The 72,089-nt window shown below is 35.8% G+C and overlaps 2 protein-coding genes across 2 annotated transcripts in view; one reads left to right on the top strand and one right to left on the bottom strand.

Moving 5' to 3' along the window:
- The window catches only part of LOC123533842 (carbonic anhydrase 7-like), a 15,047-nt gene extending 14,175 nt beyond the window's left edge, over positions 1 to 872 (top strand). The window contains exon 7 of the mRNA XM_045315757.2: positions 1 to 872. This exon is cut by the window's left edge and continues 400 nt beyond it. The gene's annotated coding sequence lies outside the window, so the exon portion shown is untranslated.
- An 11,986-nt stretch (positions 873 to 12,858) lies between these two features.
- On the bottom strand, positions 12,859 to 50,332 carry LOC123535324 (small integral membrane protein 14-like). The gene is made up of 5 exons (XM_045317937.2): positions 50,207 to 50,332; positions 29,822 to 29,928; positions 26,088 to 26,136; positions 22,046 to 22,188; positions 12,859 to 17,673 (listed from the first exon to the last, which is right to left on the bottom strand). The coding sequence occupies exons 2-5, from the start codon at positions 29,891 to 29,893 to the stop codon at positions 17,632 to 17,634; spliced, it is 306 nt and encodes a 101-aa protein (XP_045173872.1). The 5' UTR covers positions 29,894 to 29,928; positions 50,207 to 50,332; the 3' UTR covers positions 12,859 to 17,631.
- Between the last annotated feature and the right edge of the window lie 21,757 nt (positions 50,333 to 72,089).

A 72,089-nucleotide genomic window follows, 5' to 3' on the forward strand; every position in this document is an offset into this window, starting at 1 on the left:
AAATGTAAAATATGCCTTTTAGGTTTTTCTGTAATTTTCTACTTTACAAAGAAAGATAGATGATCAGTTTTAACAGATTTGTATGTACTTGTATGTACTGTATTTTTTGTAAACATATGCTCAATCGTGAGCTGTATTTTTTTTATAACGGACGAAAGTATACTCCCTGCATTCAGCGTGATCGTATATTGATAATGGTCGCGTAATAAGTGTTCAGTACAGGAGCCCAGTTAGAACTACCGGGTGTCTCGCTGTTGATGTTTGCAACACTCGGAGACAAGTATGACAGAGGGCAACATAAGAAACACTTTGTTTACATTGACTTACAGCTGGAATAACTGGCAGTCAGTATATTGTCAGTATGTGAATAATGCATTCACTGTTCAAGGACATTGACTTACATCATAGATATACATTTTTAATCGTTTTGCTTCTATACATGTGCTAGATTGTTAATTCGTTTAATAACAAATGACAAGAGATTCAGATATACTTGCACAATTGATATAGCTGCATTTGTTTGTTTGAAAACCTGGAAATATTTAAGGACATACTTTTTTTCTTCAAAAAAATGATCCATTAAACAAATCGGGCTGAAAATACCGGAAAATACTTATTTTGATAGATACTCCATATATAACAAGAAACAGTCATATATTGCCTGTAAGCGTATGCTAAAAATGAAGCCGGAAAAGGGTTAATTTGTACAATATGTAATAATTTGTATAGCAAAGATATTTGTAATGTTTTTGCTTTATTTATTGTAACAGCACGCATGTATGTTGGCCCGCTTGTTTGAAGTGTTAGCATACGGTTAGTGCTCCGTTTAATATCACCGACATAATTCGTCAAATAAAAATACCTAAAAACTATTTTAGCATGTGTTTGTTTTTGTACAAAATGCAACTGGTGTTTCTTATAAACACGGACAAAGGAGTAACATACATACAAACCCAACGGAAACGAAATCCTACAGCAGTGTATGTCTGAATGAGTAGACGATGTATACACAAATATACATAGTGTAAAACAAACAGCTAATAAATATGGACAAAACAAATATATACAATGGGGCACCACCAAATTTGACTGCCGAGCTGTGTAGATACTCGACAGTTGTAAGTAATTAATTATACCCCCACCAATTTGGGGTGCGGGTGGGGATATATAGGAATACGTAGCTTTGTTTCCCCTCCCCACCGTCCCTCCCCGTCACATCTAGGAAAACAGAACAGACCATGTTGAAATAGTTGATGGTCGTAAGACAAGTTCACACACCAGGGCCCATAAGGCTGATTTTTCTTTTAACATACATGTTTTATATGCTGTTCAAGTAACGCAACCTTTTTTTTCTATGATCTGATGTTGCTCAAAATATGGAGCTACTCGTTAAACGAGCAAATATCAGTTGTAATGATACAGAGATTTAGTATTGAATTTTCACCGACACTAATAATTTGGCTTACCGGGATGACTTATTTTATGATCTGATATTTTATAGTTGTCATCCCTCTAATGCACCTGTCAATATTTTGCCCGCCCAGGGGGGGCGGCGGGCTGACCCAGGGGAATTTGACGTTTCAAAAATTATGTTGTCTAAATCCCCACCCTAGAGACAACCTTTTTTGTCTAAATCCCACCCTAGAGCCTGGTTGGTACATCAAATGTTTGTCAAATTCCCGCCTGTCGGGAATGGTCTTCTGTCTAAAGTCCCGTGTATGCCCGCCGCTCCCCCGGGCGGGCAAAACATTGACAGGTGCATAACGGAGAGGGGACAGTCAAAAGTTATCACGCTGTCCCAAAACGTCCTATTATTTGGACTAATGATATTGATAATTGCATGATTTTCTTATCTGTAACTGAATTTGCTCGTTGATAAATACTAAATTTTGTGACACTTTAAATTTGGCTGATGTCGTAAAACGAATGAACATTTCTCGATTTTGTTAAACAGTTTTCTAATCGGCACGGAGGTCTTCATTTACGCGGCACGTAATACTGCGCACGTATCATTTATTACGTGCGCACGTATTTAGTCAGTACGTGCGATTGTCACATTTGGAAATAAAGATTTAAACTTAGCAGCAAAAAATGGGAAATCAAAACGTGCGGGATATTTACAAAATTGTAAGCAATAAATCTTCGTACTCCATACTATAACTTCAACGTTATTATCAGAAATCAATTTTCACCTTTTTCTTCTAATTTTTTATTTATTAGCCCAGTAGACATGTGTCGAATGTAGACAAGTCATATAGCACATTTTTTAATTATAGCTATATAGGTAGCAATTTATTCTGCACCTCCGAATGTTACGTGCAGCTCACGTCTGTGCGAGAAGGTAAAACGAACTACATAGGAAAGTAAAAGTAATGCATATAGATATATTTGCGAGTATTTTAAAATCAAAGCCCGTAGTGCTGGTTAAAACACTATACAATTCAAATTTAAAAACATGTTCACGTTAATCATTGTATACCAAATCTGGTTTTCCAGAGAAAGGACTAGCTTAAGCTCGGCTGAAAGAGTTCCATAATACAAGTATTACTGTTGCTTGGAGGAAAGAATACGTGTAGTAATTACACGGAGTAAGGATATGCCCGAAGGAAAGTGGTGTAAGGGTCTTGGGCTCAACATGAGCAGGCATCGGCACTGCAGCCAGTATATTCACTACCGTATAGAACATTAGAGGTTTGGCATCTGTTCTCTTATTTTCCAGGAAATGCCAACCTAAATTCTGTATCCTGCAGGAGACAATGACAATGCTCCTTTGTAACCAGTCGTGTGACTCTGCTGGATCATTTCAGTATGATGAATGTGTCTGGATAGCAGCTGGAGAATTCAAGCTGGGGTTTAAACAAAAGTTTTATAGGCTTATAGGCAAAATCTGTAATACTTGAATTTTCGGAACTAGTGATGCCGAGATGTCCTGCATCACTAACTGTTTCAAGAATTGGCCGTGGGGTTAATTCTAGTATTCTGACTTTGTGATGCGGGGTATAACCTCCACGTCCCATTTGTTTTCCCAAAGTTGTATCCTGTCGCGGTCTTGCTGTAGGATATTTTCTTTGGAAGTGTTATTGACAGTGATGTAGAAAGCAGTGTCGTCGGCGTGAAAATATGAGAGTGGTAGTAAGCCAATTTTGCTCCGCACAAAATGACTCGCCAAATTATGGCGTTACTGTAGTTTAATGCTTCAAAAGATAAAACAAAATGTTTGCTTCTAAAATTGCAGGTTATTAGTCGCAATGAAACATATTATTAAGTGAATATAGCTGCTGCAAGCAAATACATTTTTATATTGCAGAATGATTCCAAAATCCAGTCAATTTCGTTTAGTCTTTGACGATTTTAAGATAAATATAGATAGTAAAAGATTGATCCGACAAACACATAACAAGGTAAGTTGTGAGTTGCTGACTCGGATTTAAGGTGTACATTATCTTTAACATCTTCAAAGAAAGTGGTGGGATGACAGATATTTTGTTCTTTAGTGGGACTTAAAGCAGATCTAAATACAGTTACTAAACACCACCTTGTAACACTTACATCTCATGTATAAGGTAAATAGGATGCAAAAGTACCAGCCTTGACTTGACTAAAATATAAAAAAAATACACACACTAAAAAAAACCTTATCAATTGTGGATGACATCAAGATAAATAATTTGGCTAGGCATATGGACAGGTATCTGTTTTGAACATTTTCTCAAACTCCAACGCAGTGTTATTTCCCCTTATCGGTAGGCTACAGATGATTGTTTGACAATATTCCTTGGCGAAGGTTTGGGCATACGTACAGAAAATGACGTCAGATGTCAGACGACCTTAAGCTTTTTCCGGAAGTAAAGAAAATGAAAGTAAACAGGCTAAACTTGAAAACAAAAATCGCATAGTCAGGGCTCATCCCGTCTAAATGTATGCGTGTGGACTTCATTTTTTTCTTCAATTTTCAGCTATTTCTAACGATTTGAAAATACCTGGGCTGTAGCACGACATATCAGCTTTTCATCTACTAAAAATTATTTGAACTCGGAGTAAACAGAAATCCCACAGTGTCTTAAGATTTTTAATGTATCAAGAGATTTACTTTTGCGTAATTCTAACGGCAGTTATTGGAACAGTTTTGGACTAATAGAACAGAAATTTCTGTCTTCTTAAATGTTTTGCACTTGCTGTATGGAACAACATAACGGGTCGACATTCAGAATGTTCTGACGATCTCAAACCTTGTCTACTAGGAACATATTCTGTAAGCAATTCTGTTAAATACAAAGGTGCTCTGCCAGTTTGACAGCTATACATGAAAGAAAGTATCTTAAACTCAATCTTTGCTTTCACCGGCAACCAATGTAAGTCATACAGTGCTTGTTTGGAACTGTCAAATTTCCTCCTGTTAAGGACAAATTTTGCACTTGTAACTGCTTCTTCAAATCGTTCAAAAGGTTCTTCTTGATGTTGTTTAAACAAACAGACATTTTTATTTCAAATCAAATAGGCTAAAAAGCCCATAATGACATACATAGGCACAAATACCAAAAAAATATGTTGGGAATATACACAATACAGAACCAACACTTGTTGCATGTGAATCTCTAACAGACAGAAATTTGTGTTGAATTGTGAGTATATTGGCATCAGCGTAAGTAGTTTAAATGTCTTATTCAGCAGCAAGGACAACGTTCATTTATGTCATGTTTATACCTTTGAATCTCTGCCGCATAGGAGTCTTGTTGATTTCCATGATGTAGTTCTAAAAAAGGTATTGAAACATTATGAACTACACAGTCAGAGCCACATATCATAAAATAGGCCAACCAAAGAAAACTCTGAAGTGGAAAGATACAGGAGACGAGCTGCTTTAAATATCCATTAACAAGTACATTTTTGTTAAAACTGGGAATGGAATGCTAAGCGGATGAAGCTTGAAAGGGTAAGTAAAAGGGACAGAGGTATAAAAACTGAGGAAAGACATAAGGGTCGGGGAGTGAAGGGAAGAAATACTAATAATATACAAGACAGTATAAACAACATATAAAACGAATTAAACAAAAAGCATCAACGGTTGAAAAAAAGGCACAACGCCTTGGAACGGCCGGTAACTATATAATAGATATTTCTGGTTTACATACGTTTGTGGTATCTCACTAGTTAGACAACTTGAGAAGTGTAAATAAAAAAATCCCCGCTATATATATATATATATATATATATATATATATATATATATATATATATATATATGGTCAATCCAAGGCATCCGAACACCAATATACTCAATAACTTGTACGAAGTCAAAGCACCAAGAGCATATCATTTCAGGGCAAGACTAGGCAAGTTGAATCCCTCCGTCCGTTTCAGTAGGACTAAAAGCAGCACAGTCTCGCACTTTAGTAGTTCCCGCATCATAATTGAGGAAAGCGTAGCGACTACTTTCCGAGGGTCAATCACAAAACATGCACATGCATTGTGTCCTCTTTGGATATCTTTTCTAACAGATTTTACAAATATTTTATTGAAATAAGCCTTATGTTTAGTTTTACGCAGTCAGTTTATAAACTACGTCCACATAATATACGGCGGTGTAAGGTTAAGATATGTTGTATATCCGTACAAAAACTCGGTGAAAGCCTTTCGTAATTTTCAGAGCTGTTTAAAGAATAAAGTACATTTTTGTATTATGTTTATATCAATAAGTGAAATTTTAATATGTGACCTAAGTGGAAAATGAAAAGGTTTTTAGTCACAATATTTATATTATTTTAAGCCTCGATCTCACATACCCGGTGACGACCCCGGTTCCTCCCGGTTAACATTAGCCGGCATACCTGGATGAACCGTGACTTTTTTTTGGCAAAAATGACCGCCGGTAGCATCCCGTCATAGCCCGGCTGTGATCCGGTGACATAGCGGCGCCTACCGGTGCTTACTCGGTAGCATATATAACAGGACGCACGTCGATCCCCATCAGTATTCTTGTAGTCACTTGGAGCAAAAGCCAAGTTGAAAACGACTCTACTGAGAGTCCAACGGACGAAGACTCTGCTGAAAGGCAAAACCCTCCCTCCCCAAATCAAGTTCATGGTGAATCGCCTTTGAATCACTCCCCGCCATCTCCGGGATTTTAACAGTGTTTTATATACTATATCATCATATTACCTTATGTCACCGCAACTTCACCGTCTGTTACCGACGTAGATCCGTGACCTCACTTTCTGTCACCGTCTTGTGGCCGGAATCACCCGGTACACACCTGGTTAAACCCGGACAGTCCGTTGTGAAACGGGGTTTTATCGGACTCAACCGGAGGTTTGCCGGCATTTTCCGGCTATAACCTTGAGTTAATCGGCGAATAAACCTGGGCTTACCGTAACTTTCACTACCCCCAATGGTACAAGACGGAGCCATACCGTGCTTCGCCTGCGCTATGCCGTCCCGGGGCCGGAGTTGTTCGAGTTTAACCAGGTGTGTGCCAGGTGATTCCAGCCACACGACGGTGACAAAAGGTGAGGTCACGGATCTACGAAGGTAACAGACGGTGAAGTTGCGGTGACATAAGGTAATATGATGATAATTTATAGTATATATGAACTTGATCTGGGAAGTGAGGTTTTTGCCTTCCAGCAGAATCTTCGTCATTTGAGCTATGTGTTTGCTTCTTCAACTTGGCTTCCTACTGGTGGCAATTTTCTGGCAGGTTTTATTGGTCTTCGGCATGATGTTTCCCTTCAAGTGACTACAAGATAACTGATGGGGATTGTTTCGTTTTATTCAGTTTTATTTGGTTACGCTGCGCTGCGTAGTTTTGGCCGTTTCCGGCCAAACTAATCAATCGTAGGCCCAGCGAAAGAATTTTGAGATCTGCTATCAAATACAGGTCGATGCCTGGATATGTTCCAAATTGTGATAAATGTATTATGTATAAAAGGTGGCCTAAATTCAAGGACCAGATGTTATTTTAGAACATGTCTGGGTATTGGTGCTGTTGTAATTTTGTTGTTTTTTTTTGTAATGTTTTATCTGTTATTATCCTAGTAGCTTTGTATGAATTTCCAAAAGTTAAATAAATAAAGTAATATTAAATGCATGATTGTTGTGTTTTCATAGTAATTGTTTAGCAAAATCATCTATAAAGAGACACACATAACTGATGGGGATCGACGTGCGTCCTGTTTTATATGCTACCGAGTAAGCACCGGTAGGCGCCGGTGTGTTAGCGGATCACAGCCGGACTATGACGGGATGCTACCGGCGGTCATCGGGGCACTACCGGCTACGACCCGGGTCACTCGGGATTACACCTGGATCAGACAGGTTCACGCCAGACAATCACCGTGGATATCCGGTGTCAGACCGGGACTAAACCGGGCTCAGTGTAGATTCTGCTTCATTATCGGGGGTTTACCGGGACACCGTCGGGAATATGAGATCCAACTTACATTTTTTGCACACAAAAAAATGTCACGGTTCATCCAGGTATACCGGCTAATGTTTACCGGGAGGAACCGGGGCCGTCACCGGGACTTGAGATCGGGGCTTAAATTAAAAAAAAGTGCTTCAAAAGTTCTTACCAGCTTATTTATGGTAAAAATTGAACTTTTAACAAGCCGATAATAAAATGAAATATCACTTACTTTATAATGAAGATGCCACAGTTTTGCTTGTTATAATAAAACGTCACATTTATAAACAGGTAAAGGTGTAATTATATTTATCTGTATTCCTTGCCTATACCTTGTTTGTAATTTGTAGTAGCAGTGATCTTGCTTAACTTCTTTGTATTCTGATTTCTATAATAAAATCATCTTTTGCAACACGAATAGGTTGTCATATACAAGACACCGTATGATGTTGCTCGAGGGATATCGTCGTCCAGTTGAGGGAAATCTGAAATCGTCTCTTTTATCATGTATTTTTGTCTGTAGATCACCGTCAATAAGACTTGTAAAATGCAAGTCTAAAAATGACGATTCTAAATCCGAGACATTTACTTTGCTTAGTTGCGATTCTTTCGGATAAATATATTTCAACTCTTTTGAAAATACCGGTCGAATCAAGCATGAAATCTCGTTTAGAACAATATAACAAGAGGGTCATTGACCTAAAGCACTCACAAAGGCTTCAAGTGTGTTTTTGTAAGGTAATGGTACAAGTACTCTATGTCAGCCTATATTACATACATGTCACACACATTTTTGAACCTAGGGCAATAATTTGAACAACTATGGTAGACAGTACAACTCCATATAAAGGCTCTAGCTATTATTGATTCAGAAAAGAAGATTTTCAGAGTTTCTTACATATAAGCCTATAGTAAGTACATGTCACACACAGGGGCATGGCCATTTTGAACTTAGGGCAATAACTTGGACAATTATGGTAGAGAGTCACAACCTTATATCACATGCCAAATATCAAAGTTCTAGAGAAAAAGATTTTTAAAGTCTGATAGCTGAAAACCTATTTCTAATTGGAAAGACCCATATGTTCAATGATCCGGAACCATCTGAACAACTTTGAAAGAGGGCTACCTAGAGATCATTTGTGTAAATTTGATCAAAATCCTTTCAGTGGTTTTAGAGGAGATGCTGTTTAAAGAAATTGTTGATGAAAAGTGACCACACCCTCTGGCGGCCATGTTTTTTAATGAATAAAAAAAATTGAACAATATACATGAACCCTTTGTGTGAAATTATTTTAAAATTGGGCTAACAGTTTTATACAAGATTTTTTAAGGTTCTCCTATATACATATAGGTAAAAGTGACCAAGCCCCCTGGCAGCAATATTTTTTGACGAAACGGAATAATTTGAACAATCTTTGTAAAGGGTCACAGAAGGACCATTTGTATAAAATTATTTTAAAATCCGGCCAGCAGTTCCACACAAGGATATTTTCCACGCCCTCTGGTGGCTATGTTTTTTGACTAAACAAATTTTGAACAATCTTGGTAGAGGGTCAAGCAAGGACCATTTGTGTAATATCATTTTAAAATCAGGCTAGCAGTTTCACACAAGATTTTAAAAATTTCCACTATATACATATAGGGAAAAGTGACCACGCCCCCTCACAGCCATGTTTTTAAACGAATCGGTATAATTTGAACAATCTTGTTTCAGGGTCACACATGGATCATTTGTGTAAAATTATTTTAGAATCAGGCCAGCAGTTTCATACCAGGTTTTTAAGTTTTCCACTATATACATATAGGGAAAAGTGACCACGCCCCCTTGCAGCAACACTTTTTGATGAACTGGAATAATTTGAACAATCTTGGTAGAGGGTCACACAAGGACCATTTGTGTTAAATTATTTTAAAATTGAGTTAGCAGTTTCACACAAGAAGATTTTTAAATTTTCTACCATATAAAAATAGGGAAAAGTAACCACGCCCTCTGGCAGCCATGTTTTTTGACGAATCAAAATAAGTTGAACAATCTTGGTAGAGGGTCAAGCAAGGACCATTTGTGTAAAATTATTTTAAAATCAGGCTAGCAGTTTCACACGAGATTTTAAAAATTTCCACTATATACATATTGGGAAAAGTGACCACGCCCCCTCACAGTCATGTTTTTAAACGAATCGGTATAATTTGAACAATCTTGTTTCAGGGTCACACATGGATCATTTGTGTAAAATTATTTTAGAATCAGGCCAGCAGTTTCATACAAAGTTTTTAAATTTTCCGCTATATACATATGGGGAAAAGTGACCACTTCCCCTGACAGCCACATTTTTTGACAAATCGGAATAATTTGAACTATCTTGGTAGAGGGTCACACAAGGACCATTTGTGTTAAATTATTTTAAAATCGGGCTAGCAGTTTCACACAAGAAGATTTTCAAATTTTCCACTATAGTGACCACGCCCCCTGGCGGCCATGTTTTTTGACTAATCAATTTAATTTGAGCAATCTTGGTAGAGGGTGACATAAGGACCATTTAGGTGAAATTATATCAAAATCAGACTATCGATTTAGGAGGAGATGTCGTTTGAAGATTTTTCTGTTTTTAGCTCTGGTGGCCCCTATGTGCAACCAAGTGGAACCGTTTGAATAATTTTGGTAGAGTACCACTCAAAGAACATCAACGCCAAGTTTCATCAAAATCCATTCAGTGGTTTTAGAGGAGTTGTCATTTAAACACAACTGATGATGACAGACGACTTGACAGACGCAATCCGATCACAATAGCTCACCATGAGCACTTTTCTTTTCGGTTGCCATGGCAACCAGAGTTCAGCATGGAATTCAATTCTTTGAACAATTTTGAAAGGGGGCCACCCAAGGATCATTCCTGTGAAGTTTGGTGTTTAAAATCTTGCTCATGGTTTTCAAGAAGATTTTTTTAGAAAATGTTGACAGACACACGATGCAGAACATACATTGAGCGGTCACAAAAGCTCACCATGTGCAGAGTCAGCTTTTAATGGCAAATAACTGCTCCAAATTTTAAAGCAATAGCTTTGACCATAAAGGAGAAAAGTTGACCTAAACCTGAAGTGTTGCAAGTTTTAAAGCAATAGCTTTGATAGTTTAGGAGAAAAGCTCACCAAAACACAAAACTTAACCAAGAAATCTGATTTTCTAAGTCCGAAAGGGGCCATAATTCTTGCAAAAAGCAGGATGGACTTATGTTTCTTGCTGTACAGAGTCAGCCTTAGATGGTGAACAAAGGTTGCAAGTTTCAAAGCAATAGCTTTAATAGTTTAGGAGAAAAGTTGACCTAAACATAAAACTTAACCAAGAAATCTGATATTTTCAAAGTCCAAAAGGGGCCATAATTCATGCAAAAAGCAGGATGGAGTTATGTTTATTGCTGTACAGAGTCGGCTAATGATGGTATTTAAGGGTTGCAAGTTTTAAAGCAATAACTTTGATAGCTTAGGAGAAAAGCTGACCTAAACATAAAACTTAACCAGGCAACTCCGACGCCGATCAAGTGATGACAATACCTCATCATTTTTTCTTTTTCAAAAAATCAGATGAGCTAAAAATGCTCAATTTTCATTACATTCCAAATAATTAGCACTTTCTGTTGCAAATGATTTCTCCATAAAAGCTGTCAGTATATACTTATGAAGTTATGTGATAACTTAGTATAAAGGGTACAAAAATGGTACCACAACCTTTGCCATTTAGGAACAGAGCATTCATTTATTTTTTTTTGGACAAGAAATACATCATGTCAAACAGGTTGAAGTCCATCTCGTGGTTTCTCTCTGCCGCTAGATCTCTTTATACTCAGGACAGTCATTTGCTTGATTTTGAATTCCTACTTCTAAAGAATATTTCAAGCTCACTTTATTTGAAATCCGTCCAAAATTCCTGAACAAGATGTTGTTTGTAACAAAACAAGACATATTTTACCCTTTTCCCAAGGAATCTGTACTACTAGAGGATGCCTCTGGCAAGTACTGCTTAAATACAATCACTAAAGCAAACTCCTTTTTAAAATTTTAAGATCATGTTGTCTTGTCTCCTTTTTGGAACTTGAGCCTTCATTTATGTGACCCCAAAAACAATAGTGGTCATAAAATCTGTAAGTCCTATCACTCTATTAAGTTTGAAGGTTCTGGGTCAAATGGTTGTCAAGTTATTAATCGGAAACAGTTTTCCATGTTCAGGCCCCTCTGACCTTGACCTTTGGTGGAGTGACCCCAAAATAAGTAGGGGTCATCTAATTGGATGTCCAATCATCCTATTAAGTTTCCACATTCTGTGACAAAAGGTTCTCAAGTTACTGATCTGAAACAGTTTTCCATGTCGAGGTCCCTGTGACCTTGACCTTTGGTGGATTGACCCAAAACCCTATAGGGGTCATCTGCTCTGCATGTCCAATCATCCTATGAAGTTCCAACATTCTGGTTAAAGTTGTTTTCAAGTTGTTGATCTGAAATGGTTTTCCCTGTTCAGGCCCATGTGACCTTGACCTTTGACTGAATGGCCCAAAAAAACAAAGAATGGTTTTCAAGTTATTGATCAGAAATGAAGTCTGACAGATTCTGACCCCTGTGACCTTGACCTTTGATTCAGTGAGCCCCAAAATCAATAGGAACCATCTAATCTGCATACCCAATCATCGTATGATATTGATTGGAAGGGGCTTTCCATCTTCAGGCCACTGTGACCTTCACCTTTGACATAGTGACCCCAAAAACAATAGGGATCATCTAATCCGTAACCCCTATCACCCTATGAAGTCTGAAGGTTCTAGCTGAAAGGTTTCTCCACTGGAAATGAAGTGTGTCAGACGGACCGGGCAAAACATTCATACAGAAAACATTCAGAGAAAGATTTATGATAACATCTAGAAGAAAATGTGACCTGTGTAGAGTTAACAAGGTTTTCCTATGATTTCAAATAGTGACTGGTTCTTTACCTATTAAAGAAGACCCAGTAGTGAAACCATCCAAAATTTTACTGAGGGTAACATTCTGACCAAGTTTCATTAAGACTGTGCCAAACCTGTTCACAGACAAATTGTTGATGATGAAAGACGACATCAGATAACAGACACAGGATGATCACAATAGCTCACCTTGAGCACTTTATGCTTTAGTGAACTAAAAACCCAAAACTTGCAACTGCATGATGATGTTATTAATTGCACAGATGACTGACTAATGCTATCACTCAATAAGAGCTCGCATGACATCACAAAGCTCTTGTCAATCTTCTAGGAGCAAATGATTCTGCAAATGTTTTTCGTTATGTCTGGAAGTACTCCAAGACTTTTAAATTCAAGAAAGTCTGAATTACGGTTCTTGCTGGTTAAGAAAAGTATCCAAAATTTCATATAAAAGAAAATATAACATTCATAAAACAAAATGTGCAAAGTGTGTAGAAATAAAGCAAGTTGTGCAGTATGATCCCTTTATTTCCACATGATTTTCAGGATAAAATTACATAAATGTGTGTCAGAAAAATATGAAATTTCTTTCACAACTTCTTGGCTACAGTTTTTAAAATCAAATTAATAATGGAACTTCAAAGAAGAATTCTAGTCACTTTAACGGTTATTTCTGCACAAAAAGTTTAGTCAGTACAGAAAATGGAAAAATTCACAGGGTATATTTTAAGCCCCATTGTTGCCTGGACATGGAACTGATACTTTGAAGATACAGTCTAAACCTGAATCTGAACTAAACCTTGTTCTTTTAAGTATGAATATATCATTTTTGCTAGATTTAACATCACACTGAAACAGTTATAGATCATATGATAACCTTCCGGCTTTTGATGGTGGAGGAAAACCCCAGGTGCCCGTCCATGTATTATTCCATCACTGGCAAGCAGGGCACCTGGGTAGAACTCCCAACATTATAAGAATTCTACACCCTGAGCAAGGTTTCAAACCCACAACAGTGATATAATTGTTAGATTGTTATCTGTTTATACTAGGAAGAAATACATTAAAGCATAACAGATAAGGTCAGTTTTTGAGGTAACTGGCCAAGAAGCTGAGAGAAATATACAGTGGTGTCTTCAGATTTTGCCAACTTTTTTAATTATCATCCAACCATGGGTATTTCTTGTCAAAATTCATACTCATAAAAAGGTACAAAAATCACTTCAAGAAAATAATACAACTTTGAACATTATCAATATCACCATATGATTTATTAACAGTAGAAAATATATCCAGATCTTAACAAAATAATGACATTTCATGTTAAAACATTTTTTCTATCTTAAAAAAAGTAGTGCATCTATTTTCAGGATTTTAATAGAGTTTTAATTTTGCCACCAAAGTACTCAAACCTTCAAGAAATTAATAACTTCCAACAGAATGACAAATACTTTAAGCTCCCGCTTTTTCTTGTTAGCAAAAACTCTTCACACCATTTCTAATTCAAAACACCAGAAACAACAAATTCAACAATAACAAAATGCAAAATAAGTAATACAAGAACAATATGACAGCAGCATGTGTATAGATGCAGTTAAATACTGAAGCACATTTTCCTTGCCTCCTCCTACTGTCTAGCATTTCAGCTGGCCAAGTGACAACATGTTATGGCTTGTAACAGGTAAGTTATTCCATACAAGGTTAGGAGTTGTTCCGCATAGATTTTTTTTATTTTTAGTGATGTCCAGGCCTGTGTTCCCAAAACATTTTCAGAAAAAAAGCGGAGTTTGATAATGAAACTTTATTTGTCATTTATACCTAAATATCATGTTTAAAAATAAATTTTAAGTTAACAACTTTTTTTAAATGGCATTTCAGTATTGATGGTTGGTCTCAGTTGGAATTAACCTTGAAATTTTAGTAAAACTGGTATTAAAATTTCAAGCTCAAACTCAGCTGAGACCGAAACATGTTTTGTGAACATAGTGCCAGATAGGATAAATTCTGCAGTATATAGGAGGCAGCATAATAAATTCAAGACATGCTCTGTTGTTGAACGAATACAAGATATACATGGACTTGTGTGTGTGGGTAACATCACTTGGAAATCATTCAAATCTGGGACTAATTTTGCGGTTTGGTTAGGCTAAGAAATTAAATATTAACAAACATATAAAATTCCTGTTGTTTCATCTCCTTATATAAATATCCCCCAATACATACCCCAACCAAAAAGCTGTTTCCACAAAAATCACAAAATCTATACCAAAGGAATTAACAGATTTTACAGTTTATTGATTTCAGTGACAGTGTATCCATATTCAGTCAACAGCAAACTATGAAACAAACATTGTCTGTCAACATGATCCTTATGCTTGCTAATTTATACATTTTTTTTCCTTGACCTTTGACCCCAAAGTCAATAGGGGTCGTGTACTCAATAAGTACTATGAGCATGTCAAGTTTGAAGGTCCTAGATGCAGTGGTTCGCAAGTAAAGTGCCTTCATGCAAAAAGTTAACATTGGCCCCTGTGACCTTGACCTTTGACCTGGTGATCCCAAAGTCAGTAGGGGTCATGTACTCAGTAAGTACTATCAGCATGTATAGTTTGAAGGTCCTAGGTGCAGTGGTTCGCGAGTAAAGTGCCTTCATGCAAAAAGTTAACATGACGAACGAACGAGTTAACATTGGCCCCTGTGACCTTTACCTTTGACCTGGTCACCCCAAAGTCAGTAGGGGTCATGTACTCAATAAGTACTATCAGCATGTGAAGTTTGAAGGTCCTCGGTACAGTGGTTCCTGAGTTAAGTGCCTTCATGCAAAAAGTTTAACTTTGTGATGAACGAACGATTGGATGAACAGTTGAAAACTAATATGCCTCCCTTTGGGGGCATAAAAAAAGAAGACATATGCCAGTCATCTAAGTACACTGATACACATGCATGCAGATAATGTGTACTTTCAGGCCAGCTGGACTGGTTACAAAGTTAACATATACTATATTCAGGAAAATACATGTCAGTAAGAACAAGTGCAAGGGTTGTGCATACAAAAAGAAACAAGCAGTTTATATGGTTGCATAATAAACAATATATTGAAAAAAAATAGGGACAGACAGGGAGCAAAATATTACAGGAATGTCCCAGAATAATATAGATTTTACATCATTCTGCCTTATAGTACAACTGAAACACAAAAATAAAATCTCTTAGTTTAACAAATTGGCAAGATAAAAAAATTTAATCATTTTTTTGTATCAAAGTTTCTTCACATAGCTTTTGTACACAGTGAAAACATTTTGAATACATTGAAACATTATCTAAATGTATTGTTGTTTTCACAAGTATAACTTACATTTTATTATTCATAAGTATTGATTAAAACCCCCTTCACACTGGTTATATAACACAGGAAATATAGAAACCTAAATGTTATGCATTTTACAGGACAGATTTGTTGTATTTTAAGCTTTTTTATAAATTTTATGATGACAGACCTAAACCCACATGAAATGCAATAAAATATTCATAATAAAGGAAAGGCAGTATGAATCATATTTCACCAAAAAAATATGTAGACTAAAATAGTGCTGATGGAGAAAGAATGGGACAATAAGCTAATAAAGTAGTCAACAAAACAAAAAAGAACCCAAAACAAATGCAAATAAAGCGTGATAAAAACATGTACGTTGCCTCGATGATCTCTAATTAACACAATCATAAATGTCTAATACGTAATTTATAAAATTGAGTCATTTTCTTTCATGAGCCTATACCTGATCAAACATTCATCACTTTAAATGCTATGAATAAGAAATAACTAATGAATAAAAGAAACAAGTATATAAGACATTTGAGGCATCAATCACATTCAACAATGTCAACACACTTTGAGGAGAAAACTTTACCTTTTGTTTAGATATCAATTGTTAAACTTGCAGTACTAACCACTTAATAATCTAAAAGCACGATTTGCAATAGGTCAAAACTCATGTTCAATTAAATGTTACACTTTTAAAAATATCTGACAATTAAAAACTTATATGAAGGGTAGGACTACATTACAAAATAACATTTCCAGTGGATATTTAGTCCTCCGAAAAGTTTATGGGTAAAGTTAAAGAAGTAAAGCACTTTTTCTTACATGTTAGCACAAGCTTGCTGAATAAGCATTACCATCAGATTTTAGCTTCCTTTAAATTCTAACTGCAAAATTGAAAGAAACAACTGAGAAATATTTACAAACTGAATGTGTTACTATGGTAACCACAAACCAAAATAACCATTGCACATATACAGAAATCACAGTTCTAAGTAGACAACAATATCATTCACCAGCCTTACAAACATGACCAATTCAAAAACTGAACCGAAAACAGTCATAACCAGTTCTTTACTAAATGTGAATGATGAGTTTTCCATTCAACCCTCGAAATATCATGAATACATTCCTCACAAAAAATGACTCATTTAGATCTACATCAGGGCCAAAGATCTGAAGACCAGTCAAAGATTGGTTGAGTCTGAGCTCAATTCTGAAACTAACCAATGGCAAGGTTCAATTCTGAGACTGGTTCTATAAACCTTGAACCAGGTTTCCTGATAATAAAAACTAAATTAGGTTCTAGTCTAAAGGTGCATCCATATCACTGGTCAATTTCTGAATTATACGGAGACACAACCAATCAGATACAGGAGTTTTGAGACTGACCTTCAGTTTTATCAACAGTATGGCTTTATATGAACTAAGTTTTGCAGAGTGACAAGGGAATCTGAGAACACATATAAGACCAGCTTGTTGTGACTAAACAATAATCACTACAACTAAGCTCATAATTTTACAGACTCGCTAATATTCAAATCAATTTTGGAGGAATTGTATCTTATAGTTTTAGAAAAGATGTCTATATCAACAAATTATATACCAATATCTTTAATCAGAAAAGTTTGCAACATCACATTTCACAAATCTTATTGAAGAATTATGCTTCAAAACAATCTTTTCTGTTTCAAGTCAAATAATGTTTTCCCATTGAAATTTCCTCTATTTCAGACAAAAATATCTGCTTTAGAAATCAGTATGCTTTGCCACAGGATGAAATGTAAGAGACAGGCTATCATAATGTTAAAAAAATAAGATGCAATAGAGTACTTAAATTTGTCATTCTATCATAAATATCAAATAATTAGATCCTCTTTCATTAAATTGCATTTTATTGTCTATAGTAGAGGAAATTTTTTCTCCCACAATTCATTTTTTTCTCTGTTATGGCCTCTGCTTTAGTGCACACCAGGAGATGGTGGGGGTGGATTTCCACGATCCTGAAAAAAGAAAAATACTTATTTTATCTTCTTAAAAAGCAGATAATTTAAACATATCTTGACCTTTTTAATGACAGCTTGTTTCTTTTTGTGTTTCAAGTCACACCAACACAGATTCATATGATGACACAGCTTTAATGGTTGGAAAGCACCAAGTGTCCTTCGAGACAATATTTTCGGCACAGGCTGGAACCGAGGTAGAACACTCAACCTTCGCACATCAAGTGTAAAATGCATGAACAGACCTCAATTCATTAAATCTTGTTTGTTTCAATGCTAATTGAATTCATTAATTATATTGATTCAATGCAATTTACCTTAACTGAAGACCTTAACCTTTTGTAATGCACACCTGTCATAACTACTTTGGTTTATTGTGTATAGACAAATGTCAGGTACTTTGACCTATACTTGTTGTCTCACTGAGATATACATATTCAAATATGCATCTAATAAACATCCTACTATCTATTATGTTTTACAATAAAAAAACTCTGTAACATTCATGATTGCCAGTTCAACAGGTAGACCATATCACTTCAAAGGTGGAGATCATAGCTTTGAGACATACATTTCTGGAAACAGCATGTCTAAGATCACATAATTATACCATCTGCATCTCATGGGGGGAATTGGCTAACACTTGAAAGAAATCTAGCAACACTGTAAAGGTTTAGGTTAACCGCCTACCACATTTATATGAAATACTACTGAAAAATGGCACTGCTGGCATCATCCCCCTACCCTAACCCAAAATAAACAACAAATTTGGGTATTAATGCACGAAATGTGATAGTCAAATTACTCCTACCATGTGTTGTGTATCCGTTCTCTATTGTTACCACATAAACTCATAAACTATGTAGCATATAACTGTCTGAGTGAGAAATTGGTTATATCTTTCAAAATTGCTTTGCTATACTCTTCCTTCTATTGGTTAAAACCAAATGAGTGCTTAAAGGGAGAAGGGGCAAGATACTGATATATGATTGCATTAACAAGGCACAGAATGCTCAATGACCTTACTAAAAAAACATTGTCAACATGTGTAATACTTTCAGCAAGACCCTATAAACATTTCATAGTACATGACACAGCTGTTTGTCATTTTAAAGCAATAATCAATATAAATCTATTTAAATATTCACAGCTGCATTTTGTTTTCAACTTTCAGATTTATATTTAGACATGAACAATGTAATCATCCTCCAAAATCAAGGCCACAGCAGTACGGATTTAATAGAATTTGTGGCTATTAAGCAAAGTATCTGAATCATCTCATATCTGACCCAGTCTGGTGAACATGGAAAAATAAATAAAGGGGCTGGAGGATACACAATACTTAAATCAGCTTTTCTTACCATTTCAGAGGCGATAACTCTGGTGCCCATGTCTGTCATGGCTGATTTTTTTAAAGGATCCCAGATCTTATGGAGATACATGTACTAGTTGTTTGCAAATTAAATTGATCATGCTATCATGAACACAAGCTAAATGTGGACTTCGAGCCGATGGACAACAAATGAAACACAATACGCGAGTGAATACTGTATACTATGTTCTACACAAGTTTTTTGTCTATAGAGAGATATACATTGAATAAGATATTTTGAAGACAGACCGGTCATATACATATGGTTCTTGGCCTACATAGTCACCAAAACAAGTGTGCAAAGTTTCAAAGCTGTAGATCTTATAGTTTTTGAGAAAAGGAGCACCTAAACAAAAAATTTAACCAAGAAACTCAAATTTTCTAAGTACAAAAAGGACCATAATTATATACATAGTTAAAAGATGGATAAAAAGAAAATGTCCTAATGCAGATATAAACTGGTCAATGTCAGACATTCTATTAGGCAATGCAAATTTCAATGCAGCTACTCTTGTTACTTATCTTGACTGGAAAATACACTATCAAAGTAATTTTAAGGAGGTTGTTTCTACCTTACAGATATTAACAGTTTAAGAAAACATCTGAAAACCGAGAAATATATCGCAAAATTTTTTTACAAAATATGAATTGCTTTGAAAGAAAATGGAATAGTTTTAGGAATCTACTTGTAGATGATGAAGTGTAACACGTGGGTCTGGGGCTTCATAGTGACTGCGCTTGTTGTCTTCTTTATTTCTTCCTTCTCTCTCATTTAACTCAGGTACTGAAGTACATGCTATATATGGAACACATTTAGTATTAGCTTTTGACTAATGGTTTCTTTTACTGACTTTTTTCCATTCTGACCTTGTACTTCTTTAATTACTTTTCCCTTTTTTTTTCATATAACTTGTTGAAAAAGTTACTCTAGAAAAGGTACGTAAACTCCCAAGGCAATTCCACACAAAAGTATTTGTTAGAGTTTCCTCCCCTAGATCAATACTTGAAACCTTGCGGTAAAATTTAAGCAAGGTAATTATGTATGCTAACTAAGCCGCTAACCTAATGTGTGTAGCTGGATACCTGATGCCTACTGGTCAATTTGTCCTTGCCACTTTCGCATTCTTCTTCTCTTTTTTCTGCGGTGGGCGGGGGGCAAGGATACCAATTTAAAATACAACCTTTGATGATGTTAACTGCAAGATCTAAACATTGAAAGTCAAATTTGTTTGCCTATTATTACTCTTATACTGTTTGAAAAACTATATAATCATGTGCATAGTCTTTTCACTGTTAATATATAATTAGTCTTTCTGTTCAGAATAGCCTTAAACTCGAACATAATGTGTATCACCTAATGCTGAACAATATATGTCACTAATTCTATAGACATGTACATGTATGTATTTTCAGACAATTCTCGTTCATGTAGAGCTACATTTCCAACTTTGTTTAATATTGTATAATTATGTAAACGTTTCTGGCACACAAAATCAATTTTGTATGAATTTATGATGCTTTTGATGTAAAAATGTAAATAACAAGAGCACCGCCTTGCGGGTGCTGACGCTCATCTGATTTTTTTGTATAATAGAAATATTATCCTACCCATGATTTTCTAAGTCTAAAAAGGGCCATCATTCTTGCAAAAAGCAGGATAAAGTTATGTTTCTTGATGTTCAGTGTCCACTTATGATGGTGAAAAACTGTTGCAAGTTTTAAAGCAAAAGCTTTGATAGTTTAAGAGAAAAGTTGACTTAAACATAATATTCAACCAAGAAAATGATTTTTCTAAGTCCAAAAGGGGCAATAATTATTGCAAAAAGCAGGATGGAGTTACGTTGCTTGCTTTACAGGGTCAGCTTATGATGGTGAACAACAGTTGCAAGTTTTAAAGCAATAGCTTTGATGGTTTAAGAGAAAAAGTTGACCTAAACATAAAACTTAACCAAGAAATCTGATATTTTCTAAGTCCAAAAGGGGCCATCATTCTTGCAAAAAGCAGGATGGAGTTATGTTTCTTGCTGTACAGGGTCCACTTATGATGGTGAAAAACTGTTGCAAGTTTTAAAGCAATAGCTTTGATAGTTTAGGATAAAAGTTGACCTAAACATAAAATTTAACCAAGAAAACTGATTTTCTAAGTCCAAAAGGGGCAATAATTCTTGCAAAAAGCAAGATGGAGTTATGTTTCTTGATGTACAGGGTCTGCTTATGATGGTGAACAAGTATTCCAAGTTTCAAAGCAATAGCTTTGATAGTTTAGGAGAAAAGTTGACCTAAACATAAAACTTAACCAAGAAATCTGATATTTTCTAAGTACAAAAGGGGCCATAAATCTTGCAAAATGCAAGATGGAGTTATGTTTCTTGCTATACAGGGTCAGCTTATGATGGTAAACAAGTATTCCAAGTTTCAAAGCAATAGCTTTGATAGTTTAGGAGAAAAGCTGACCTAAACATAAAACTTAACCAAGCAACGCCGACGCAGACGCCGACGCCGACACCGACGCCGACGCCGACGCCGACAACCGCTCAAGTGATGACAATAACTCATCATTTTTTTTCAAAAAATCAGATGAGCTAAAAAGGACCATAATTCTGATTTGTTTATTTGTTTTTGGGTTTAATGCCGTTTTTCAACAGTTTTTCAGTTATGTAACGGTAGGCAGTTACATCTTTTATCAAATCGTCACGGAGAACATTTTGCCTGCCCAGGGATCAAACTTGTGACCCTACAATCCGTAGATCTATACTCTACCTATTGAGCTAAGCGGGTGGGTCCATAATTCTGACAAAATGCAATCAGAGTTATGGTTCTTGGCCTACATAGTCCCCTAACGATGATTAACAAGCGTGCAAAGTTTCAAAGCTGTAGCTCTTATAGTTTTTGAGAACAGGTGGACCTTAACAGAAATTTTAACCAATGCCGACAGTGACTCGTAGATGTTTTTCAATAATCAGAGGAGCTAAAAATGAAGGAAATACATATTATACATACATTGTTTGCTGGTTTTGTGTCACCGAGGTTGCGCATGTTGCGTGGTCTGAACAAGAAGAGCGCCGTTGCCATGACAAGCCAGCCAAACAACATCAACATCATGGTGTTGAATCCACCATCCGGAGCTTGGTCCCCACCTGGCACTGTGATGAACACACAAAATATTCAATATATGGACTTCCATAATGCAGTTAACAGAATAAATACTGTACAATGATTTAATTATACGTAACATTTTATGATTTTGGCAAAAATGGTTAATGGGGCTTATAAATTTTGTGGATTTCAAAGTTAAAACAATAAAATAATATGGAATTCCTTCACTGTTGGAATTTAAGTTATCTTTGTTTGTTGGAATTTTAGTTAATGGACTGAAACAACCATAAAATAAATGAAAAAAAAAATAATACCACAAATATTTATGACCCCACAGTAGATTACGGTGAATTGTTACCCTAAAACACTTTCTGTAATGCAGAAATAATGCACCTTTCCTGTTAAAACTTAAAAAGTATGCATAATTCTGAAGAATTGGTTAGTTCTCAAGCCTTTTACAAGTCATACAAAATTGTGTAAATCATACTCAATATTTTTATGATATGAAAAAAGATACTATGGCATATTTAAATGGTTCAAGCATAATAATATGTGCATTCTTTACTTGTTGCCTTTTAACAGAGTATGAGGATAACCAATCTTAATATCAAACATATTTACCCCCTGTTTGACCATCCTTAAAGAAACAACAAGAGGGCCATGAAGGCCATGTATCGCTCACCTGACCTACTTACCTAAAGATCAGCAAGATTAACATTCTGACCAAGTTTCATTAAGATATGGTCATAAATGTGGCCTCTAAAGTGTTAAGTAGCATTTCCTTTAATTTGACCTGGTGACCTAGTTTTTGACCCCACATGACCCAGATTTAAATTTGACCTAAAGATCATCAAGATTAACATTCTGACTAAGTTTCATGAAGATACAGTCATAAATGTGGCCTCTAGACAGTTAACAAGCTTTCCTTTTGATTTGACCTGGTGACCTAGTTTTTGACCTCACATGACCCAGATTCGAACTCGACCTAAAGATCATCAAGATTTTCATTCTGACTAAGTTTCATGAAGATATAGTCATAAATGTGGCCTCTAGAATGTTAACAAGCTGTTCCTTTGATTTGACCCGGCGACCTAGTTTTTGATCCTGCATGACCCAGATTCGAACTTGACCTAAAGATCATCAAGATTAACATTCTGACCAAGTTTCATGAAGATACAGTCATAAATGTGACCTCTAGAGAGTTAACAAGCTTTTCCTTTGATTTGACCTAGTTTTCACCCCCCTCCCCCCGACCCAGATTTGAACATGACCTATAGATCATCAAGATAAACATTCTGACCAAGTTTCATTAAGATTGAGCCAAAATTGTGGCCTCTACAGTGTTAACTAGCTTTTCCTTTGATTTAACCCAGTGACCTAGTTTTTGACCCTACATGACCCAGATTCGAAATGCACCTTGAGATCATCAAGATTAACATTCTGACCAAGTTTGATGAAGATACAGTCATAAATGTGGCCTCTACAGTGTTAATAATCTTTTCCTTTGATTTGACCTGGTGACCTAGTTTTTGAACCCAGACGACCCAATATCGAACTCGTCCAAGATTTTATTGAGGGTAACATTCTGACCAAGTTTCATTAAGATTGGGCCAAGATTGTGACCTCTAGAGTGTTAACAAGCTTTTTCTTCAATTTGACCTGGTGACAGTTTTTGAACCCAGATGACCCAATATTGAACTCATCCAAGATTTTATTGCGGGTAACATTCTGACCATGTTTCATTAAAATTGGGCCAAAATTGTGACCTCTAGAGTGTTAACAAGCTTTTCCTTTGATTTGACCTGGTGACCTAGTTTTTGATCCAAGATGACCCAATATTGAACTCATCCAAGATTTTATTGAGAGTAACATTCTGATTAAGTTTCATTAAGATTGGGCCAAAACTGTGACCTCTGGAGTGTTAACAGTCAAACCGCTGACGATGACGGACGACGGACGGTTAGACACAGGGCGATCACAAAAGCTCACCTTTGAGCACTTTTTGCTCAGGTGAGCTAAAAAAAGAAAGCAATTTAAATTCTTAACCTGTACTGACTTTTCTAATAGAACAATGAACACAGACCTGTAGCTGAACTCTGACAATAATTATTCATTTATTTTCAGTTTATTCACCAAAGCTTGTTTCCATATACTATTAATAGTCTTAAAGACATAATTATAATCAAGACAGAACTGATTTAACCTCTAGCTGGTAATGCCAATATCATTTCACCAGATATTGTAATTGCCTAAAGATGCATGTCCTAAATTTTTGTTAGATTTCAATCAGTTGCTAACTAGAGCTATCACTAAAGGTGATGAATGTACCCCACTCATGCACTGACACAGTACATTGCAATTTGACACACACAAGACTGCATAATTATGTGGACTGTATGTATATAGACTGTATGTATACAGTATAGTAACAAAAAACAAAGTCCCATAACTATGCAGAATATTTATCTAAAAGAATGTAACATGCACCATGCACAACTAAGGTTGGTACTGATCACTTGTGTGAAGTTTCATTAAATTGTGTGCAAGGGTTTGGTAGATTAGGCACGCACAAGATTGCATATGCAGACTGTATGTACATAGTATGTTAACAAGAAACAAAGTCCCATAACTCTGCAATTTTTGTCGCTGAAAGAACCTAACATGCCCCATGCACAACTACTGTTGGTACTAATCACTTGTGTGAAGTTTCATTAAATTCTGTCAAGGGGATAAGGAGAGATGGTGCTCACAAGACTGCGTCTACGGACAGACGACCAGACGGACAGACAGACAGACAACCTGAAACCAGTATACCCCCCCTTACAACTTTGTTGTCGGGGGGTACAATAAAATACTGACCCGCTACTGTCAAGAACTTGAGGAAAATGTAATATATGACTGATACATAGTTGCAAATGCAGTCTGAATTTATAACTAATGCTATCATTATATCATGCATACATATATATTACCATGGAAACAAACTTCAATGAAACATAGTGTACAGTATATACTTACTGAATACCTATTGCTTGAGTTCGACAGACAGAGGGGCATAGTTTTGTCTATTGACCAGTAAAATATTCAGTAAGTGAATACTGTATACTATGTTCTACGTAAGTTCTTTGTCTAAAGATATATACACTGAAAAAGGTATTTTGAATACAGACTGGTCATGTACATTTGTAGCACAAACTACGGACCAGGTATCTATATATGAGTCATGTATTAATACCCACTGTATGATTCTATCAATATGTTACATTCTATCAGACATGCAGCTGTTTCGTATCTCATTAATAAATTCAATACACAATAATAAAAAGTACCTCAACAGTCTGTTCAGATTCAATAATGAAAATCTCTAAAAGCAGTCTAACAAAATTCTGATCAAAGGTAATAGACTCCACATGTGAATGTGGGTGAAAGCTGGGAAAAATTTTAAACCTGAAACGAGTGTGGGATCCTGGAAGCTGTTAGCACCCTTGGTGAGTCAAGGGCAAAGCCCAGGTAGGTGGTCCAGGGGAAAAATATCTTGCCATGTATTAAATAATCATTTCTTGTTTCAAAATACCAGGTAGCTGTTACAATTTTTATTTAAATGGATGAGTATTTGCTCCACCACATAATATGTAAAAGAAAATCCAAAAATCTAAAGACATTATCTAACACATTTCCAGTATTGTGAAGCCATCTTCTGTATGTAATGTTGTCCAATATGCGTGAAACTGCTCTTGTAAAACTGAAATAATCTTTTGTCAAAAAATCAAATAACAAGAAAATTATTTTAATTAAAAAAAAAAACTGTTTAATATGCACAACTGAAATGTCTTTCACCTGTGAACACCAGATGTGCCACTAAAGAAAATTTTATGCCTGATGTTAGACTTGGTGAAAGATATATGAATTTTAAACTGACAAAAAAAAATTCCTCTAATATACTTACATTCATTGAAACATTGTGTATCTGTACAAGCATCTTGGGAATTCCTTAACTACAATTAAACAAGAGGACCATGATGGTCCTGAATCGCTCACCTCTTCCCACATGACCCAGTTTTGAGTATGACGTCGTTTTTTCTATTATTTGACATAGTGACCTAGTTTTTGAGCTCATGTGACCCAGTTTTGAACTTGACCTAGATATTATCAAGATAAAAATTCTGACCAATTTTCATGAAGATCCATTGAAAAATATGGTCTCTAGAGAGGTCACAAGGTTTTTCTATTATTTGACCTATTGACCTAGTTTTCGAAGGTACGTGACCCTGTTTTGAATTTTAACTAGGTATTATCAAGGTGAACATTCTCACTAATTTTCATGAAGATCTCATGAAAAATATGGCCTCTAGAGAGGTCACAAGGTTTTTCTATTTTTATACCTACTGGCCTAGTTTTTGACCGCACATGACCCAGTTTCGTAACTGACCTAGATATCATCAAGATGAACATTCAGATCAATTTTCATGAAGATCCATTGAAAAATATGGCCTCTAGAGAGGTCAAAAGATTTTTCTAATTTTAGATCTACTGACCTAGTTTTTGACCGCAGTTGACCCAGTTTCAAACTTGACCTAGATATCATCAAGATGAACATTCAGACCAACTTTCATACAGATCCCACGAAAAGTATGGCCTCTAGAGAGGTCACAAGGTTTTTTTATTATCTGACCTACTGACCTAGTTTTTAAAGGCACGTGACCCAGTTTCAAACTTGACCTAGATATCATCAAGGTGAACATTCTTACCAATTTTCATGAAGATCCATTCAAGGGTATGGCCTCTAGAGAGGTCACAAGGTTTTTCTATTTTTAGATCTACTGACGCACGCACGCACGGACGACGGACGCTGCGCGATCACAAAAGCTCACCTTGTCACTTTGTGACAGGTGAGCTAAAAACAAGAGGACCATGATGGTCCTGAATCGCTCACCTATCCCCATATGACCCAGTGTTGAACTGAGTATGACGTCGTTATTTCTATTATTTGACATAGTGACCTAGTTTTTGAGCACATGTGACCTAGATATCATCAAGATAAAAAATTCTGACCAATTTTCATGAAGATTCATTGAAAAATATGGCCTCTAGAGAGGTCACAAGGTTTTTCTATTATTTGACCTAATGACCTAGTTTTTGAAGGCACGTGACCCACTTATAAACTTGACCTAGATATCATCAAGGTGAACATTCTCACCAATTTTCATGAAGATCCCGTGAAAAATATGGCCTCTAGAGAGGTCACAAGGTTTTTCTATTTTTCGACCTACTGATCTAGTTTTTGACCGCACATGACCCAATTTCGAACCTGACCTAGATATCATCAAGCTGAACATTCTCACCAATTTTCATGAAGATCCATTGAGAAATATGGCCTCTAGAGAGGTCACAAGGTTTTTCTATTTTTAGACCTACTGGCCTTGTTTTTGACCCCACGTGACCCAGTTTCGAACTTGACCTAGATATCATCAAGGTGAACATTCTGACCAATATTCATGAAGATCTCATGAAAAATATGGCCTCTAGAGAGGTCACAAGGTTTTTCCATTTTTAGATCTACTGACCTAGTTTTTAACCCCACGTGACCCAGTTTCGAACTTGATCTAGATATCATCAAGGTGAACATTCTGACCAATTTTCATGAAGATCCATTGAGAAATATGGCCTCTAGAGAGGTCACAAGTTTTTCTATTTTTAGACCTACTGACCTAGTTTTTGACCCCACATGACCCAGTTTCGAACTTGACCTAGATATCATCAAGGTGAACATTCTGACCAATATTCATGAAGATCTCATGAAAAATATGGCCTCTAGAGAGGTCACAAGGTTTTTCTATTTTTAGATCTACTGACCTAGTTTTTAACCCCACGTGACCCAGTTTCGAACTTGACCTAGATATCATCAAGGTGAACATTCTGATTAATTTTCATGAAGATCCATTGAGAAATATGGCCTCTAGAGAGGTCACAAGGTTTTTTCTATTTTTAAACCTAATGACCTAGTTTTTGAAGGCACGTGACCCAGTTTCGAACTTGACCTAGATATCATCAAGGTGAACATTCTGACCAATTTTCGTGAAGATCTTGTGAAATATATGGCCTCTAGAGAGGTCACAAGGTTTTTCTATTTTTAGACCTAATGACCTAGTTTTTGACTGCACGTGACCCAGTTTCGAAGTTGACCTAGATATCATCAAGGGGAACATTCTGACCAATTTTCATAAAGATCCCATGAAAAACGTGACCTCTAGAGTGGTCACAAGCAAAAGTTTACGCACGCACGCACGGACGACGGACGCTGCGCGATCACAAAAGCTCACCTTGTCACTTTGTGACAGGTGAGCTAATAAAGAATACAAATGCAACATTATTCAAGGTTGTATTTTATAAGGCCAATCATTTCTGTATTTAATAATTTACTAAACTGAAAACACTGTTTTATGTTGTAAATAACTAATTTTGCATTTTAAAAACTACGAGGGTTGTTCAAAAATAACGTAGACTTTTGCTGTCAAATGTTGCATATTGTGTAAATAATAATGCGAAATATATCGTTGTAATTCGGAATCTTTCTGTAATTTGGTCATACATTTTTTGTAACATTTTTGCTGATGAGTGAAGCGCGTCGAACGTTTTCATTACCATAGCTACGCATAACCGGCGCAGTCGCTTTTTGATCTGTCGTGATTTGAATTTGATCGCTAATGTTCGCACTAGTAGTAAACTTATTTGCCCAAAAATAAGCCAAAGTGGAGCAACACGTCAGGGCGACATGCACCTAGAGTATGGAGTTATTCTGACGTGGGAGAAGGAAGAAAACAGCGTTTAAACTAAGTGAGTTTTACTGTTTTTAATGCATGTAATGTCGTCATCGACTCGCATAGATAATAAGACAGTTGCTTTGTTATGGAGACATTTTGAAGAACAGCAACTGAAATTCATAAACTAATAAAGCAGACACCACAAAACTGTTCATTCATCTGTGTCTCTATCTTCAAGTGGTACAAACAGTTCTCAAATAGTCCAGAATAGCTTAAAGACAGCGAAGATGGAGGGATAAAAAGAAAAAACTGCAAATGGTTGTTAACGCCAATGTATGACGCCGTAGATAAAGACCAAGTACTCATGTTGAGTACCCTGTCCGAGATGCGTGTCATAAGTGTTCATACATTTTTAGTATTATAATAAGTGTTCATACATTTTTAGTATTATAACCAAACAGTTTTTTATGACTTAAGTACAGCTCATGAAAATTTATGAAATAAATTTACAAATATGAATTAATGCAAACTTAATGAAAGCATCACAATAAAGGCACGACGTCGTCAACGTCGTTGAAATATATTGCCGTGCGCCGGGTCCATGTAAGTGACTGTTTTCGAGGAGGCGTAACTCCTGAATGCATGGTCATAATCAAGTCAATTTTGCAGTGCAGTTAGTAGAAAGATAGCAAATGAATATGATATATTTCTTGTTTTGCTTCATTAAAGTATATAAAAGCTAGAGAAAAAGTCTACATTAATTTTGAAGAGCCCTCGTACTACACTGTCACCTCATTTGGCAGATTACAAACAAACTAGTGATCATACATGTATAATGACCATCATCCCCAATAAACAATACAGCAGTTCCTATATTTCCTTAGTTAAGTATTAAACAAACTACAGAATTTTGCAGTACCAGGTTCATCAGTCTCTGCATGGCATTCTCATGACTCCACACACACTCACAAGGGTCAAACCCATCTGCCATTGTTTTCGTTGTTGAAAATGAAGTACTGTTCTAGGCTGAAAATATATAGAAGTAAGTTTTTCATTTCCATCCAACAAGTTGTTTGTTTGACATGGATTAAATGCCATACCAGTATACCAAACTCAACTTTAGGTAAGGCAGTCTGTTGATCTATACTGCTGTATTTTGTACTAACACATTCTCAATTATCCACATTAAACAGTGTTGGACTATAATTGAAATATACATGTGTTGTCTTTCGTGATATAACCCTAAAGAACACAAATCTCACTGATGGATCAAACTCAGGACCAATGAACTTGTAACCCTACTTAACCAGTAAGACTTTTTTTTCAAACAATTTTAACCTTTTTAAGATTTGTTGTTTTGGAATTGTTTATACTACAGTGGTGTTGGGATATCCCTTCACAGCAGCTATGCCAAGAATAATTTTTCATGTCATACAATGTCCATGCTTAGAGACCCTACAGAATTTTTGCGCACCTGATCGGAAACATTGTGACATAAGCTTAAAGTAACATTCTTCTATCAATCATTTTAACTAGGAAGAGAATATCTGTTCTATCCCTTACAAGTTTTGTTCTTGTATTTCTATAAAAAGTGTTTTGTTTGCAATTTCATATTTGTTTTATATTCTTAAGCTGCAAGTACTCCAATTTCAGTCATAGGAAGTGTTGATAGCAAAATATTTTACAATATCATATAATGGGGTTAAAATTGCTATGATGTTATAAGTTGAAATTTATGTCAATTTACAAGGAAATGATAATTTTTTTACAGAAAGGCAGCATTAGCATGTTGGCTCTCAGTCTTACTAGACTGATAAATGAAAATCAATACTATTGGCTTTTGTGCTTTTACCAGGAGTAATCAATATGAATAAATAAATAATGTATGAAGCCAATAAATGAATATTCATTTGTTTCATTTTATTCTAAAATTTGAATACAAGTTAGTTGAGTTTAAACTTATCTATTTTAGATTGACCGTGATGAAAGCTTTAAGCTTATTTGAACCAATCTCAAGTTCCCTTCTTGGAAAACCCAGTACTGGTGTCATACGAGAAGTCACAGTAGTGACCTAGTTGGGCTCAAATCCATGAACTCTGTTTGAGCGGCTGACACCATAAGTTCAAGTTTTATTGCCATAACCACTACGAAATAAATAAAGGAACTGTTTTCTTAGCTCGACTACTCAAAGAATAGGTAGAGCTATTGGACTGCCTATGTGTCAGCATCCGCTTCTGTGTCCTGATTTAGTTATGTTTTTGTATATAAGCTGGTATCTCAGTAACCACTTGTGAGAATGAATTGAAACTTCACGCTTGTTCACAGTGGTAAACTGACTTACACTGCACAAATTCCGTAACTCTGATTTTGCTTTTTACAAAATTATGCCCCTTTTTCCACTTTTTTGGTTAAGGTTTTGTATGTGAGCTAGTATCTCAGAAACCACTAGGTAATTGGAATGGACTGAAACTTCACACACTTGTCCACTGTCAAGATCTGACATGCAATGTACAGGTTCTATAACTCTACTTCGCATATTTACAAAATTATGCCCATTTTTTCAACTTAGCAGTGTTTCGTCAAGTTTTTGTATGTAAGCTGCTATCTCAGTACCCACTGATGAGAATGGATTGAAACTTCACACACTTGTCCACTGTCATGAGCTGATATGCAATGTACATGTTCCATAAACGTATTTTGCAATTTTACAAAATAATGCCCCTTTTTCAACTTTTATATTCGTTCAACTCAGGGATCGAATTTAACTGTCGCTAACTTGCAAAATTCGAGTAAGAATAAAAAAATGCGAGTAGAAAATCATGGCACTCGAATATTTTTGCGATCACGTTCGAAAATCGGGGAATTCGCTCAAACTGTCCTTTTCTCTTTAAAAACTCCTTTCGGGCAGTTAATTTACCGATAATCACGTGACTGCTTCTAGACGCTTGTCGCTTTATACAAAAGTAATTATCGAATATGTAAGTAAGCATCTAGACAATATTTGTTTTCATTTTGGACGTCTGTAATTTGCAAAGTTCTGTGAAAATGGAGAGGAAATAACATGTTACTTGGTGCAAAAAAGCCCCCGGAGCTCGAAAATGCTAGCAACACTACCAACTGTGACCTGAGAAAAACTTAAAAGATCAACATCAAGCCAAAAGTCCAATGAATCATTGAGTACTTTGTTTTTTATCGTACTTTCAAAACCAGAAAGTCCCAAGCCTGTCCGGACTGTGAACTTTTATATGAAACCAAACAACAACAAAACAACTTGAATTTAGCACGTAAACAGTTTTTAAATAATTGCTAGTGGAACCCATCATTTTGCTAGTGGAAAAAAATGGCACTAGCAAATTTTGCTAGTTGGAAAAAAAGTTAAATTCGATCCCTGCAACTGACAAGGCTGTTGAATAGTCGAGTGTTGCTGTCCTCTGACAGCTCCTGTTGATGTACTTGTAACTGGTTAACAGACATCATTTCATATGAAATTATTCAGAAACTAATTCAAACATAATATCAAGTCAATCTAAAAAATGCGTCATTGGTCACAACTTATTCCAGGAGAATAAATCTACCTCTCTACTGCCAGTAATTTACAAGACTTCCAGTAAAACTGGTTTTCAATGTTTCTGTTCATCGATATTTTCCAGTACATCTATCAGGCTTTTTCACTAAGAGGGATAAAGGGTCTGTGGGTGTTACAATTCCACAGAGTGAAACAAGAGGACCATGATGGTCCTGAATCGCTCACCTCTTCCAACAAGACCCAGTTTTGAGTATGACGTCGTTTTTTCTATTATTTGACCTACTGACCTAGTTTTTAAGCTCATGTGACCCAGTTTTGAACTTGACCTAGATATTATTAAGATAAAAATTCTGACCAATTTTCATGAAGATCCATTGAAAAATATGGTCTCTAGAGAGGTCACAAGGTTTTTCTATTATTTGACCTATTGACATAGTTTTCGAAGGTACGTGACCCTGTTTTGAATTTGAACTAGATATCATCAAGTTGAACATTCTCACTAATTTTCATGAAGATCTCATGAAATATATGGCCTCTATAGAGGTCACAAGGTTTTTTTATTATTTGACCTACTGACTTAGTTTTTTATGGCACGTGACCCAGTTTCAAACTTGACCTAGATATCATCAAGGTGAACATTCTGACAATTTTTTATGGAGATCCATTCACAAGTATGGCCTCTAGAGAGGTCACAAGGTTTTTCTATTTTTAGACCTACTGACCTAGTTTTTGATCACACATGACCCTGTTTCAAACTTGACCTAATATCATCAAGGTGAACATTCTGACAAATTTTTATGGAGATCCATTCACAAGTATGGCCTCTAGAGAGGTCACAAGGTTTTTCTATTTTTAGACCTACTGACCTAGTTTTTAAAGGCACGTGACCCAATATCATCAAGGTGAACATTCTGACAAATTTTTATGGAGATCCATTCACAAGTATGGCCTCTAGAGAGGTCACAAGGTTTTTCTATTTTTAGACCTACTGACCTAGTTTTTAAAGGCACGTGACCCTGTTTTGAACTTGACCTACATATCATCAAGATGAACATTCAGACCAATTTTCATACAGATCCCATGAAATATATGGCCTCTAGAGAGGTCACAAGGTTTTTCTATTTTTAGACCTACTGACCTAGTTTTTGAAGGCACGTGACCCAGTTTCGAACTTGACCTAGATATCATCAAGGTGAACATTCTGACCAATTTTCATGAAGATCTTGTTAAATATATGGCCTCTAGAGAGGTCACAAGGTTTTTCTATTTTTAGACCTACTGACCTAGTTTTTGACAGCACGTGACCCAGTTTCGAACTTGACCTAGATATCATCAAGATGAATATTCTGACCAACTTTCATAAAGATCCCATGAAAAATGTGACCTCTAGAGTGGTCACAAGCAAAAGTTCACGGACGCACGCACAGACGGACGCACGGACGGACGACGGACACCGCGCGATCACAAAAGCTCACCTTGTCACTTTGTGACAGGTGAGCTAAAAAAGGGATCGCTGGCGCTGATGCTGAAAATTTCACTGTTGTATATATATTATGTCATTACACCAGATCAAATATGGTAACGCCTGGAAGTTTTTTGACAACAAAAGCAGTATTTGTAAAAGTATCATGTTTTAATTTCTTATAGACATTTTGTACTTCACCCAAAACCTACCAATTTCATATATTTTATTTATTGACATTATGGTTCTGAATTTTTTCATCAATATTTGGTACCTGCCATCAAAAGGGAACTGTTTTAGGACTTTCAGGAATTGCAACTGACAGGATCTAGAAAAATGTGACATATTTCCCTCTTCTATTCACAACATTTTGTCCTTTATGGCAATACAAGTTTGACTGGGCTTTAAAGTAGCAACAACCACCATTTTTTTGTTGGTTTTGACTACAAGTTTGGACTCTATTATGTTTATGAAAGACAAATTAACTGTGTTTCTGAATATAAAATTTACTGATAAAAGTTTTGTTGGGTGTTAAAAATCATTCCTAGATTTTGACACATAACAAATTTTTTAGTTTTTGTAGCAAAAGTGACCACAGCTAATTGCATATTTTGTCCTATATGTAATTGATTTATTTTAATATGACTTATCTATTACAAAGGAAGATTTCCCTTATTTCTTTGGAGATCATTTTATGCAGCCATTCAGTAAAAAAAATGAAAATGAAATTTTAGCCCCATTGAGATACATGGTACTTTCAATTTGGAAAACAGTGCATACTTTACAATCTCCACACTTTCCCATCTTAAAAATCATACAGTATTTTAGGATACCTTCTATGCAACACAATAAGCTAGGTTAAAAAGGGTTTGTTGATTTGGGGGGGGGGGGGTCACATTTTTTGGAAACAGTGTATCAGGTGTTTGCAAGAGTTATCTTTCTTGTGGTTGTTGCTACTGTAGTGCCCGCATATGGTCTGGGATGGCATACAGGGCAATAGCCTAACAAGGAACACAGCAAGAGTGATTTCCCTTTCAGCATGTGCAGCGAAGAAAGCCGTTGCTGGTATTGCCAAACAACATTTGGCTATGGTCCCAAATTGCAAAGGTCTAGGTAGCTGGCTCTATTATCTATATAATATACATATCATATATGAACATGTAAGTCAAGGTAGCCGGCTTTAATAAACAGTATTATAAAGGATCATTATATTAGTTAAATATTACATTTCCTGTGATTTATTATTTACTATTTGTGATTTACCTGTTTATTTCGCCGTATTTACGTTCTCATATATCTGCTAACATTTTGTTATCAATGAATGATCAGAGTGTCGTAATCGAAACAGAAAGACATGACACTGAATTTTTAACAAGAGCACCGCCTTGCGGGTGCTGACGCTCATCTGATTTTTTTTGTATAATAGAAATATTGTCCTACCCATGATTTTCTAAGTCTAAAAAGGGCCATCACTCTTGCAAAAAGCAGGATAGAGTTATGTTTCTTGATGTACAGTGTCCACTTATGATGGTGAAAAACTGTTGCAAGTTTTAAAGCAATAGCTTTGATAGTTTATGAGAAAAGTTGACTTAAACATAATATTCAACCAAGAAAATGATTTTTCTAAGTCCAAAAGGGGCAATAATTATTGCAAAAAGCAGGATGGAGTTATGTTGCTTGCTGTACAGGGTCAGCTTATGATGGTGAACAAGAGTTGCAAGTTTTAAAGCAATAGCTTTGATAGTTTAAGAGAAAAAGTTGCCCTAAACATAAAACTTAACCAAGAAATCTGATATTTTCTAAGTCCAAAAGGGGCCATAAATCTTGCAAAAAGCAGGATGGAGTTATGTTTCTTGCTGTACAGGGTCAGCTTATGATGGTGAACAAGTGTTGCAAGTTTTAAAGGAATACCTTTGATAGTTTAGGATAAAAGCTGACCTAAACATAAAACTTAACCAAGAAAACTGATTTTCTAAGTCCAAAAGGGGCAATAAATCTTGCAAAAAGCAAGATGGAGTTATGTTTCTTGCTATACAGGGTCAGCTTATGATGGTGAACAAGTATTCCAAGTTTCAAAGCAATAGCTTTGATAGTTTAGGAGAAAAGCTGACCTAAACATAAAACTTAACCAGGCAATGCCGACGCCGACAACCGCTCCAGTGATGACAATAACTCATCATTTTTTTTCAAAAAATCAGATGAGCTAAAAAGGGCCCTAAATAATTTTACTCTTGCGAGCGTGATTTATTAAAGGTTGGACGAACAGAGAGAAACAGACATGACATCCTAAATAACTGACCCTATATAATTAACTGTATATTTTACGCTTGCGAGCGTGATCAAAGCAAAATCGAAGTACATGAAATGATGTGGCTCTACTGAACATACCGGTGTTTGATCCTTTTGTGCGCCTTTTTTAAGTGATAATTTCAAGTGATCATCACTTTCGCACCTCTGTGTGTGTCTTTGATTAATTAATTACTACATAATTTCTATGCCAATTTGTTTGTTAGTAAATAATCTTGATTGTTTCTAATTGTTTGTTTGAACATATGAGCTCTTTATTCTTAGGCAGCGTATACTAAATGTAAAAGATAATTACATATCAAAAGACTTAAATCTAAAGGAACTCCGAGTGTAAATGCATCAAAACTTTAACCTGAAATTCTAAGTAAAAAGGGGAGATAATTCATGAAATACTTGTGCAAAAGTTATGCCCTTGTGTCATATGATGTGAGTGATGATGTTGAACAACTATTTTAAGTTTATATCAAATCCATTTAGTAATAACCAAGATAAAGTGAAAGTGCACCGAAACTTTAACCTGAAATTCTAAGTAAAAAGGGGGGAAAATTCATAAAATATTGGTGCCAGAGTTATGACCCTTGTGCTATGTAATGTAGGTGATGATTAGGAACAACTATAAAATCTGAAGTAAATCCATCAAGTAATAACAAAGATAAAGAGAAAGTGCATCAAAACTTTAACCAGAGTGGGGACGCGGAAGGACGCCGGCGCCGGGTCAAGTAGGATAGCTCTCCATACTTTGTATAGTCGAGCTAAAAATTCATTGAAACCTTTAAGAAATTGTAAACAATAACAATATAAACTCACCATTAAAACACGCCGATGACGATAATGACAGTCTGATCATTTGTTGATAACATAACAAAATATCAGCCGATATGATACGAGTGCGTAAATACGGCAAAATAAACAGGTATTTACCGTCTGTAGGTAAATAACAAATAGTAAACAAGAAACGCGGCAACGCCACGAAACCAGGTTTTTTTAACACTTTTCATAAGAATAAACAAGAGTGCCAGAATGTCACAATATACGCCCGTCACAGCAAATTTCTTTACTCTAGCACCTGTATTTGCAGATGTAATTTTAATTTTGTGGTTGTTTAGTAATCATTGTAATTCTTTTGTTTTTCTAAGTCCACAAAAAAACTCCTTACCAGGTAGAGATACCTTAAAATACACCTAAAATTAGAAAGTAACAACTATGTTGTACCACAGAAAAGTGGTCTTGGTTTTTCCCTACGGTCAATTATAAAAAAGTTACAATATAAGTTATTTATAGTAACAACTAATGGAAGTTAATCTTTAAAAAAAAAAAATAAAAAAAAAATTAAAAAAAAAAAAAAAAAAAAAAGAATAAAAAAAAAAAATTGTAAGTCCACACAGAAATCCTTACCAGGTAGAGATTGGTCAAAATACACCTCAAAATTGGATGTAACATGCATGTTGTACTACAGAAAAGTGGTCTCGATTTTTCCCTACGTCTTGTAATGAAAAAGTTACAATATAAGCTATTTATAGTAACAACAAAGGGAAGTAATTCTAAAGCAGGGAACTGCGCAAGACACTTCGTCTCATGATGGTGTATAATTGTGCCAAGTTACATCAAAATCCCTCTATGCATGAAGAAGATATGCTCCGGACAAAGTTTTCATTCTTGTATCCTTTGACCTCTAAGTGTGACCTTGACCTTAGACCTAGGGATCTGGTTCTTGCGCATGACACTCCGTCTCATGATTGTGAACAATTGTGCAAACTTTCATCAAAATCCCTCCATGCATGTAGAAGATATGCTAACCCTAACCCTAACCTAACCCTAACCCTATTTTAAGTAACAGTGACCTTGACCTTGACCCCAGAAACCCCAAAATCAATCCCAGCCTTTGTCTTGATATAAGCTACATACATACTAAGTTTTATTCAAATATCTTTACCGAAACAAAACTTATTGACCGGAAACACCAGTTTGACGCTGCCGCCGCCGCCCGCCCGCCCGACCGACATCTACCCCAATCTTATAACTCAAACGAAAACCTGGTTAATAAAGCACAAGAAATGTAATTTATTTTACTAATATAATGATCCTTTATAATACAGTTTATTAAAGAGCCGGCTACCTTGACTTGCATGTTCATATACGATATGTATATATACAGAGGCCACTACCTAGACCTTTAGTCTAGGTAGCCGGAACCAGTTACGTAGACCTTTTGTCTAGGTTACAGTAGGTAGCCAGCTACCTAGCCACTGCCTTAATTTTAAGCATATTCAGGCAATGTGACCAGACTGTTCAGCATGCCTGCAGCATTTCAATACAGGGATCACAGGTCTACAGATCACAAGTTCGATACCAGGGCAAGGTGTATGCTCTCCATGCATGTCCTAACAATTTGATATAAGACCGACTGTCTGAAATCAGTCTCCACCTCCAATCATCATGTGGCAAAGTTAGCAATTATAATTATCATATGTGCCATTTACTTGCAGAGAACAGGTTCATATTTGTACTGATCTAGTCAGATAAACGTCCATTCTACAGATAGAGGAGCAACTTGGACAGCAAAAATGTCCCCACATCTGATGTTCCCAAATATAATCAGATTTGTTTTTATTTAGTTGTTTCATGCCTTTGGAGTACACATATTAAATATTTTAGTTAACTATTGACAATTTTTCGTTATTTCTTTGATTTTACAAAGATAGCTGTAAATCAGCGACAGATACATTACAGTGCGAATTTTCATTCAAAAGAATATTTTAATATACCATGTAACAATATTTGTGTCCGTTATTTACCTGTTCAGACTAAATACTCTTTATAGTTTTATAAGAAATGAAGTTATTTATATATTACGATTGATAAAATAAATCAAATTGTATGGAAAAACTAGTGTAATTTACACAAATATCAGTTGTCATAAAACCCACTTCATATTGGATTATGAAATAAGATCTATATCATCATGTAGATTAACGTACTAGAATTGATGAGGGAAACATACTATCTGAACAATATAACTGTTGGTTCAGATATATATTCGAAAATACAGTCTACCCATTTCGTATAAACGTATCTGTCGCATTTTGAAACTGCTTAATTGGCGTTACATTTGCTTTATATTTCATACATTTTGATATAATTCTATTTAAAAATAAAGAAATATAACATAAAATGTTTATGTTTTGTATAGAAAACTTTAATTGGAACATCGAACATAAAAAATAGAAATTGTAACGTATCTGTTTTATTCAATATTTATGATGTCTTATTAACTCCAGATATCAATAATAAAACTGTAATCAACTATTTTCTAAAACTTTAAGTTAAGGTGACAATTATTCAAACAATTCAAACATTTTTACACTTTTATAGCACAGTCGTATAACGTATCTGTTGTTTGAAACGTATCTGTTTTTAATATTTTCATTAATTTAATTTAATATTAATAGTTTCTCAAGTGAAAAATATGAAATCTGGACTAAAAGATAAATACTTTAACTCAGATACAAAGTTAAACACGTGTTCTACTACACTGTCCAGTAACATTTCGAGATGAATGCAATATAAAATATTAAATGTATGCTGAATGAAACACTTCATAACGTATCTGTTAAAAACAAATTGAAACACGGTGGCTGTGTTGAACATCATCTTATTTTATTTTTTACAATATGTTTATTTCGTTAATAAATAAATGTTATTTTGATAATCATATCAATAAACATTCAAACTGTCAATAGTCGTTCCGGAACATGCATTACGCACCTGAGTATTTGAAGTGAATAGATGTTGTAACGTATCTGTTGTCCAAAGTGCCGACACAAAAGGTACGCGGTCAATATACACATGATTGACACATATTGAAAAAGGCGATATTTTGTTCAAGATACATATCATTAACTAATCATTTGAGCATAACAGTTTAGTAATTGTCCTGATATTTAAATTTTAGTACCATGCAATTTAATTCAACCCTAGATCGCCGACATAGATTTTTGATCTCATTTGCATGTGTTAAACGTCTGATTTCGAAAATTAGTTGTCTAGTGGACATTTCAGTGCGATTTTATACAGTATAAAACATGCCTCCTTTATTTTGAAAGCAAAATAATGATAATACCAAAAAGTATACAGGAGGGCCATGATGGCCCTATATCGCTCACCTGTTATCATTGCACTTGAGGACAAGAAGGTCCGCAGAAAAAATATCTAAGTCCACAAAGGACAGGAACAACAAAGAGAAGAAATTTAACAAAAAAGAAAAAAAATTCTTACAAGGTACAGATATGTCAAAATACACCTAAAAACTGGAGGTACCATCCATGTTGTACCACAGAAAAGTGGTCTCGGTTTTTCCCTACAGCCAATAATAAAAAAGTTACTAAAAATAAGCTATTTACAGTAACATAAAAGGGAAGTAATTAAAAAAAAAAAATTATTGTAAATGAACAAAAGAAGGATCTACCAAATAAATCTGTTGACATAAATGAAATTTCAGATCAGTTTCTTCATTAGTTACGGAGATATACCCATTTTAATTTGAAATAAAGGGAGGTAATTTGACATAAAACCAGTCCATAGTTATCTACCCTGATTGGCTCAGTCCAACTAATGACAATAATGAAATTTCAAATAAGTCCTATAAGTACTTACTGATTATAATCCATTTTGATTACAATCAGGGGAGGTAATCAGATATAAAATAACTCTGGCACCTACGATTGGATCTGATTTGTCATGGATCCAAGATTTATTGTTGTTGAATATATTTTGGAAGTTTGTATCAAATAAAACCATAAATGAAGTATCTATATGGCTGCAAAAGCCAAAATAGCCAATTTTGGACCTTTAAGGGGCCATAACTCTGGAACCCATGATGAAATCTGGCCAGTTCAAGAAAGGAACCAAGATCTTGTGGTAATACAAGTTGTGTGCAAGTTTGGTTAAAATCAAATCATAAATGAAGCTGCTATTGTGCAGACAAGGTCAAAATAGCTAATTTTGGCCCTTTCAGGGGCCATAACTCTGGAACCCATTAAGGGATCTGGCCAGTTTAAAAAAGGAACCGAGATCTTATGGTGACACAAGTTTTGTGCAAGTTTGATTAAATTCAAATCATAAATGAAGCTGCTATTGTGCAGAAAAGGTCAAAATAGCTAATTCTGGCCCTTTCAGGGGCCATAACTCTGGAACCCATAATGGAATTTCGCCACTTCAAGAAAGAAACCAAGATCTTATAGTGATACAAGTTGTGTGCAAGTTTGGTTAAAATAAAATCAAAAATGAAGCTTCTATTGTGCAGACAAGGCTAAAATAGCTAATTTTGGCCCTTTCAGGGGCCATAACTCTGGAACCCATAATGGTATCTGGCTGGTTCAAGAAAGGAACCAAGATCTTATGGTGACACAAGTTTTGTGTAAGTTTGATTAAATTCAAATCATAAATGAAGCTGCTATTGTGCAGAAAAGGTCAAAATAGCTAATTTTGGCCCTTTCAGGGGCCATAACTCTGGAACCCATGGGATCTAGCCAGTTCAAGAAAGGAACCAAGATCTCATGGTGATACAAGTTGTGTGCAAGTTTGGTTAAAATAAAATCATAAATGAAACCACTATCGTGCAGACACGAAATTGTTGACGCACGCACGGACGGACGGACGAAGGGTGATCACAAAAGCTCACCTTGTCACTATGTGACAGGTGAGCTAAAAAAGCTGAACTGTGCCGACATGTTTAAATTGGAGTTGCTCGTCTATCTGTAGAACGGACGTAAACTGAAATTACTCAAAGTCTCAAGAGTTGTAGTCCCAAAACTTTAACCAAATTTTTCCGGGGTCATCGTTTTTATCGAGACAAGTCCTCTCTCGGCTATACATACTGGTTGGCGACCCAGAATTTCGGACGACCCAGGAAATCGGACAGTCTTGTAAACGCTTATTTTTATGTTATTTTTGATCATTTGTTGACAAGTACAAATTCGCTTGCATTATGTGCAATCTCATCTGCAATAATTGCAAATCTGTAAGTAAAACTTACAGAATTTGAAGATTTACATTTGTTCACGAAATGTTGTGACAGCTCAAGCTGGGGGAAGCTGCATGTGCTTTCAGTGCGCATGCGCATACTTGTTTTGAGGCCCCAACATTATTCAAGGGGTACTCATCAGCAATCTGCTAAATGCTGCTTAAAATGCAGACGAGAAAATTGCGTGTTTTAAAACAAGTGTCTATCTATCTATCTTCCGTAACTGTCAAACCCTTTGCGGGGACGTAGACGTTTTGCGCGTCAAAATCATAAAGAGAAAGAATATAGTGATAAAAATTTAGAGTGGGAGAAACTAAAAAATAACTTTGGTGAAATAAAAAGGTTAAAACTTGAGTTAGCAGGATAACTAGGGCGAGACATGTTCAAGGCTGCAAACTGCGGCACTGAACTGCTCTAGGGTAGGGAGGTGGGCGACACTGGGGGGAAGTTGGTTCCAATGGTACACAGTTCTGGGAAAATAAGAAAACTTGTAATAGTCAGTGGTTGCAGTAATTAACCTATAACTTAGGGAATGGCCATAGCGGACACATCGGGTCATTGGGGTAAGGTAATCTACGATTGGGATAGCAACCAGATCATGATGAATCTTATAGAAGAATGATAACCTAGAATCTATTCGCCTTAAATCCAGTCGATGAAGGTATAGGGAGTGTAGCATATCTGTTACACTAAAAGTACGGCCGTAGTCAGTCTTGATCCAACGGGTGGCTCTCCTTTGGACGCTTTCAATTTGGTCTATCTGGGTTTGGGTGTGGGGCGACCATACCTCGGAGGCATATTCAAGCTGGGGTCGGACTACAGTCTGGTAAACAATGGTCTAAATGGGTTGGGATTTGACCTTAATGTTTCTTCGTAAGAACCCTAGGGTTTGGTTAGCTTTTTTGGTTGACCTATTTATGTGATTGTCCCGTGATAGGTCATTTGAGATATCCACGCCTAGGTATTTAGCTGAGCTGACCGATTCAAGTTGGACTCCATGTAGGTAATACTGGGTAGGGAATCGGGATAGGATGTTCCCTTCTAGAGGCGTGGATCACTTGACACTTGGAAAGGTTGAACTCCATATCCCACTCCAACTCCCACTTTTCTAGAAGTTTTAGGTCATTTTGGAGAGTGACAGATTGGTCTGCAGATGACAATGTTAGATATATTGCCGTGTCATCTGCAAACAGTCGGACTTTGGAACTGATGTTTTGTGGGAGGTCATTTATGTAAGCTAAGAAGAGCAGGGGACCAAGTACAGACCCCTGCGGGACACCTGATGATACTGGGATGGCATCAGAGGTAGTGCCATTTAGGACTACTGATTGGATCCTATTATCTAAGAAGCCTTTGACCCATCTTAGTGTGTTACCTCTGACTCCATATTCATGCATTTTTAGTAGGACTTTCTCATGGCTAACCTTATCGAAAGCCTTATTAAAATCTAGAAGTATAAGATCTACATGTTTCTTATTGTAGACGGAGGTGACCAGATCATTTACTAACATAACTAACTGAGTAACGCATGACCCTTTTTCCCTAAATCCATGCTGTAGGTCATACAGAATACCATGGTTGGTGAAGTGCTTAACAATTGATGAGGAAACAATGTGTTCAAGAACTTTGCATAGGACACATGTTAATGAAATTGGCCTATAATTTACTGGATTTGACCTATCACCTTTTTTAAAAATGGGGGCAACATATGCGGATTTCCACTGGGATTGAAGTGAACCTTCCTCCAGGGATTTCTGGAATATGACTTCAAGGATGGGAGATAGTTCTACAGAGAGTGTTTTAAGTATTATACTAGGCTTGATTTTGTCAGTACCACTGGCCTTATGGGGGTTCAGGTTGCTGAGAAGTTTCTCAATACCATTTGTACCTATCCTAATATCTGGCATAGTAGGGACTGAATTACCATCTGGGGTTAGTTTCATTTTACTGAGCGAGATGAGGTTTAGTGGTGATTTGGGGCTAAAAACAGACTGAAACTGTTTGTTCAGTACTGTTGCCTTAGCTTGATCATTCAGATGGAGTTTATTTTCATACTTAAGGGGAGGGATAGAGGAAGATTCCTGCCTCGAGTGTTTAATGAGCAAGTACAGTTTCTTAGTATTTGGTTTATTTGGGAGTGAGGCATCAGTGTTATTCAGGTTTAGGATGTGCTCAAGATACTGGCTATAAGCTTCTTTGACCTTTTTCCACACTAGATGCTTTAAGTCTAGAAATTGCTTTCAATCAGAAGATGAGCTAGTTTTCTTAACCTTTTTAAAAGCTCTGTTCCTCCTGATTAGTTTCTTAATGTCCTGATTGACCCATGGAAGGTGATCTCTTATAGTTGACTGTTTGGAAAGAATCCATTTTTCTGTAAGGTTGTTTAGGGTATTTGAGAAATTTTCCCATAACTCTTCTGTGTTTAGTGCGGAGTATTTACCTTCATTGGTCATAACCTGGTGGTAGTCAATTAATGACTGTTTTATTTCCTGCCAGTTTGCTTTTTTATACAAGGGAATTGTTCGAGGCTTCTGGTAACATATCCTTGCGGATGTATTGACTTTTGTTTCTACTATATTATGATCACTGATGCCCGGTATGATGTTGACCTGATTTACTAGAGTTGGGTTTGTAGTAAGGAGTAAGTCTAGAATATTATTTCCTCTAGTTGGTAAGTTGACCATTTGGGTTAGGTTTGAATCATTAAATGTTTCAATAACCCGACGTTAGAAGGTGGGGTGCTTACATTCAGGGGATGGGCTGCTGGTGTCCCAGTCCATTTTTGGGAGGTTAAGATCCCCAGCCACCCAGACATTTGAAAACTTTTTATTGACATTTTCAAGGGACTTAGTAAATTCTGCGAAACTGTTAATGTCTAATTCATGTGGCTTGTAATAAGCACCAATAACTAGGGACTTATTACCTACCAGGTCTAACTTTACCCAAAGGTCCTCACACTCGGACTGAAGTTTGGGCAATTTTTGGGCTGTTATACTGTTTCTAATTGCAATGAAGACCCCTCCGCCTGCCTGCTTGATACGGTCGCGACAGAATATAGAGTAACCTAGGTCTGAGTCAAAAACCTCACTAATGCGATGCTTAGGTTTAAGCTAGGACTCGGTACCTATCACAATATCGGGCTTTGTGGAATTTACTTAATTATTAAATTCAAGTTTTTTGTCTACAACTGACCTACAATTAATTACTTGGACTTTAAGTGACCTTCTTATATTATTTTTCTTACCTTTTTGGGGCTTCGATTTTGTTTGTTGGGTAGGGAAGTGACGCTTCGGAGTGGATGTGTAGGCCATCGAGAAAGACATATCACTCACATTTGAGTTATCAAGGTTGGCGAAGGGATTCGATGTTTCGAGTGAGTCCAGACTGGGGACAGAACCATTTGAGACATTTATATTCTTACAAAGTGAGCACTTCCAGACTGCTACCCCAGCTGATGAGTCTCCAGGTATCAAGGTTTTCCCGATAATAACAAGAGTTTAATGCGTTTAAACCAGATTGTTTTAACTTAAATTTTGTGTCGTCTATGGGCAAGCTGGATTTTTTAAACCTTTGACAGCCTTATATCAAACATAAATAGTTGAATGTAAACAAGGTAAATATGTCTTTTTATCATTAACACCGACCCAAACCGGCAAACGTGATTCTGCGAGACAAAAATGATGATAATTAGCGTTTTGCTACTGTCCGATTTCTGGGTCCTGCAACACGCTAAAAGCGTTAGATATACGTACCCTCTTTCGGGCCTCAGTGACATGTAGTTTATTTTTATATACAAACAAATTGGCGTTTTGCGTCACCGAAGAATTGAACTTGATTCAGGTAAGTGTAGTGCTCGCGTACGGTCTGGTACGGCCTACGGGGCGATAGCCTGAACCCGGAACACAGCAAGAGTGATTTCCCTTGGCGCGGCCAGCACGAAAAGACATTGCTGGTGTTGCTAGACAATATTATTTGGCTATTGTCCCAAACAGCATAAAGTACAGACTGATTACGATTACGTTCTAGGTCTAAAACACTTATTTAAGTGTAATAAGTTGAATAATTGAAAAATTATTCGACATTTCCAGACAGTTTGTTGGGACTTATACAATCGGAAATCCCTATAGTTGGCATTGTAGTATATCTTGGTTGAAGTTTAAGGATCCTTAAAAGAAATTTTTTTGGATCATTCTGGAATTGAAATAATTAAATTTATTTCTGATTTTGTTGTTGTTATTTTGATTTTTATCAAAGATGTCACAACAAAAGAGTCCAGAAGGTAAGTCAGTTACATCTGGTATTAGTGCACAAGTGGTTTCAATTAATTTTGCTACCCTTGAGCAATTGAGAATGATACCTGGAATTAATACAAAAATTGCCAGTGCAATTTTGTTGGTGCGTGAGGCAACGGGGAACATAACCCCGGAAGTCTTGTCCATGCTGTGTCGTAAGAAATTTACAGAGTCTGAGCTGGGTCAAATTGATTTTACCCAGAATAAACTATGGCCACTTCAGGACAGTGATAAGGAGCCTGAGGCTAGAAAAGAGCCTTGTGCTTGGTCACATGTTAAGACCGGAAATACTCTAGCTAGGCCTGGGGACTTGATCACCCCTAGACCCAGAATGCATGCTGTATCTTCTGGTATGCACAGGCTATTATTGAAAACTCCAGCTGAATTCCTTGGGACACCATCATCGGGCAGGAATAAGGTATCGTTACCAGAAATGAAACTGAAGTTCAACCTTGGTGAAGGTAGCACTCCTTTTAGTGATGATGGTAATGCCAATGCAAGTAGACCATCATCAGATGGGGGAGTGGGAGCCAACTATAGTCAGCTGGCAAAGAAATTAAGTTCTTTGCAAAAGCATTTGGCATTTGATGGTAAGGGCAGCTGGGAAGCTTTTGATTTAAAGTTTTCCAGATATGCTGAGGCATGCGGATGGTCAGATGCTGAGAAATTTGAGGGCTTGTGCTGGTGTCTTACTGGCAAGCTATGGACTATTATGTACTGATACATGATAGTGGTGAGGTGAACTCTTACCAGGGTTTACATAGTAAGCTTGAGGCGCGGTTTGGTGAGCACGAGTTGCCAGCTGTGGCTCAATTGCAATTTCAACAGGCTTGCCAGGAAGAGGGCGAGTCGTTAGATGATTTTGCAGACCGGCTTTTGACACTTGCAGCAAGAGCGTTCAGAGGCCTGCCAGATTCATTTATGACTAATCAAGTCATAAGTCGTTTCTGTCAGGACCTGTTAGATAAGGATGCAGGCATTCATGTGTTTATGCTTGATCCTACGAGTATCCAACAGGCCAAGCAGGTAGTCCGTAAATACCAACAGGCACACATGGCTATATTTGGTATGTCAAAGCACCAACCTAAGTTGTTCGAAGAGGAGGAATGGTGCGAAGAGGAGAAACATGTTTTTGCAGTGGGAGAAATGGCCGGTAGCACACAAGGGGCACCGGATAATAGGACTGTCATGGAGGCACTTAAGCAATTAGAGCTTAAATTTGAAGAAGTCATGACAGTCAGATCCAGTAGAGGTGAATCTGGTGAACTACCCTAGAGGCTTTATAAAAGCAAAATCTGTTTTATGCTTTGACAGGCAAACTTCTGTTTGTGTGGCGGGGAGAGTGGATCAGAGCTTTTGAAGTTTTGATAAGAGGCTCTGATGCAACCGCCTGGGTTAGCCTTGCTGATGGGGATGGATGAGTTTATGCTTTACACCAATGCATGGAATAAATAGATCAGTGCATGGGTACCATAGGTCCAGGTCGGCAAGGAAAAGGTCATTGCATATGGTAATTATGGTAGTTTCTTATTTGGTAGACTTCATTGTACGGAATGACCACTAAAGTTTGAGGTGGTTCATGGGGTTCCAAGAGCCTCAAGGTTAACTGGTGAGACAGTGGCCGGAGGAGCTGTCTCGGTTGAATATTGTGCTGCAGCACGGGGTAGGTCGTGAGCATGATAAAGCTAAGGCAATGTCTTGAATGCCGGTTGGAGGCATTGCAATGAGTATCATGCTGGGACACGACTGGAGCAGTTACCTTGTGGCAGGTGTAATTACTGTTAAGAAGACAACGAAAGTTGGGGTCCTTTAACCTTGTAGACGACGCAGTGCCGTTGGTCATAGGGGACACCGAAGCTTCCATCATAGAGCGTTTGAGGGACCTAGGACCAACAAGGGCATGGGTACGACTGTCTACGGGTTTCTTGATGTAGACGACGCAGTGCCGTTGGTAAAGGGGTTACCTGGAGGTTACATCACAGAGCATCCGGGGAACCTGAGACCAACATTGGCATGGGTACGACTGTCTACGGGTATCAGGATGGAACCACAGATGACACCGAGGGTAAGAGTGGCAAGCCAATCCTTACAATAGTAGTCTCAGATGCGGGACGACCCTTCTGAGAAAAATAGCCTACCAGATGCTGGTATGGATTTAGACTACTGTGAGGTAGTAAGTTTCTTTGTGGTAGATATGTTTGAACATGCTGTTGTAAACATGAACATGGTGACCACAAGGAGGGTTGTGACTGAGGCTGTTTAGGGCCTCGGTAGTCGGTAATACAGTCACGTCTGGACAGTCAGTTCAGTGCCTACTGTAGGACAACCAAGTTCACAGTCTGAGGTCCTATCCCCGGAAAGGACAAACAAAAGACTTGCCGTGCTTAAGGGTGCGACAGGTACCTCTGACTCTACAAAGGGTCTGGGGTCTAGCCTTCAGAATTCCATCTCGGTACCAGATCAAGGAGCTCTGAGGGATAAAACTGGACTGTGTAGTTGGTGGTTCTTAGTGGTGGAGCTGAGTGAAGTGTTGAAACAGGATGAGAAATTGCTGTTTGTTTTGGATTGGTAACGAGGTAGGACAGATCAGGCATGGTCCGATCTGTTTCGTGCCAGTCAAGCGGCTGAGTCAAATCGGTAAAACAAGGAGCGGTTTCTTCTGTTAGATTGTGTTTTATGTTAGTGTGACTAAGGTCAAGATGGCATTCATCTTGGTATGCTGAAAAGTCTGAAGGAGGAAGCTATTGAACTCAGTCGTGGCTTAACTTCTTTGGGACATCGGACTAAGAAACAGATTAGTCCGGTGAAGCCTCGTCCTAGAGACCCTTGACGAGGAACGTATGGCCTCACACAGTTTTACTAGGATAGGGCAGGCACCACAAGGCCCTGTCACAGTGGAGACTTGAGCTCTGCTTGGACTAGCAGTAACGTTACCTAGGCCCCCACTGTTAGGCAAAGCTCAGGTAGAGGCAACTGTGTGAGGTAAGAGTCAGCCGCCTGTTTGATTAAAGGTTGTTTTATGGTAAGTGTTCGGCTGCTGACCATTCTTGGAGTAGGAACAGTTCTTATGATAGCATTGACTATCTATAGAAGAACTGAGTCTGTTTAAGCCATAGGGGCTGATCCCGGTGCACTATGGATGCGGAGATCCATGGTCGCTGGTAGCGATGGTATTGTGGCTAAAGTGACACAATACTAGTACTGGTTAAATCCAGGAACATCTCATATTTATGAGCAAGAGACCATGGTATACTTCCATGGTCTAAGGGACCATGGTATACCGCCATGGTCTAAGACACCATGGTCTACTTCCATGGTGTAGGGACTACCTCCTTTCAATAGGACGGGGAGGAGTGTAGTGCTCGCGTACGGTCTGGTACGGCCTACGGGGCGATAGCCTGAACCCGGAACACAGCAAGAGTGATTTCCCTTGGCGCGGCCAGCACGAAAAGACATTGCTGGTGTTGCTAGACAATATTATTTGGCTATTGTCCCAAACAGCATAAAGTACAGACTGATTCCACCTGGTAAGTTTCCCACAGTTACAATATAACATAATATTTTCATGGATCTTGCATTAAAAATGAAAATATGACAGCTGAAAAGGTTGTAAAATTGTCCGAATCTGGGTCGCCAACCAGTAGTAAAAAGGAAGTCTAAATTAAAATAGAAATGAAAGCATACTACCGCAGTACCTTCTCAAAGAAATAAAAGCTTTTGCTTCAAAGAAACTTGTTTACAAACATAGGGACACGTAATGATTTTGTAAGTGCCCGTACTGGATTTTGGCTCCTAGCTTCTCCTCTTGATTGTAGTTTAAAAGCAGGGCTCCAAATCAAATCGCGAAATGCTGTATAATATTCGAAACGGAGCGGACAGTATCCCCGGATATGCTAAGATAAGATAAGTTTTATTTTAAGCCGGTGTAATGAAGTATTTCGACCCCCCATGGAATAATGACCCCCCGGTCATTATTCTATAGAAAAAGTGACCCCCGGTCATAGTATTATGACCTCCAGATCATAGTACTATGACTCCCCCACGTGAAGTAAACTGAACCTCACGAAGAATATTGACTCCCATAACAAAAAACGACCCCGGGTCATTTGGTCAAATTTAGTGATAACTCATGTATCTAAGGCCTAATGATCGTTATTCTATAGAGTTTTCAAAGGGAGTCAGTTTTTTATAAGGGGAGTCAATATTTTACAGGAAAGGAGTCACATTTTCTATAGAATAATGACCGGGGGATCGTTATTCTATGGGGGTCGAAATACTTCACCGGCAAGACATATTTATAACAACACAACATCATAAGCTCTGACTGAGCTTTTCAACCGACTACTGAAAACAAGTGCCAAACAACTATCTTTCCGTTCCGCGGCACCCAGACTCTGGAACTCATTACCCCAACATTTCAGAAATGTTACGGGGCTAAATCAATTCCGGAGTCTGATTAGCTCGTGGGACGGGCAGAATTGTAGATGCTCTTGTTGCTCTAATTAAATTATATTTGTTATTTTTCAGTTCTTGCATTTCCCGCCATCTGCAAACCAATATGGTTTTGTTCTTGCTTTTCCTAGTGTGCTTAGTATTATGCATGTGCTGTTTGCTTTGTTCTTGTTGTTCTCTTATAATTTCTATTATGTTCACTATTGCTTTTCCGCCCTCTGTCAAACATGTTGTGTTTAGTTTATTCAGTATTATTAATGTGCTGATTGCTTGTATTTAATTATGCACGTTTTAGTTGCTCAGTGTTTTGTTTTATTTTTGGTGTGTAGCATGTTTGTCTGCTCTTAAGTAGTCCTTAAGTTTCTTTTATTGACTTCTGAAATACAGCTGTTCATTAGTCCATAACAAATCTGATTTGATGTGGTAGATGTCTTAAACCATTTTCTAAAAACGCATTAGTGTTCTTTTTCAGTTCAGTGTTTTACCATTTTTTGCTTTTAACTAGTTTTTAGGCCTAGGCCAAGATTAACAGATGTATTTCAGGTTTAACCAATTTGTATGTATAACTCATGTACTATTTATAAACTTGATTTGCTAATTGTTGTAACTCTTTTAATAGGTACATTTTTATTATGTTATTAAATATACTATTGTTATTTATGTCGGTCAAGAGCTATACATAGCTAATGTTGTCTGTATAATAACACCGACTTTAAATAAAATTTGTATCATGTATCTTGTATCTAGCAACAAATATATAAAAGCTGTAAATAAAATAATTTCATTAGTACATGGTTTAAAACAAATTACAACATAAAAATTTGCAAAATTCATAAAATCTATGGTTTTTTAATACCAGGAGTTTAAACAATTAAAATATAACTTTGTTAAGATTACATACTATCCTTAACTACACTACTTACATAAACGAAAAGCTAAGAGACAAGGCAAAATAAAAAGACGGTTTTAAAGATACAAGATACAAGAAGATTTATTTAACGTCGGATAAGTATAAACATATAACACTAGCTTAAAGCTATTTTCTGACAAACACATGTAAATAAGCCCAACATAAGTAAAACAGCTGTAATAAAATGTATATATGTTAAAGCACATTAAAGCAAATAAAGCATCTGGCTCTAAGTATATAAGAAACAAATCACAAATTATCACATACATACAGCACATTAAAACAAATTGGCACATAGGTACTAGCAAATAAAAGGGGGAAAAAGCAATTTACCACATACAGATTAAAGCACATTTAAAGCAATATAAAAAAAAAGATTAGCTGACACTACACAAAAATAAGAAGAGTCACATTTTACAACATGCATTTAAAAAACACACAAAAAAAACATAAAAGAAGAAATCATATACATGCTAAAGCGAACATAAGAACTACTTAAAGCAACTGAAGAAAACATTTGGGGCCTCCGTGGCCGAGTGGTTAAGGTCGCTGACTTCAAATCACTTGCCCCTCATTGATGTGGTTCGAGCCCCACTCGGGGCGTTGAATTCTTCATGTGAGGAAGCCATCCAGCTGGCTTACGGAAGGTCGGTGGTTCTGCCCAGGTGCCCGCTCGTTATGAAATAAGGCACGGAGGGGCACTGGGGTCTTCCTCCACCATCAAAGCTGGAAAGTCGCCATATGACCTAAAATTGTGTCGGTGCGACAACAAAAAGCCCAACAAAACAAAAAAAAAAAAAAAAAAGAAGAAGAAAACATTTGCATCACCAGCATATAGCATTCTATAACTAAAACTAAAAAGGAAAACAAGGGTTACACACACAGAACTAAAAGTACATTTAAAACCATTGGTATTATACAATACATGCGTTACAGATGGCAAGCAAGCAAACTACAAAAAAAAACCCCAAAAAAAAAAAAAAAAAAAAAAACAAAAAACCCTAAGACACACAGGGGAAGCAACTAAAGCAGAGCTAAAAACACATGGCACATTTGCATTTGGGGCCAGTCCAGGTGCGGATCAGTCTGACAAATTCCTTGTAGTTATCAGTGGTCCTGATTTCATTTGGCAGACTGTTCCACACCCTGACAGCCTCAAACCTAAATGTGTTTTTGCCATATTGACATTCTTCACCCTGGGGACTTCTAACATATTTACATACCTGAAATTAAAAGAAGAATCTTTAACATTTATTAGAGATCTTAAATTTTCTGGTGACATATTGTGAATTAATTTAAATGTTTCAGTGGCAATAGTTCTGAGCCTTCCTAAATGAAGTGATGTTATATTAACTTTGTTTAGTAATGTGTCGTATGAGGAAGAAAAATCATCAAAAACAATCCTAAGTGCTCTAAATTGAATTTTTTCCATTTTTTTCTGTGTCACTTTTGCTACAGAAATGCCAAACTAACGGACAGTAATTAAAGTTGGATTTGATAAAAGTTTGTTTTGCTGCCTTCTGACATAAATTAATAACTTGGCTGTCAAAATTTAAGAGGTAATCAAGATTTATTCCTTAAAGTTTAACTTCATCTTCACACATGATTTCATTTTGGTCAATTTGAAAGGATTTTACTAACTTATTTGTTTTGCTTCCTACACATATAGACTGAAATTTTTCTGGATTTGCCTGCATACGGTTAATGTCAAACCAGTTTATTAAAGATTTACTTTCTGTTTCTAAGGTGTATTTGAAGGTGTTTGGATCTGCATGACTGAAGGACAGAGTATAGTCATCTGCATAGTTATATAGATTAGATTGCTGAACAAAATAAAAAAATGTCATTTATAAAAATATTAAAAATAAGAGGTCCTAAAATCGATCATTGGGGCACTCCTTAATGATTTCTAACCAGTCACTTTTAACATTATTAATTGTAACTCTTTGACTTCTATCTGTCAGGTAACTATCCATTAGTTTACATGCCTCATCTGTAAGACCATAGGCTTTTAACTTTAGAATAATAAGATTATGTGGCAAACAGTCAAAGGCCTTTGATAGATCAATCAGCACCGCACCCACATATTTGTTCTCATCTAGCGCTTGTTTCCAGTCTTCAACAAGTCGTAGAAGAGTAGTCTGACAAGCAAAAGATGTTCGAAATGCTGCTAAGAAGGGATGAAAAATGGAGCTGAAATGTTCATTTAACTGGTTACTTATCATTCTTTCATACAATTTGGATAGTGTGGGTAGGATGCTAACGGGTCTAGTTTTTTCAACAAAAGGGCCATCTTTTTTAAATACAGGGGTCACTTGAGCTTGTTTTAATTTTGTGGGGAATTCTCCTTTAACTATAATTGTATTTGCAATAGAAGTGATTGGGGAAGTAAGACTGGGACTTCCGGTCTTAATTATTTGGGGGGGGGGGGGATACCATCAACTCCAGTCGCTTTTTTACAGTCTAATTTTTTGTAATACAGCAAGAAGCAAACTTGTATCACATGAGGGCATATTAAATAAGAACTTATTATCAATTCTACCATTGGATATAGTTAGCGGTACCGCCACAAGAACTTATAGCCATTTTTTTACACATATATGTCTTAAAACAGAAGCTAAATTAGTGATCAAGCAATCATATCAATCATTTCACAGGGCTCTTACTGACGTTTTTATGTCTAATCTGTTCAACCAGTGTTCTCGTCCAGTTGACAACAGATAGGCTTTCCTATGGTAAATAGAGAAAGCACAAAGGACACCAGAGACAGAAGGAGATGAGCAATAACTTAAAAGCAACATAAAATCAAAGCACTGAAGTACTGATAGGGCGATTTTCTTGTCGGTCTGAGGGAAATTTGGGTTCGAACCCCGCTACAAACTGGAATGTTAATGATTATGGTCTTTTCCTGTTCCTTCCCTAATACGATGGTTAGGAAAATTGACGGACCCGTAATAGTGTACATCCTTTTTTGAAGAGCATTCCTACCATAAGCCTACTTTAACTAATTTTTCAGGAGGGCGTAGGTTCAAGCCCCACTAGGACCAAACTTTTTTCATTATATTTCTTTTATCTAGTAAGATAAACTGTTTTATCAAGACTTTTTATTATTGATTTCTTGTACAAAAGCAGATATTTTTCATCTGATTAGCCATTTCTTGCTGTTTAAAGTGAATTTAAGCTCTGATACAGAAGGGTGAAGGTTTAGACACCTTTGAAAATACTGAGTTACATGTGATAAAAGTTCTTTATTTTGCATTTATTCTTTACTTTACATATTGTGGAAGAAATATAGGTAGGTTTTACTTCTGCCCTATTGTTATTTTTGAATGCAGAGAGCACGGCCATAATTTTTCAGAGTTGGAGCATAAATCATTCTCAATCTATGCAGGTATCTAGTATTAACATAATAGCATTGTAATTAAGTAGAACTATAACTAATTGAAATCGTCTGCACAACTATATGTTAATGACTTTCCATTTCCAGTGGGTAAAATTACTATTGCATCTCCATCAATTAATTTTCTAACACATTCAACTTATTTGGATTCAAGGAAACTGTACTGTGTGTTTCTTTCTTTATTAATGCAAAACAATGCATACTTGTTGTTTGTTTTTACAGAAAACTCTAATGATTTTGATAATTCCATCGCATACTACTACTATAGCAGCTGGCGAAAAAAGTTCAAATAAAAGGAAGCTTTGCGTGACATTTACATCGATATATACACTCAGCCAATTGCTGTCTTTCACCAATTTTATACCTGGCGCGTCATAGTTCTTGGGTTGTAACAATCGTTAATATATAGTGTAAATGCGTGGAAGAGTCTATAGCAACTGATCTGAAAGAATTTATTTTTAAAACTTATGCTTCCTTTTTACATTACTCAGATTTTGTGTACATTATTGTTCCTTCTCAAGAGAAGGAACACTTATGGTGAACATGTCACACTTGACTGAGCATGTAATGGATACAAGGGTATCGTCAAAGGAATCCGATTTCCCGTGGGGCGTCGCCATCTTGGACTCATGCATATTCATTACAGATATCCTCTTGCCCAAAATGTGTTTACGCATAATCACTCTTTATTCCAGTCTTTAAATAGTGCAATACAATTACGTAAAATAACAGAACAAGAAGACAAAATAATAAAGTTTCAATCATGTAACTCCTCGATTGAATATATAATAGTAAAGAATCGAGATTAATGAAATGAATATGCATCATCTTAAAATAGACTCCCATCAAAAAAAATACGTAATAAAATTGTCCCGGGTCACGTGATTCATTTAGCGTCTAACGTTTCAAATTTGCAAGTCATTTCTTTTGCGTACTTTTTTACTTCCTGATTTGTTTTTCGAATCGTAAACGCATGTACGAAATTTCTTTGTGTTAAGTGTGCGGGTACTCGCTGGTGTAGTCGCGTGATGAAAATATCCGGAAGAGAAATACAGACTGCAAGACAAATGCTTCCAATAGCATAATATGTACTGCACTTGCTTATATTAAAAAAAACAGCTTTGGGTTATGATAAAACTTTTAATACTTAGATTAATTCTTAAATAGATCTAATTAAGTTTGCACAAAAAATGACAAAACATATTTTTCTCATTGCATTATTAAACATTTGTAACAATATGCTAAAATACTAGTAATATCCCTTAAAAAGAATATTTTGTATGTGCTAGAAGGAACCTTTTGGTAAACTAAATCTTGTTTATTGCATTATATGCAAAATCATACCCTCGAGTAACCAGTTTCCGTTATGGTAAGGAAACAGCGCGCAATTTCGTGAATAATAATTGTATAAACTCAAACTATTTTACTTTGATATAAAATGAAAACTTTCCTCGTTTTATCCCCACAGTTTCAAAACGTATCTTATGTTGCTAACTGATGGGCGCTGCCATTTTTAAACATCAACCAAAACTGACTTCCATTTAGACTGGTAGAACAGTTTACGTTACCTTTGCGAAATGATTGAATTAAACGGAATGAAAGGTACTACAATAACAGAGACCCTTTAACATTCGAAATTTATTCGTTTTCTATCACTTTTGACACAAATATGCTGTTATGATTTAATGTTCATACATAAATTACCATTCTCGTTGGAGAATACTGCCTGTATTATCGTTTGCTAGAGATGGGCTTCTATAAACTTACAGCAATTTTACAAAGATGTTTACAATGAACAATCTGTCTTTCAATGAATATGACTGTTACCTGTGTATTGACAAAATGCTTCGATTGAGACAAATCAACATGACCTTCTTAGTAACCAACAACAATACTTTAGGATTTTTTACACTGTACAAAAGTCTTTTCGAGTCTTTAACCATTTAAGGTAGTACCTTTTTCTCTCCATTTCGTTAAATTAATTAAAACGTTTGAACCAGACTTCCGAGGCTGTGACCTTCTTGTACAAAATGTAAACAATCGGCTGCAACAGGCTATTTTAAGGAAACATCGATGTATTTTATATAATTTAATGGAAGCAGTAAGGTGCATTATTGCATTAATCTGTTTATACTATTTCACGTTAGTACGGGAAGTAAAACTGTTTTCCTCCACTTTCACGTACTACACAGAGCATGTTTTGGGTGCAGAAGTTGACTTGAAGTTTCTGAAGTTGACTTCCAGGTAATGGCGTCAGAAAACAAAACAGTGCGCGAGCTACACGTAAATTTTCCGGTATCACGAAATTAAGGGTATCACGATTTGAGGTTACTCGAGGGTACCTAGTAAAAGTAATTCTTTTATTTAACATATAATTAATAATGCGCAGTATAATTCATATCGACATTTGTTATGAATGAAACTGTGCTCGGAAGCAGTGTTTGTTTGATGAACTATTTATAGACCGAGGTCAAAAGGTATAACGAAGTGGTCGCTGGAATCCCGTTTCCATTTAAATAACATAAACATTATCTAAGTGTTTCGATAAATTTTTATTTCGATGTGTTGTATATTTTTGTTAGATACGTCTTTCATTTCACATGATTTATTAGCTTTATCTCTGCATATTACACATTGTGTGTATCAATTATGTCATTGAGACGAAATAGTTCATTCATACGGATATTTCATTTATAGGGAGGGGGGCATTAATTTACCTTCATTATGTAATGTTTTCTAATGTTATCTGAAAGGATAACAGAGAGCTGCATAACATAATCATTTACATAATCACGTAGAAATTATAGTATTCTATGCATTTAGGACTATTTTGGGGGCGATTGTTTACTGTTGCTTGTAGGCATATGGTATTAAGAGAATCTGAATCGTAAAGTTCACACTGGGGCTAATCGCCCCAAAAACATTACAAGAAACACATAAAAAACAAGTGTAGATTAGCGATTATTGCATTCTATATATTTAGTTAGTTTGTTTTATATATTACGTACTCTAAATGAGCGAGTACTTTGAAAATACAGGATAAATTCTTGCTATTCTTTATTCAGATATTAAAAAAAATCAAAATCAAACAATAATAAAAGAAAATATTTTATCAAGTTTTACTCGAATATAACGAATCTATATATCTCACAAACAAGTTAAAATGGGATAACTAGGACACTCAAAGAAACATGTTTTGATCATTTTCAACATATGAGAAAGATTCAAATCTTACCAAAATGGTTTAAAACTGCTTAGCAAATCAGATTTGAAATTGAATCGTCTTATTAGCATATTTTTCATTCAGTTCTCTGGGAGACGAATAAGCAATACATATCCCAGCAGCTAGATCTACTCAGTTGTCATTCATTGGAAGAAATGATAAAATTAGAGATCCACATATTATGGCAAAATTTAGCTTTAAGAATGAACACAATACCTATCAATAGACAATAAGCACTTTGTAACAGATTTGCTATGCATGAAAATATTCCAAGCACATACATAAGCTAGATTGTTTCTAGAAAGTTCAACACTCCACGAAATCTATCTTATCATGATAAATATAAAAGTTACACATCATATACCAAAGCAAAGTATACCATTTAAATCTGGAATCAAAATATGTACCGAGTCTGCTAAATTATGTTGATTGGTTGCGTTCTGTGCTTCATAGGATCCTCCACAGATTCATCATTCAGCTATATATAGTCTAAACCAACAGAAACAAGAAATACCTTTACAAAATATAGGTCGGTACAATCTGAAACGTGGAAGGTATCTGTAACCCCAAAATTGCCGAGCATATGTACAAAGGCATCAGTTTCCTGCGCAGAAACATATTTAACGCGCGCCGTTATTTCTGAAAATTTATATATTAGGCAAAGTACGTATAGATCAGAAAATGTCATTTTTGCTAATTCTATTTTCTACTTGTGAATATATCAATCACAACTGTATAGTGCCATTTATATTTCGGAATTCTCAAGACTACACTGTAATCGATCAAACAATAATGAGACCATATATTGTACGTTACCCAGAACAGTTCGGATTTTTAATCCCGTTACTTCAATGTTCTACAGATTACTTGAATAAATATTTATTTAAATAACACAACATTGTACGTATGATAAAATATTGATAAAAATCTCTGTCGATAAGCCTGCTGATAAGGATATTGCAAACTATATTTTTGCGTGCTGCGAATTAACTAGCTACAAGAAAAGTTGGACTTTTTTTATTTTTTAGGAGTAATCAAGTATTTTTATGAGTGACATACTAGCTAGATTTAGTTAAAATGGTAAATATTCCTGGATTACATGTTCTTGATTTGATTTTGATACCGTGTTTGTTTTATCAGTTCAAGATCAAAGGTGACGTTTCCATGCAGCTGGGGTTCATGGTTGCCATGGAATTGTTCTTGTTGCGGAAACTCTCTTAACATACCTGTATATAGGATTCGAGCTAAATGTTGCCCAGGCACCATCGAATGTGATTTTCTAAGATATGCAGCCACACGTATTTCAAAAGGAGATGATTACGCAAAAGATGGCAGGTGTATGAACAAGTGCTATAAAGAGTATGCTAAATACAATCCACATACTTGTACTTCGGAAACGCACAGTTTAAACGAAATTGGCCAGTCAAGCAAAAAGGTTTCATAGAAAATGTTTAGATTTTACATATAGGAAAGAATATATAGTCACAAAACAAACAACACTTTTATCCTGTGGCAAATATCTCCTTCTGTATTGTTGAAGGATATTTAATCTGTTTTTGGACATATACCCACTATCTGATAATACTGTTTTTCGGCGACGCCGTCTAAATTCGTTTTCGTTACCTATGCCACGTGACTTCAGTTTACAAATCAAACTACTTGATAACGCATTATAGATAATTTATCAAAATGGAAGATTTATGCAACACTCTTCCTGATTGGACGGGAGTGTCAATTTCTTTCACTCTGTTGATTGTGCTACGCTGTAGACAAAGCGTTTATCCTAAACGACGCTGTTCACAGTTTTAATGCTAACTTTGGCTCAGTATATTTAGCAAGAATATTGATATATCTCAAAATGATAAGTAAGTTTAATAAATATGATAAAAACCTGTTCAAATACCAACATATATCAAATTAAAGAAAGAGCTGAATACGGTCTGCGTATCACATGAATAAGGGTGTGATAAGGGTCTTTTATGTAGAGAAGTGTTTTTTAAAAGATTTTCCTTGTTACAATTGTCGTCTGTATATGAAAAGGTTTCTTGCTTTTGTGACTTATTCAGAATGCATATTAAAATGAGTACTTGTTTGCTTTGATATATTTGTTATAAATTATTTAACTGATTTATTATATATGAATATTTTTCTTTAGTATTGTATGCAAATATTGAACTCAGTTGGAATCTGTTTCATTATATATATGCTATATAATGACTGAATCTCACTACACTGAAATGAAGATACGCTGTTTACAGTTTATCTATGTGATATGACTACGGTCAAACTTTGTTTATGAAACAGAAATAATGAAATAATTACAATTGTATGTTTTGCTTGACCATCACTTTTTTTATAGGTGTGACGTCATTGTCCAAAGATTCATGAATAGCGAATATGCATTTGATAAAGCGGGATCAGTTGGCCTATTTTAGAAATAAATAAAAATAATAAATAAATAATAAATAAAAAAATCCTTTAATTGATTTTTTCTCATGTATTCTAATCAAACTTGATTTGTAGCATCTTTATTAGGCCCGCAACCAACTTTGTTCAGCTGGGACATTTGACCCCTTTTAGGGGCTGCTAGAGCTAAAACTACAAATGCCTTTATACAGCGTCTCATGAACATCTTGGTGGATCTTTTGTCATACTTGGTCTGGAGCATCATTATAAGGTCTTCTTCCAAATTTTATATAGGAACTTGGGCCCTGTTAGGGACCACTACAGCTAAAAGTAGATATGCCTTTCTTCGCATTAACCACTAAAATGTAATGGAATTTTATCAAACTCGATGTGTAACAATATCGTAAGGTCTCCTGCTATTTTGTTACAAATGGGGATAGGGACCAATTTAGCTAAAAATATAAACACGTTTAATGACCTCTTCTCATGAACCGCTTCATGAATCTTCATCAAACTGCTGCTGTAATTATTTGTCTTAGAATAAACGAAACAAAATTGCAACCCTACGAAACCTTTGCGAAAAAATAAAAGAGAACCATTTAAATTGTTAAAGTGCGGTCTGAAAACTGTTAGATGAAAGATGAATGTTAGATGAAAAATTCATAAACTTCTTTCCTTATTACAATTCGCCGACCATCATTTTTAAAGATATTTCTTGTTACCATAGAAGTCAAGTGTAACCTCAGGTCCAAAGGCTAACCTTAACATAAATGCTGCTGACATGTTTATTACGTTTACAATCAACGTTTATAAGTTTAAATTTTGTTGTTTATCACTCAATACTTACCAAAAGCAAACAAACGGATTTTCTCAAGAGTTATTGTTGATGTGCATGATAATATTTGAAGTAATATTCATACTAATAGCTAAAGTATATATTTCTGAAATGTTTTACAACTTTCGCAAAATTATGTAGATATTCTCTGTAATTTGGCAATGTAACTGACCTACTCAATGTAAATGATAGTTTTATAAAGTTGTCATTGACAACATTTCATATATTTGTATGAATCACACATTAGAGAACTTTTCCCTTCTCACTGACCAATTTATAAGGTAAGTAAAAAATCATTGTTCTTGTATTCTGCAACAGGAAATTTGTCAGGTTTTTTTACAATAAAAAGGTCTGAAATCATTAAAATGGTTTTTGCTGTCTAAAATGAACATTCATGTATATAAAAGAAAAACAACAACAATAAATGTGGTGGATAATGATTTGCAAAATAGTTTTTTCCGATAAAACATAAAAGCAAGCTAACTGAACTAAAAACTTGTTTAAAAATGAATATTATTATCTTTCTCTGTCTACATCAGTCCAACAAGTTACAGAGAGGTTCTTCTAAAAAAGAACAACACGATATTTCATTGTCACTATTTCCAGTAATGGAGACTTTTGAAATTAAATGGTACACGGCTTATAGCTGTTTGAAAAAAGTACTTAATACGTTGTAGGACAGATTTAAATTTAGACTTATTCTATCTTATTCTCTCATCCACAGACATACACATAATAAAATGATCAAATACATGTATACATAAATATAAAATGTACATGGCCGTTCAACATTATCACAAAAATACTAAAATATCACATTCATGAATACATTTTTATCAAAGATAATCTAAAGTCATCTTATATTAGTTAATTTTATGAAGGTGAAAGTGAATAAGTGAACCATTACCATTTATTTATCAACGAGACAAACAAAAATTCATAATTACATTATGCCCTCTTTTGAAAAATATTATTCAAAACAGCGTCATTCTTTTCAAATTCCATTAAATTTCATTATTTCACATAAAATAGGATCAATTCCTGTTTTGTTCTAGGAAGTACTTCGCCAACGGTTTCTCAAAACCGACACCTGTGTCTAATTCCACGTCGTCAGAGGCAAGGAACAATGTTCCAGGTGTAAGCCAGCCACCCGGTTTTTCAAATGAGAAAACTGAAACTGCAACGATAAATAAATCTGCTGTTACTGTACAGAAGCCCAGCACTTTGCCAAACAAATCAACAGCCGAGATGCGAGGTACCAAAGTGACGACAGCTGACAGAGATCCTGGTACTCCTGGTGTGTATAGTATAACTTCTATACCTTTGATATGTACTAACTGTCATAAACATAACTATAGGAAATAAGTATCATTAACTGCTTTAAATAATCTATCATTGAGAAACATGCATCATTTCAGGAAATGTTAACAAAGAATTAATTTTGATCACGAAACATTTTCGTAAAATTACAAATGCACATACCGGGAAAAATGAACAATTAACATGTATATTGAGCATTCTGAAAGTGTTGCCATTTTCATGGTAGCTTCATGCGCAATATACATATTTGGACAAACTATACATGTACGAATAGGGTAATTCTATTTGCGTTGATAAATATACAAAATACACGTGGAAACAATGATATGACGACATAAAAAGCACTGAATACGCAGGGTTTCAGAAATCTGCGAATTTATTGGTACCAGTTTTTTGTTTGTTTTGGGTTTGTTTAGCAATATTCGCTTATCGGTGCATGTTTACTGCAGTTAGACAGAAAGCATGAATTTATGGAGGGCTTTTTGATTTCAGCTAGACTCACTTGTTTTGTTATTTTTATTCTTTTATTTTGTTGGGTTTAACGTCGCACCGACTCATGCCACATGATAGGTCATATGGCGAGTTTCCAGCTTTGATGGTTGAGGAAGACCCCGGGTGCCCCTCCAGGCATTATTCCATCACAAGCGGGCACCTGTGTAGAACTACCGACCTTCCGTAAGCCAGCTGGATGGCTTCCTCACATGAAATACAACGTTCCGAGTGAGGCTTTAACCAACATCGACGAGGGGTAAGTGATTTGATGTCAGCGACATTAACCACTCGGCCATGGAGGCCCCGCACGGGTTTTGATAGTTACATATAAAATAGCAATAATCATTATTTCTTTTTTCTCCTTGGATTTTTCAAGGAGTTTAGAAGACTAGTTAAATTTGGGGTTTTTTTTTCTCCTAGATACTAAAATATGACAAAATCATAACAAAACATCTTATAGGGCATCTTTTGGCGTTAGATAAGGGCGTCTCAGCCATCCAAGCGCTTATTGACGAATATGTCCGATACACTCTGCAGGAGATTCAGATAGATGTGGCATTAGCTCGGAGCAGCTTTGTGTGCGTTGGGTACCCCGTTTGTAAAGCCGAGGTTGGGGGAGGCAAACGTTTCAAATTTGCCCAAGATCTGATACCCATATACGATGATTGTGATTTGAAATCATAACAAGTGATGAAACATGGATTTCATCCTATACGTCTCATGGAAAAGAAAACAATAATATCCGGGTGAGTAAAAAGGCCTCAACTTATTCGGCGGTCAAGGTCTGTGAAACGCGTTGTATACGTTTAATTTATTTTTTTTTATGCAGAATGTTTGATAACCCATGTCACTTTCCCTGTCATCATTTTATTCGCCTTTAAAAAAGTGGCCTTCCAGCAGTCGCGAGCCACTACATGGAGGCCCGTCCAAGGACCGGAGTGCGTGACTTCAGGCTGCTGCACGACAATGCCACGTCTAATGTTGCCGCAGTCGAGCAAGAGTACCTGACTTCCAAGGGACTTAAAACATTGCCATCCACATACGCAGTATAGCCTAGATCGTGCACCATGTTATTTCTGGCTGAACCCTCTTCTTAAACAAGGCATGAGAGGACGCAAATCTGAGACCTGGGTGGCCGTTGGCAGAGCTGTGCACCAATGCACGTATAATATACCTAAAAGTGAGTACCGGAAGGCATTTACCCAATGTATGAGATAACTGAAAACGTATGCCCATGCCAAGGGTGATTACTTCGAAGGCCTGGACTAGTCAAATATTTATTTTATTTTATTTTATTTTATGTTCAATTTTCCTAACGCGTTATTGACATTCGTAGTTCGTAAAATACTGGAAAAATACAAGATGTCAAGTCGATGACACAGTAGTTTATTTTGCACATGAATGTGGTTGGAGTGTTTCGAGGCCAATCATCTACACGAACTAATATTAATGGCTTTGTAATCCTACTTAACCTGTTCAGGATATCAACATTTTTACTATGTGTACATAACAAGACTCCATGGCCGAGTGGTTAAGGTCGCTGACTTCAAATCACTTGCCCCTTATCGATGTGGGTTCGAGCCTCACTCGAGGCGTCGAATTCTTCATGTGAGGAAGCCATCCAGCTGGTTCTACCCAGATGCCCGCTCGTGATGAAATAATGCACGGAGGGGAACCTGGGGGTCTTCCTCTACCATCAAAAGCTGGAAAGTCGCCATATGACCTATAATTGTGTCGGTGCGACGTTAAACCTAACAAAAAAAAAACAAGAAAAAAACATAACAAGACATATTTCGTATAGCTAAAAGTACATTTGATTATTTTTCTTTTAATATTTAGGAAAAAAACATAAGTAAAACATAGTAAAATTTCAGCAAGATGGTGTACTGCTGTAATTTTATTTCGAACTAAACCCAATTTTAAGATACCACAAAATACGTTTTGTACATTTTGTAACATGTATACAGATTTTCCTTATAAGGCAGGAGTGAAATTATTCCTTTATTCTGTCACATTTAATAAAAGAATATGACAGTCTATCTTTAAAAATTCAATATCCTTATCTACAACATTTGCATGTTTAATTAACATAGTAGTGGCGAATATTAAATGACTATACAGTCAAACCTGAACAGAGACCACCTGGTTTTGAAGCCCACATGTTTTATTTCCCATTTTAACATTTACAGTGTATTTTAACATGTGAACAAAGATTCACTCCCAATAAAGACCACATCTTGGCTCTCCTAAGGGTTGTCTTTATAGACAGATTTGACTGTATGTCTGGTTTATATTAAACCCATTTGTGTCGGATTTTTTTTATTTTAGAAAAAATGTATAAAATATTGAACAACCATATAGTTATAACATATCTGGGTATATTTTTCTGATATTAGCACTATAATTTTGATTTCAGTGTTTTAAAAGTTTGTCTTCAAAATGGGTATATGCACTATAATGGTTGCCTCCTTCCTGCCTCTGTAGCACGGTAAATGTGCCGTATTTGTTGTACCACAAGGTCTATACAATACATGAACACTGGCCACCACCATTTTTTTTTGATCTGATAGAGATAAGATACTTTTTTAACAGTTTGGTCCATTCTGTCTGCACCTCCCATTGTTTGGTTATAATGCCGAATAAGGTTGCGGAAGGCGGACCCAAGCTCTTGCCTACTTGCTGCCACTGTGTTGCTTGCTGCAGAAGCTCAGTCCCATGACAATTCGACACCATGTTCACTATATTGTTGTCATTTCACCACACCACTATGAGACCTTAGTGTGCGTCATAACTTTTATCACAGCTCCCTTTTAGTGTTTTTCCCATGTCCTTCACACTTTGGACTGGGCAATCTTCTACTCGGTTTGTGCAGATGGTCCCTGTTTTCGCTTGCACTATCTTCATCTGTCAATTCATCTACAGGGAGTGGTTGATCACCTTCATTCTCAAAAGCATTAATATGATTTCATTAACCATATATCTTTTGTAAATATCAGAAACATATAGGGAAAAACGTACCCATTTGATCCTAGTGTCTAGTTTTGAGACAAAAAGTAAATAAACTGTTATAAAACATTTGTTGCACATTTCTGCAAAATCTAACATGAACTGAGCAGAAATATAATTATACTGTAAAACACACATATTATAGTAAGTACAATGTATATAATGTATAATTTTACATACCTGTTTCTATTAGCCGTTTTCAAAAATATTTTCAAGGCACATTTTACTACATCTCCAATAAGATGACACTGCAAATACTGTAGTGGTCTGCATTTTGTCCAGAAAAAAAAGAAACATTCCAGTTGAAGCTTACCAGGACAGCAAGTAAAAAATAACACTCATTATCAAATGTATGCTCCTAAATCATTCCCAGTGTTTTGTGCGTTTAGCCTAAGGTGAGCGAGTCTTGGGTGATTGTAGTAAATTACCTAGTCGGGATTATACCAATGTAAACGCATAAAAGATAGATTAAAAAACAGCATTCAGTCCTTTTATTTACATGTGTAGAGTAGCTCGCTACAAAAATACTCTTCATTCTTTTCCATGAGTAAGCATCAAGGTTTTCAGCATCTAAAAAGAAAGGCCCACCCACGCTTAATTGTAATTTCCTTCCTAATCATTATCTAATAATCCTTAAATTCAGTAAAATGTCACATAATTGTGTTAATTCAGTTATGATATTCTCCGTCAAAAAGAAATAAGTTCAAGATGTAATTTCATGTTCTTTTAGAAATTCTTTGGTCGATTTTGAAAGAGTTTTATGTAATCAATGTACATATAGCCTTACAAAGTCCATACATGAATAAAACCAATAAACATGCGTACATTGCTACTCCGAAACGGTAGTAGCAAAAAATGCGATACAACTTGAGACTGAAACAATAATTTTATATAAAAAACATGTACAACACAGCACAATACAAAATTTATTCAGCATAACATAACACATTATGCTGATATGGCCAGTACAAAATACAAGTTCAATGACAGACATATTTATAAAAATTTATTATCGGAAGAGAGTTGTTGCAGATTACTGTCTGCACACACAATTATCAAAAGGGCACAAGTTATTTTATTAAATGAAAGTGTGCTGATTGTTTTTAGTGTTGTAATGTTCCATACTTTTCATATCTTTCTTTGTATAGTTGTTAATCATATAGTGAACATATCTTATTTGGACAATTAATCGAGATAAGTTCCTTTTTAAAAAATCATCATTAGATTAAATTACACTACGCCTTCAGACAAATTATCATTTTAGATTCATAATGTAAACAGTATTTGACAAATATTTGGCAAGTATAATAAAATTACACATTTTTCTAATATAATCAATTCAAATAGTGATAAATGGGAATACAAAGAGATAGCAATTGCGTATATGTTTTAGTTTGATAAATAATCAATGATTTATTTTCGTTCTCCTATTTTTCATGACTGACAAATATTACATGAGTGTTGTTTTTTGTTGTACATTTTAGCAGATCGAGATCGGTCTGATTCTTCAGTACCATCAAGTGGCCTTGTTCTGGAATGGTAGATTGTCGATTACTGCTGTGAATCTAGACATGCAGGGCATGGAACAGCTAGTCTGGACGAGGCTTTAGTCGAACAGCACGTGTTTGGGAAAATGCTTATAAATACGATTAGCATTTTACATTTACTCCCTGTTATGACGGCTCTAATAAACAATAATTAATACCATTTGCTATTGACTATGAGTTACTGTTTAGTTCACATTTTCTCTCATAAAGGTTATTTTCAGTTTCCTGTAACATATTTCAGTCACCCTAAGGAACTCAAATGGTAATAATGGATGCTAAATAGCTTTGGTAATTTGAATAGATTGACGTCACTGGTGATCTTCAAATTCATCTGAATTTTTGTTTGTTGCTGAATCTCTATAAGTATTGAAATGGAATAAAATATAATTAAACTATTTTCAGTATTTTCATAAGTCGTAAAATTAAACGAATATTATTCAATGAAAACTTCTTTTGCGGCCAACAATACCCAAAATATATTCAAAATTCAGAAGTGCCAGTTGAACACTTTGAAAGTGCAAAATTAGGAATATCGTCTGTCAAATGTATGATAGCGAAAAAATTCCTGAATGGCTAGTACGGAATTTGTGAACTATACATTCGCATTTATGTTGCCTGTGTCAGCCAGTGTAAAATGACCGCATAGGTTTGATAATATTTTAATTATGTCTTGCAGTATATTTATTCAGTTGGATGAGTAAAGAAAATTTCTGTTTATTCATTTTTGCATTCTTCGATCAATACGTTGAATCAATACTTATACTATGTACGTATTTGTATTTGTTTTCCTACACAACAAAGAGCTAATAACACTGACTACCAACAGTATCTAAGATAAATCATTTGTGAAAACTGTGAGAAGGTTGACAGGCTACTTGCTTGCTGATAAAGAATGATCCAGTGCGTCTTGATATGTCATCTATCAAATGTATGATCGTGATTTAAAAAGAATTATGTGTCTATTTGTCTTCGACAGCAGATTAACCTTTTTATTTACACGCTGTTGTCACGTAGACGTAATTTCGGATTATATTTACTTCGAGGATAAAAACCATATACATACTGAATAAATATTTCATATGCACGTCTTTTTTGTTATGTTTAGAGTCACTCCGACACAATGTACGTACTATGGCGACTTTTCTAGCCTTCATATGCTGCTAAAATAGATCTGAATATGTATATTATGTTATTTTAGCAATAATTTCTGTTATTTAGCTTGCCGTTAAGGTGGAATGCACCTATTTTGAAGTTATTGGGTTTCGTTTAGACATTTTTGTTAAGGACGCTCGCTACAGTTTCCTAATTTTTTTCTCAATAATAGATTTTGATGAAATGTTTTGTATTAAAAGATCATGTTATGATGTATTGAAAAATGAAATCAAAATACTAGGTCACCCGCTTTGTTTCAATTTAACTTGCCCCTAGATATGGTGCTATTTTTAACATTTTTCGAAATTTCTAAATATAGACCCGTCCGGAAAAACTGTAGCGAGTGCCTTTAAATATAAAATTCAGCATATTCCTCACAGAATGCGTATTTTACTTTTTGATATTTTTGTAACATTTTTCACTACAAAGCTTCAAACACGACCACTGTCGTCCATTTTTGATGAACCATGATTTCACGTCCGTCCGATTGCTTTCGTAAATCGTTCTAATCTGTCAACAAGTATTGATTGGCTTGTTTCTCATCATATTTTCATTTAGAAATGTCTTTGAAATGGTGTATAATTTGTGAACATCATTGTAACGTTGTCAGAGCGACAAATATGAGTTTTGAATAAAAAATTGCGTTAATCTAGTCTCATATAAAACCTAAACGATAGAATTTGACAAAGAAAACTAACATGATCATGAAAACTTTATTTTCTGTCTATTGAAGGAATAAAATTATGGGGTCACCGAATTCATTTTCGCGTAAAATTACATTAAGCTACCCCTACCCCCAAAGCACAACATAGCTTAGTTTGGGTGTTGTTTTTTTCTGATATATCTCTTTTCAAATCTTAGTATTTTACGTTCTCATTCATCAGTTGTTCACTACAGGCGTGAAACGAATCATGGAACGTGAGAAAGAGGGTTTTCTTTGCATAAGAGGTCTTTATAGTGTACTGTAAAATTGGCGACTTCATTGCGAAATAGTTTCAATGCAGAATGTATAACATACGCCAATACGACAACTTTGCTTAAAATACTGATCATGTTGTTTTTGAAAATATGGACTGTTTCATGAGAAAACCTGTATTAGTGACATGATATACTTATTACATAATTAGTAGTTTAAAATACTGGAAAATCGCTGTTTTTCTCATGTTGCTCCAGAAACTAGAAACTAATATATTGTAAATCTGTCATCTAAGACAAATCAAATTCTACCACATTTTTCATATAGATGTTGTTTCTGTTGTCATGGCAACGGAAATTTCAAAGCACCCATGCGTCATGAAAATATATAGGTGTATAGATAAAAGGCCCGTGATGAAACCAAAACTATACGTTTAAGCTATTTTTCAGTAAAATCGCTATAAACTGTTACTAAATATTCAAATATATTATGTTAAGTAAGTGTTACGCATAATTTGTTCCATTAATGACTTGAAAAATACACGCCATGCACAACGACGTCATACTGCTTTCATGACGTTCTTAACGTCACGTCTCAAACTGCCCTCGGTGACTAACTTAAAATCATTGTAGCTCTTAAGATAGTGAAGATAATCACTTCAAATTTTCAGATTTGAAAAATAAAAGAATATTCTTCATTAATATTTTGTTATCTCAATGTTTAAAACTTTTGTCACTAATACAGGTTTTTTCATTATATTTTCGATACGAACAAGTTTTTTTCATATTTTTCTTATTATTCAAAGTACCAATAAACATGTTTTCCGTTATAAAACAATGCTAACATGAAGAATATTTGCATATGCAATTGTGTATATTGTTTTCACACTTGAAACACAAACCAAACCGAAAGCATAATTATTGTTTAATATCATTGATCAATATTATACAATAGATTCAAATATTGTAAAGTTTGTGATTTCAGACGTATGACGCTTGACTCAACCGCCCATCCAAGGAAGTAAATTTAAAGGTTATTTCTATCTTATGTTATCCATAACCCTCCCCAAGTACACACACACGCACGCACGCACGCACATCCCAGTGTCTTACATTTTACTATTTCGTTTTTTACTTCACCACCCTAGTAACATCTGACCATAAGATAGGTTGTCGTGAGCTTGCCCGGTTAATTACCCGTTCCATGCATATATAAACTATATTAACTTGAATACCTTTACCTCGCAGAATAGAAACGGGTTCAATGTATAATTTGTTGTATAATCGTCTATCGATTAAACGGAAGATATTGTCTTAATAAAATGATTTCTAGAGCACTTTTGTCACTAAAACCACCTGACTAATCTGAATACGTTTAAGATTGCGACAATGCAAGACTGAACGCGTGACAGTTCATAGTGTCAATTGTAAATTCTATGTAAAAATGTAGTTACTGATTACGATATTCACATTCTTTTCCGACAAAATATAAAATGGCGCCGTAACAATAATGCAGGCGCTGTTTAAGACAAAATACCATTAATGTTGGAATCCGTATGGAATTATTTCCTAAGAGTATTACTTTGAAGTCTTTGAAAAGTGATATATTAGTTGGATATAGTTACAATGATAAATATTGCAAGATTAAATTTGTATGTTCTTCATTTTGGTTTGATACTATGTTCGTTTTATCAGTACACGGACCACAGTCACGTGACTGAATCTCCATGCAGCTGGGGCTCTTGGTTGTCATGGGATTGTTCTTGTTGCGGAAACTCTCGTGAAATAACAGTTTATAGGGTTCGAATCAAATGTTGTTCGGGCACTATTGAATGTGGATCTTTGAAATACATGTATTTAGCAAAACCAACTTCTAAAGGAGATAATTTCGCAGTTTGTGGCAGTTGTATGGACAAATGC

The sequence above is a fragment of the Mercenaria mercenaria genome, chromosome 12 (assembly GCF_021730395.1).
Source record: "Mercenaria mercenaria strain notata chromosome 12, MADL_Memer_1, whole genome shotgun sequence".
NCBI lineage: Eukaryota > Metazoa > Mollusca > Bivalvia > Venerida > Veneridae > Mercenaria > Mercenaria mercenaria.

What these genes read in the sequence shown, in the direction of transcription:
- LOC123535324 (XM_045317937.2), bottom strand. Translation starts at nt 29,893, where the DNA reads ATGGCAGATGGGTTTGACCCTTGTGAGTGTGTGTGGAGTCATGAGAAT. An exon ending in TGCAGAGACTGATGAACCTG is followed by an intron (nt 26,137 to 29,821) that starts GTACTGCAAAAT and finishes GTTTAATTGTAG; the next exon opens with TTAAGGAATTCCCAAGATGC. An exon ending in TACACAATGTTTCAATGAAT is followed by an intron (nt 22,189 to 26,087) that starts GTAAGTATATTA and finishes TGTTCATCACAG; the next exon opens with TGCCAGGTGGGGACCAAGCT.